Source organism: Colossoma macropomum, unplaced genomic scaffold (assembly GCF_904425465.1).
Source record: "Colossoma macropomum unplaced genomic scaffold, Colossoma_macropomum, whole genome shotgun sequence".
NCBI classification, from domain to species: Eukaryota; Metazoa; Chordata; class Actinopteri; order Characiformes; family Serrasalmidae; genus Colossoma; species Colossoma macropomum.
In genome coordinates, this window is record NW_023494809.1 from 12,747,264 (window position 1) to 12,808,531 (window position 61,268).

At 38.2% G+C, this 61,268-nt stretch overlaps 4 protein-coding genes and 1 gene segment (V, D, J or C); 2 read left to right on the forward strand and 3 right to left on the reverse strand.

Moving 5' to 3' along the window:
• Window positions 1-236: 236 nt before the first annotated feature.
• LOC118798829 (zinc finger CCHC domain-containing protein 2-like) lies at window positions 237-19,698 on the forward strand. 3 transcript variants are annotated; one of them, XM_036558400.1, is made up of 14 exons: window positions 237-1,202; window positions 3,004-3,130; window positions 4,797-4,867; window positions 9,762-9,833; window positions 10,079-10,179; window positions 10,321-10,424; window positions 12,077-12,142; window positions 12,380-12,440; window positions 12,731-12,842; window positions 13,385-13,449; window positions 13,619-13,716; window positions 14,099-14,215; window positions 16,610-18,019; window positions 18,423-19,698. In XM_036558400.1, the coding sequence occupies exons 1-14, from the start codon at window positions 441-443 to the stop codon at window positions 18,479-18,481; spliced, it is 3,225 nt and encodes a 1,074-aa protein (XP_036414293.1). In that variant the 5' UTR covers window positions 237-440; the 3' UTR covers window positions 18,482-19,698. The 3 variants fall into 3 exon arrangements, with proteins under 3 accessions (XP_036414293.1, XP_036414294.1, XP_036414295.1); XM_036558401.1 differs by having other exon boundaries at window positions 4,800-4,867; window positions 18,423-18,595; XM_036558402.1 differs by having other exon boundaries at window positions 3,004-3,118; window positions 18,423-18,595.
• A 6,527-nt stretch (window positions 19,699-26,225) lies between these two features.
• LOC118798735 (leukocyte elastase inhibitor-like) lies at window positions 26,226-34,172 on the forward strand. Of its 2 annotated transcripts, XM_036558259.1 has the most exons (8): window positions 26,226-26,384; window positions 27,186-27,365; window positions 29,300-29,416; window positions 29,920-30,060; window positions 30,407-30,524; window positions 31,743-31,885; window positions 32,959-33,126; window positions 33,260-34,172. In XM_036558259.1, the coding sequence occupies exons 2-8, from the start codon at window positions 27,198-27,200 to the stop codon at window positions 33,665-33,667; spliced, it is 1,263 nt and encodes a 420-aa protein (XP_036414152.1). In that variant the 5' UTR covers window positions 26,226-26,384; window positions 27,186-27,197; the 3' UTR covers window positions 33,668-34,172. The 2 variants fall into 2 exon arrangements, with proteins under 2 accessions (XP_036414152.1, XP_036414153.1); XM_036558260.1 differs by lacking the exon at window positions 29,300-29,416 and having other exon boundaries at window positions 26,233-26,384; window positions 33,260-33,667.
• A 2,802-nt stretch (window positions 34,173-36,974) lies between these two features.
• On the reverse strand, window positions 36,975-43,586 carry LOC118798764. The segment is given in 4 exon segments: window positions 36,975-37,458; window positions 37,846-37,880; window positions 43,073-43,412; window positions 43,504-43,586. Coding segments are annotated over 4 exon segments (738 nt in total).
• A 2,095-nt stretch (window positions 43,587-45,681) lies between these two features.
• Window positions 45,682-49,062, reverse strand: LOC118799101 (trypsin-2-like). The gene is given in 7 exon segments (XM_036558805.1): window positions 45,682-45,841; window positions 46,069-46,170; window positions 46,417-46,553; window positions 47,548-47,626; window positions 47,628-47,799; window positions 47,944-48,094; window positions 48,921-49,062. Coding segments are annotated over 7 exon segments (798 nt in total). The 5' UTR covers window positions 49,030-49,062; the 3' UTR covers window positions 45,682-45,793.
• A 3,878-nt stretch (window positions 49,063-52,940) lies between these two features.
• LOC118799102 (trypsin-2-like) lies at window positions 52,941-54,651 on the reverse strand. The gene is made up of 6 exons (XM_036558806.1): window positions 54,519-54,651; window positions 54,215-54,365; window positions 53,863-54,113; window positions 53,538-53,674; window positions 53,247-53,348; window positions 52,941-53,078 (listed from the first exon to the last, which is right to left on the reverse strand). The coding sequence occupies exons 1-6, from the start codon at window positions 54,556-54,558 to the stop codon at window positions 53,031-53,033; spliced, it is 729 nt and encodes a 242-aa protein (XP_036414699.1). The 5' UTR covers window positions 54,559-54,651; the 3' UTR covers window positions 52,941-53,030.
• Between the last annotated feature and the right edge of the window lie 6,617 nt (window positions 54,652-61,268).

Here is a 61,268-nt window from a genome sequence, read left to right on the forward strand (position 1 = left end):
TAGTACTTGTTTTAACTGAGTAAATGTTGTCTAGATTCAAGCTAAAATCATCCAGATTCAACTTAGTGTTTATGGAAATATGTACATTACAATATGTGGAGGAACCAAGCTTAATTCTGACCCTTACGCCTTCATTTTAAATGCAAAGTCTGCCACGGGTTTCGGTTTTTAGGACCCAGCGTGACTAGGATAGGGGCGGAGCTTGTTAATGATTGACAGCACTTTTTTCAAGAAGCCAGAGCAGAGTGGTCGAGTGCTAGCGTAGATGGGATGTAGGGCTCCACAGACGAAAGATATTTTGATATTAACACAACAGTTGTTTAACCGTCTAATAACGTCTGTATTTAACGGATAGTTTTTATTTAATACCGAGCTAAACGACCGAGCAATGCACCCACAGCCTTAATTTTCTCATCAGTGGTACTGTCGTAGAGCTGATAATGCTAAAAATGCAGCTACCCATGAAAAAGGCGGAGGAGGGAGACGATACGGCCGAGGACGAGAGGGAACACCCCGAGCTTCTTTCCGAATCGGCCTTTACAACGGCCACTGACAGACTTCAGGAAACTACTGAGGAACCAGGATTTCCCTTTTTGACTAAAGAAGCTGTTTATGAATGGTTTGGCTTGCACCTGAAGCCAGCTAAGCGTATCGAGTTTATGTACGGATTGCTTCATATGTGCCAGCCTTTAGAACTTCGCTTCTTAGGCTCCTGTCTGGAGGACCTTGCTAGGAAAGATTTCCACGTTCTTCGAGACTTTGAAATAAGAGCGAATTCTCCAAGCGATCTTGGTCTTTTGACAGATGCAATTGACCCAGTGACGAGATCTAAACTACTGGTCTGTCTGTCTCTCCTGGGATCTGATAACAGGGAATGTGCTGGGGTACTATTTCGGATACTGAGCCATGTGGATCCCGCCCTTCTAGTGTCTTCCTACCCAGACTCTCCGTTTGATCCGTTTCGTGCACTGTCTGGGGATTCAGATGGAGATGGCACACAGAGCCGTGGTTTCGGACCATTTATTGAACCACGGTCTGGATTCTTGGAGCAGCTAGCGGTCCTTTTCACCATGGCATCACTTCACCCTGCCTTTCTTTTTCATCAAAGAGACAAACTGCGAATGCAACTTGAAAAATTCGAGCATGCTCTTCTTGGGGAGCAGACCAGACATCATTACAACCAACATAACACCCATACCCAGGTGTGTGTGATGACTGAGTTTCTGTTTAACTGTTTAGCGGTGAGGTTACTTAACCACTCAGCGTTCATGGTTAATTGCAAAGTAGCCGGCTTGCAATTGGCTAAATCAAGCATAACATAAATTAACATGAACTACATGTTCTTAATGTAGTCCGAATTAGGGGTCTGACTCATGGCCTAATCATTGTCCCTTTATTAACAAGACTATTAAGTGTTTGCTAGGCTGTTATAAGAGCTAAGAGGTCAGTTAGCTAATGTTAGCTAGCTAGCTAGCCAGACAACTAGCTTTAGCTCGATAGCTAGCTAGCTGACTAACTTAAGTTGTCCGTGTATGCTAGCACCAGTGTGCACAATTTGTCAAATATATGTTCGTTATGGTTACATAGGCATGATACAAAGACGTGTGTAGATACCTCAGCATGGGCTAACTGGGTGTTGCTAATTATCTAGGCAGCTAGCAGTGTAAATTAAACTTATTGGGTGCCACAAGAAAGACCTTCTCGCTAGCACGATACCCTTCGAGGTAGCTAGCTAGCTGCTTAGCGCCTAGTTATCAGTAAGATAATACTTGGAGATTGTTTAGTTGTGTGAAAAAATGAATTGTGGTAAATGTCGAATCACTCGCTGATTTCTAGTGAAAGTATAATAACCCAGAAAAGTGAATATATTGAGGTTAAATGTGCATACGTCAGCAGTGTGACAAGATTAATTGACATGATATTTGACCCTTTTAGCATAAATTATGTGAATAAGAGGAGTGCACGAAAAATGTCTTCAGTTAACGTTAACTGCAATTCGCAGTTGTGTCTTTAATGTAAAGCTTTCTATCAAAGTTGCCAAGCAAAAGGATGACATTGTGTCCTGTCTCTTTGGTGTTTATTTAAACTACTGAGTTCTATGGAGACCATTTTTTTGTACGATTTTTTTCACAGTAGTCGAAGGGCAAAAGTGCAAAGAAAAATTGCCCGAGATAATATGAAGATTTTTTGAGAGGAGACGAGAATCAAAAAGGGGAAAACACGGAGTTCTCCGAGTGGCTCTTGTTAATGAAACTTATAGACAAAACAGAGATGGAAGTGATTTGGAGGCATTTGGATGATACAGAATAATGATGTGAGCCAGTGAAATGAAGTTGTATGCAGAAAAAAAAAATCACCTGTAAGTTTTTTAGTTATTAATTTCCTAGCGCCTCTCCTATCCCTTTGTGATGCACAGGTTGTTTTGTGCTGATATGTATATATTAGGATCCCTCATTAATTTAGTGTGCCCTGTAGTACTCACTTTTGACTTTCTGTAGGATTTAGTGTTCCTTTAGCAGTCACTCTGTCTGTCTGTGCAGCTGCCATTTGTTCATGCATCTGCAAATGTTCCTGTTATTCTTCTGGAAGACCTTTTTTGGCTCTTTATCAAACTATACCAGAATTTAACCTTTGGCCACATCAGAGTATTATAACAGTACATGTTTTTGATCAATTTTGTTAAATTCATTGGTTGTATTTAATTTAATATTATTGTTATCAAGCTGAGATTTTTATTAGGACTTGCCTGTAGAGGTTCGTTACCTGGAAATTGGTGTGCAGTCAGTTTATCAGTTTCTTGCTCAAAGACTTTTGGTCAAATATTGTTCATAGATAATAAACTAGCACTAGACACAATGACACTAGAATTACGACATTAAAATATTACCATTTTTGTAAATACATTTAAAAATATATAGGTATATTTTTTGCATTTGTGTCAATGTGCCAAATTCCGGACGTATTAAGCTGTACACTGACATTTCTTTTCTTTTGTTACTCCAGAGCAGGCCACGAACGCAAGAGTGCCTCTTTGCAAGCACAGAGGTCTGTGTGAACGAGAAGACACAATCTCATGACCTAACACCTCTTCATCACAGTAGAAAAGCTGAGAGAGACGGTAAAGCTCACGGTGTGTGTTTTATCTGTCTTATGATTTATGAGTTGGCTGTTCAATTGAAAATGGAATAGACGGGTACAATGTTGTGGTGCAACTTACAAAAGTGCAGTCAGTCATTTTTGTGTCCAGAAGTGAGGTGCTGATCTCACTAATGTAGATTTTATTCACTGAATGTGTAGAAAATGTGTTGTAGCAGTCAAGGACAATATTGATGATGTGTGCCCTTTGTCTGGTTTATTTCTGGTAGCTATTTAGTGTCTCATATATATTGCAACGGCTGTAATTTAGGATTAGGGCACACTCACTCAACATTTTTACAACAAACTGGAACATTGGCTTGTGTGACATACCTGTGTGTAGTTGTTGGGATAATTTCCTCTATTCATGCTGTTCCAGAGTGTTCTCCTCCATATTAAAGCAATAAGCCACGAGAGGCCGTGGGTTACTGCGATTTTATCACGGGAAGGGTGTTTTTAAGCACAACACGAAGCGGAACTCCTTTCCTTGTGATAAAATTGCAGTAACGCAGAAAATAATTTGAGTTACTATTAATAATAATCAACATAAACAAGTATTCTGCCAAGAAATGTAGTTCCTATACAGTACGGTATTGTTACCAAGCAACCATGGACCGCTGCATGAGGAGAATGTTCGGTCACTCATTGCTGTTTATTAAGGTCATTTCATGATTTTTAAAACTTTTTGTCGTATAACAATGATCATATGATAAAACAACACTGTTCAGTGCAAAAACTTTCGCTTTATGAGTACTTTTTGGTCCGCGAGTCTTATTTAGCACTAATCCAGCGGCGCACCTCTTTTCGTGCTGCGGCTGAATCTCAAACAGCTCCCTGCTCCCTGCACTACGGTAATACTGGATCCCGCAGCCCAACGGTGCAAATATAGCTAAGAAATAGTCATTTGGGACTCTGATACATCCATAGTTGATAAATGATGCACTATGCAGTTTAATCATACCGTAAGTGCTTTAATTCAAGGCTGTGATATTAATGATGGAGTGGTTTAGGCTGTTAGAAATTTGTCATTTAACGTTTCTTTTTTTTTTCACATCTGTTTCATCCTGATGAGTGTAACGGTTGTAGTTTTGAATGAGTGTAACATAATCACATATTTCAAATGTTTGTTCACAAAGGCCCAGTAGCCTCCATTATAAGTTTTGAGTTAACAGCTATCTGTTCATTTCTAAATCTGGGAAACTTGTCGAAATTATTGTAATTGGTAATCAGTAGCATGAAATAAATTCAGTACATAGAGAGAGGCTGAAAATGCTGGAGTGTTCCTTTAAATAGGGGTAAAACATTCCCAACTTCACAGATACAGGTAGACAATTTTGTTGTATGGTAAATGCTATATGACTATTGTCAGCCTTTTTTTCAGAATCATCACAAGGTCATCTTTATCATTTAAGAGGGTTTGTTTACTTAATTCCCTGTTCATTTATTTAGTTCCCTATTATATTTGCACACCTCTGTATATAGCCTAATGGAAGAACTGAAACTAAGTGACAGAAGTTTTTATCCACATGCACTTGAATACCTAATTGGAACGTCATGTACAGTGTGAGGTCTGTAGCTTGAAAAATAAACAGATTTTAAGAACAAACAACTTGATATTAACTGCTCTGGAATCATCGTCAATCTTGTGTTTGACGTTTCAGCAGTCCACATAGAGAAGATTGTGTTGAAGGGCATCTCATGGGGCAAGACAGATCGGGAATACAGTTTTGAGGTATGTTCAAGGTTGTATGTGCATGCACATAATTTAGGTAAGGCAATAAAATTATGTAACACTCAACAGTTAGATCAGTGCATCTTGATTTACTTTGTAATATGGATACATATACCTTTTCAAAGAATTGTTATGAACAGAGGCCGACTCTGAGGTAGGTCAGATTTGAGATGTTTAAAAGACTTTGTAACATTATGAACGTTTAGTCTTCTGAAACCAAACGTACAAAGCAGTATCCTAAGTTCAGTGACTACTTGCAAGTTAGAATAGTAATTGATTTTCCGCTTCCTACAGTGACATTAGTTAGTCATCGTATAAATGGTGTCATTGTATCAGCTGTGTGAATATCGTAAGCAAGGGTGTATTTTGGAAATGCTGTGCAGAATGTAAATAAAAACAGAATGCAATAATATGCAAATCATGAAAACCCTATATTTAAATGAAAAACACTACAAAGACGATATATGAAATGTTGAAACTGAGAAATTTTGTTTTTTGAAAAATATATGCCCATTTTGAATTTGATGCCAACAACACATTCCAAAAAAATTGAGATGGGGGAATGTTTACCACTGTGTTTCATCACCTCTTCTTTTAACAACACCCTGTAAGGTAATTTGGGAACTGAGGAGACCAATCAAGGCCTTCCCTGAAAAAGACGTTATCTGGATGGCAGTATATGTTGCCAAAATATGTATATATCATTCAGCATTAATGGTGCCTTTGCAGATGTGCGTGTCACCCATGCCCTGTGCATTAATGCTACCCTATACCATCATGAATACTGGCTTTTGAACTGTGCACTGATAACAAGCTGAGTGGTCTTCAGCCCGGAGGACACAGTGTCCATGATTTCCCAAAAGAATTACAAATTTTAATTCATTGGACCACAGGACACTTCTCCATTTTTGCCTCAGTCCATCTCAAATGAGCTCGGGCCCAGAGAAGGTGGCAGCATTTCTGGATCCTGTTTATATGTGGTTTCTGCTTTGTGTTTTAGAGTTTTAACTAGCATTTTTGGATGCAAAAACGAACTGTTTTCACAGACAGTGTTTTTCAGAAGTGTTTCTGAGCACATGCAGTGATTTCCACTGCAGAGTCATGTCTTTTTTTTAATGCAGTGCTGCCTGAGGGCCCAAAGATCTTGGCCAGCCAATACTGGTTTTTGGCCTTGTCCCTTGCATACAGAGATTTCTCCAGGTTCTCTGAATCTTTTAATGATATTATGTACTGTAGATGATCTGTAGATGATAGGTTCTTTGCTATTTTATGTTGAGAAACGTCATTCTTGAATTGTTGCATTATTTGCCTGCACAGTCTTTCACAGAGTGGTGAACCCCTCCTCATCTTTACTTCTGAAAGACTCAGCCTCTCTGGGATGTTCCTCTTATACTCAATCGTATCACTGACCTGTTACCAATTAACAACCAGGTGTTTTGTTTTTTTTTCCACAACTTTACCAGCCTTTTGTTGCCCCCGTCCCAACTTTTTTGGAACATGTTATTGGCATCAAATTCAAAATGGGCATATATTTATTAAAAAATAATAACATTTGATATGTTGTCTTTATACTATTTTCAATTACATACAGAGTTCAAATGATTTGGACATCATTGCATTTTGTTTTTATTTACATGTTGCACAGTGTCCCTACTTTTTTGGAAATGGGGTTGTACTTTAAGCGTGCAAATTGAGATAATCTAATGTTAACTCGAAGTTACTAATTATTCTACTGTGATAGTTTTATATAAAGCTTGTTTTGTGGGTTTGTCAGAAATGGAGGTGTTGTGTAGACAAGCTGCTAGTTGATGCTGTCTCTTGGGGTTAGCTTTTAGTTTTGCACAAACACCTGCCCAATTGCCAGGCTTGTGTTTCCTCTCACACTGCCTGCTTTGGTGCTACCGGTAGTTAGCTGTATAAGAAGACTCATCTGCTTCTTATCTTATCAACTATAGCTTATAATATAGATTGAATCATGAGCAAAAAATAATAGAATGACTTGTATGTGGGATGCAAGTGTAAGATAAATTAGAACTTTGAAATGGATGTGAAACCATTTATCCCTGTTTTTGCTAGGCCCAGAGAAGATACTGTGCATTTATACATACTCACCAAAAGTTTATCTCTGTATTATTGGTAAAATGTATATTTTTTTCAAGCAATTTTCTTAATTCCCATCCTTATGGTGAACAAAGGTGAACAACATTTACCTGATCATCAGAACTGTGTTAGTTTCAGAATTATCTACATGATAAATTTGGAGGCAGCTGCTTTAAAACTGGCTATGACTGCAAATTGTGAAGTGTACTCTACCTGGAATGTTTCTGATTGCTACTAATGTATTAATTTATTACTATTACTACTAATTGCTACTAGAGTGAAACTTCTACAGTTTCAACCACTTTACATTGACTGGTACATGGATGGAATAAGTTTAGCCTCAAATGCATGTCCAGCACTGATGCAGCTCTTATCCTTTCCTGTGCTGTGGAATCACCATGGTGGTTAATTGGAACATTTAACTAGTGAACTAAGGTATAATTTTCAATATTGAGAAATACTACTTTACAGTTAATGAGGTTAGTGCAGATTACTACAAGCAGGGGTTCTTGTTGTTTTTTTTGTTTTGTTTTTTTTGTTTTTTTTTATATAATTTGAAAGGAGATGTATTGGCATTTTGTCAAAAGACGCATTGCTTGCTTCTGACAAAATATTTGTGTAGATGGATTGTTCAGATCTTACCTTAGATCACTTTTCTTCCAGTACTATCTGTTCTTGTCATTTGGCACTAAAACCATTGTAATAACTTTTGCCTGCTACATTTCTTTTTTTTCTTTAAAATTATTTTTAAGTCTCAGTAACATAGTTGGTTTTTGGTCAATCGGCAACATGTGTACACTTGACAGTGACCCACACATGCACTTGCCCATTTTGTATTTTGCTTTGTGGCCTACCTTCAAGAATTGAGAAGGCTGATAAGGGCCTAGTTGTGTGAGGGGTTGTCTTGCCTTGTATAATTAGGTTGTCTGTCATTTGAAACAATATACTTCCAAGATGATGTTCCTATCTTGTGTTTTCCTGGGTGTGAATTAGAATGGGACCAAAGTTGCAGTGACATACTGGATTATAATGAAACATCTAGGCTTTTATCAATGTTTTTGAAAAGCAAAACTAAATTTACAACATTCTCAAATATTGCAGAGTACTGCTTACATAATATACTTAAATTAAGGTATGAATGAAATGAAATGAATTAAATGAAACTTAATGAAGCTTTGTGTATATGAGGGGTGTTCTCTACTTTAATTTCAAAAAAGGTCTTAATCTTTGGGCTGTAGTACAGCTATGTGTGGTTTAGGCACCAGCCCTGCCATGTAGCGTCTGTGATAAGATTAGACAAATAAGAGTGGAATGCATGAATAAGCTTTGACCAATTGTGTAGCTGTATGTGAGGTGATAGAATCTGACAGGGCATTCATCTTGAATACAGACACGCAAACACAGCTACACCCTGGTCATTCACTCTCCATACTTTAACTTTCTGCCCTTGGTTGGTGGAGACAGATGGTCACAAATAGATTTATTTATAGTTTGTTACCAAGTCTGCCATATTTGTTAGAAATTAATCCGACATATTATGTCCTGACAGTGTGTATATATAGGTAAAACAGAGAACTAGTATTATGCTATTATGCTAGTATTATGTGACAATTATTTATTATTGCCCACCCCTAATTCTTGTGATATGAAGCTGAAGTCAGCTATTTGCCAGCTTCAACTTTTCCTGTTCCACCTTAAATGGTGCAGCAGTTACATTCTGGTGCTTCAGGCGAAGTGGAATGGGAAGTTTAGCTAGCTAGCTACCAAGACAGCATACTACCTGTGTTTTTTTTTTTAAGCTTCTTATGAAGAGAATGACCATAATACATTGAAACATTAAACTAAGATAATACAATGGTTATCGTAAATTTTTTTAATGGAGAAAATACCTGAATTTGTGGGTTTCTGTGGTCGCTTGCACAGACATCTTGCAGCCCCCCCCATAACACTCCGTTTGGAGGGCCATGTAGCCCGAACATTTTGTCCCACCCCTCAACAAAAACTGGGACACTGTACCCCTAGGTGTGCAAAACGGAGAGATAGGGCTAAGCGGTAGGGCAAGGGGTGAAATGCGATTGGGCCCCTTAGTGTATATCTTTTTTTTTTGTTTTTGTTTTGTTTTATTCTTGGTTATCTGCTGCAGTTATTTTATGGGTTTATTTCTACAAGGACTCTTATTGTGAAGCATTCTTTCATTATGTTGATGCTTAATTCAGGAAGAGAGTGTCAGTTTCCCTTGGCAGCCAAGCAAGTTAGAGGTAGCAAGGCTGAGAGTGAAGGAAGAACCATTCCATGTGTGAGGCAAGGCTGGAGCTAAATACAGCCTTAAATAAAGCTCAACAGTTTGTGTGGAAACTGCTGTGTCTTGTTCTACAGCGTAAAACGCTACAATGTTTACAAGCTGTTTAACTGTAAATTAGTTCTTTCTCATCTTTAACACATCGTCATAGGGTTTACTTATCAATCATCAATGAAATCCGTTTACATCGCCCTGTCGTTAAGGCTTAATGCATAAAGCTGCGCCTATGTTTCAGAAATGCATATTTTCTAGTGTGTACAGGCAGTTCTTGCACAAGATTTTGAGAATGTTCAGTGTATGCTTTGTATAAGTGATGCGTTTCTGATGGTTTTAAGGGTTTTTTTTCCTACAAAAATGCCTTACGCTTCCTAAAGTATTGGGTGGCTGACTAGTGTTTTGATGCAGTGTTACTATCAGAGGATCAATACAGTTCAGTTGGTAAGAATTCTGATTGACAAATCAGCTCAGTGATTGATTACTCCTATTTTCTTTTAGGTGAAGTGGTCAGATTTATCAACAAGTTCAGTCACAAAAACGCATCTTGAACTGGAGAACTTCCTGCTGAAGGTATTTACTATACCCTTAATCAGACAACCGATTTCACATTTGCTTTCTTTCAAGCTAAACATCAAAATGACAAAGAATAAAATAAATAGATTTGATCAGGGTTTGGTCAAATATAATAAATGCAAATGTAGATGCAAGTCATGTTTTTAGCCTGTGATGTTTATATACTGTGTTGTGGTACCAATTTCACATTGTAGACCTTTCTTCCTTTTAGACGTTATACCTTCTTGTTTCTGTTTTTTCAGCTTCCAAAAGAGCACTCCACAGACACTTTTGAGAGGGGTATATTACGGTTACTGAACCAGGGCCAGAAGCATGAGGGCAGAGAGGTGGAGCAATCACTGAAGTAGGTGCAGTTGAACTCATCAGATGATCTTTATATTTGCTGTGTACGTTCTTTCTCAGCTATAGGAAAAAAAAGAATCATTACTTATTCAACCCACATTGTAAATGAACACTGAGTGATCTTTTTTCCTCCTTATGCTAGAGAGAAGTTTCTGGCTGCACCACATGCTTTCCGTCACACAGGAAAAGTTTGTGTTTTCTTCCATTGTGGTTCCTCGTCATCCCACAGTCTCTCCTGCAGCCTATGTAAGTTATTAAACAAGAAGTCTTTGAGATGAGCCTTACACACATTCTTTGATGGCTAGTGTTACAAGAAAATGTCTTTCGTAAATGCACCACCAACGATTAATCCATGGTAACATATCCTGGAATTTTTTCTGGTTAAATTGTGTATTTACAGTTGCTTTTCCCATGTATGCATTATACATAATTCAAATGCAAAATGTGTATTTGCATTTGCATTTTGTGTATAATGGCTGGAAAAAGATAATATGGAAAAACAAAGTGCTTTTGACATTTTTCATCGTTTTAATGGTATAACTCTGACATACTAAAACGGAATAACAATCACCCATTTGTAATTGCATTTCTTCGTGCTCCAGCATTGCCAAAGTTAAAATGTATTTCCAGCGTTGTTTCTATTTCATTTTCACTGTCCATGAGGTACTTCTGTCAGTCAAATGCTGTGGGTGGGATATGTTTTCAGAGGAAGTGATGAAAAAAGCTTTGGTGGTGCTGGCACACTAGCAACCACTGTTAGTGACATTTTAATACTGTCTAACCAGGCTAAGGATAATGAGTTGCAGTTATTTGCAACAAACAGAATGTGAGTTGGCCATGTATTGCATTTTTGGTTGAACAACAAAATTAAATAAACGTTAACATTTATTATTAATGATCATTAGCGTTGTAGTCAAGACTGCTAGAGCAGAGTCAAGACTGAGACCGGGACGCATGGAGTCTGAGTGAATACCAAGATATTTAGTAGTCAGGTCTTAGTCAACACTGAGACTGAGACCACTTTTGTTTTTGTTTTTTTGTTTTTTTGTTTTTCAGAATAAGAAAAAAAATACGTAAATAAAATTAATTGGTGGTTACACATTCATTATCATGGCATATATGTTACATTTTATATAAATATTTGCTAAATATAGCGATAAATAATATATAGCCTAAAACAATATTAATCATTATTATATTATAGTCTTAGTCAACCTTTGATTTGTAACTTTGCTTTGTTCTCTGTTCCTTTCTTCTCAAAAAGTTATTGGAAGTTAAATGAAAACATAGTAATACTAATATTCTGTAATTACGGTTGTTGTAGGGAGAAGTTAGTGACGTTACACGGACACATAAAATAGCTTCAAAATACAACAGAAAATAGCCAAAGGTTAATAACAATTAATGGTGCTCTCTAAATGCGTTTGTAAACAGTGTAATGAGCAGTGCTCTCAGTAACATTTATTATTCTATTAATGCTGGTAACATTTTCTGATAAGAGTTCCACCTTGGATGCCTGAATGCCTCGGTGGCCTGAGGCACCAGAATGTAACTGCTGCACCACTTAAGGTGGAACATTTGAAAAAGGTGAAACGTTTGAACAAGAAGCTAGAGAATAAGAAGTTTCATGTGATTTAAGCTATCAAAGTATCCCACCTACAGTTTTACGTAGAGCTCTACTTGTAAATATGTGCTACGTTTGGACATTTTGACAAGGTAGAATAATTTGTCACAACACCATTTAGTGCTGACCCATATACAGCCATGAGCATGTTAGCCTAACAGGAGTTCTAGGTGGTTACTTGAGAAATGAATGGGCTTATACCACACTGATGTTCATGTTAAATGGTGCAAGCAAAATATTGCATGTTTGCTTTGGTGCTTTTTTCTTTGGTCAGGTAACCATGTCTCTTCAGGGAAGCCCTATAAAGAGGACTGCTCTGAGGCATCAAGTCAAGAGGAAGGTGTGTAATTCTCTAACGGTTTTAAATCATTAGCTCATATGTCAGGCTTAACCATAAATTGAAAATTACTTTTCTGAATGCACTTTTAAAAGTTCTCTGCACTCATGGCAAACTATTTTCAAATCAGGTCTTTTGGAACGTGGGTTCCCTAAGACTTCATTAATTTATTAGCGATTAAAAATCACTGTCCATTAGACTTTATAAACATGATGAACATAATGACCTGTATTTTCACAGATACGGAACCATATGTTCAGGGGCATCGTAAGAAACCTGGCAACAAAAGTCCCAATCTTAAGTAAGTAAACATTTAATTCATTCTAATTTTCTTTTTTTATTATTCATAAATACACTGATTTTGGCATATTTATGACTGAGAACATATATAGAGTATACTATAGAGCCAACACATCAAAAGTGGTCACTCAGTACTTACAGCCTATGCTGCGGCTTTTCTTGGATATAAGATGATGAAAAGTGTGAGTTATGTCTGCGGAGTTGTTGGCTGTCAGTAGACAACTTAATATTTTTCTTTTGGAGTCTTCTGGATTGAGTACCTGCCCACTTTTAATTTGCAAACTATTTCAGCATGTGGGGTGCAGAGGGCAAAAGGATGGATCGTGGCTCAGACAACAACGGTCTAGCAGAGTGGAAGAAAAAGAGCTGTGCCCTGAAACCCACTTTCAGCCAGAACACAAAGGTATGTCGATGACGTCTGGTTTTTGGACAAGTGTAATGGTATTTAGGAATGTATGTTATTTAAAACTCAACTTTTAATATATACAGATTACCAGGGTGAAATGGCACGAATCCGATAGCTTTGAGAGCTGTGTGAATGCGAAAATGTCTGATCTTTTCAAATCAAGTCAAGTCAAGGCCCCCATTGTCGTGAAGTGTTGGCAGCGTGACAACAATGCGTAAATTAGTGTGTCCTTTTGTTTTTTCTCCTTCTTGACCTAATCATGAACAGCTGACCGGATATTCAGAGCAAATGATCTTTGCGAAGAAGGCTTGTGCTGCCAGTTTGTTCATACTTCTTGTGTTGTGCATGAGGCATATGATGATGACTGGATATGCATATCGAGGTTGTTTCAGGGAGGACGGATAGAAACACGCTTACAAACACACATGTGAACCATCAAGACAGGACGATTATAAAAACTTGAGCGATAAGCTTGCAGACAAACAAAATACTTAGTCACTAAAGTGTACTACAGTGAATCTCTTTCATTCTTAATACAGCCAGTAGGTGGAGAAGGAGAGAGTCCAAGCACTAAGCCGAAGGCCAGAGCTGCCCCTTCTGATGGGTAAGACCAGCAAAAAGATATCTTCCCTAAAATCTTACTTAACAACTGGAGTATTTTCAAATCTGATTCTGAGACTCTCCTCTTTAAATATTTGATGAGTCATAAACAATAGAAGGGATGTCTTTAAAATGTAATGAATACAGTGGATGCTCCCTACCTTTTCCTAAAGTGGTGAGAAAGGAGAGAGAGGGGTTGGAGGAGTCCATTACATCAGCAATGGGACAAAGTCGCTTTTATCACCACTGGCTCATAACTACAAGGGAAAAGGTAGACCGTTGTTTTTTCTTATTCTGTTGACTAGAATACAGTGTCCAAATTGCATGTGCCATTTACTTGCATTTATTTAACATTTCACATACTATGCTGCACAAAATCCAGCTAAACAGGACCAATAATGCTCTCTTTGTAATTAAACAGGCAGTCTGGTGTGCTTTATTACCAATGATATCCTAGATATGCTCAGAAAAGCATATTGAGATGTCATGTAGTTCAGTTCTGTTATTGATTGCCAAGCTATAGTTATTTGTTAAGGTTGCTACAGACTACAGACTCTCTCTCAGACTGGCACTATAGGTAGAACAAAATCTCTGATCATATTCTTCCACATCCTACATGAACTTGCAATTATTTGTCTATTATTTATATACAGACAATGGCCCATGTCAGAACACATATGGAGAGACGTCATCTGAGAGCTACAGTTCACCATCCAGCCCTCAGCATGATGGTAGAGAGAGCTTTGAGAGCGAAGACGAGAAAGGCAAAGGTAAAATGATCTGTAATCAAAAATCCTACATATAGGCTGTGGGCCGAGCCTCGAAAACATTCATTTCATCAGTCCTTGTCGAGGAACTACGTACTTTTTTGTATGTACTTCTCAAATACTTTTTGGTAGCATGGGAAGAACTGTTGCCAATAAAGATATGTGCACGTTTAAAAAAAAAAACAAAAAAAAAACGTAAAGTTTAAATCATTGTCTGTACAGGCAAAATGCCAAGACAACTACACAGAGAGCTCCAATCAGAGTTCAGCTATGATCCAACAAGAGGAACCAGGTCAATCAGATTAGCTGTCGAGATGGAACAATACCAGAGCCGAAACATGATTACATGTTAAACACAGAAAAATATGGCAAAACACGTTTTGCTGTTAAATTATATTTATTGTCTTTCTGATTTCCAAGAATTGCAATAGGTAGGCTAAAGAGGGACTGATATAAAGTGTCATAATGTCTATAGTTTTATATTTAATGTCTTCTAGAAACGTCTTTGACCTACTTTTCACTCACCTTGTCTACCGCATTAGCAGCAGCAGTCACAGATGGCTGCCTATAGAATTTCCTAATAAGCAATTTCATTCTGTTCCATTTGAATGTATTTTAAAAGAGATGTGTTCAAGAGAATCTCCATTTCACATGTAATGTTTCTTTTTCTAATTAGTTTATTATTTGACTGAAAATGTGGGAAACAGCAGAAGTTGAAGTCTTTTTGTCATTTAAATTGATGTAAAATATTGATTTTGTTCATCTAAACTAAAATTAAAGTATTTGAGTTTAAATAAACCACTCAAATTGCTTGTTACCACATGAAATATTTGACAAGTCAGATTTTACACAATGAAAAAACAATAATTCCATCAGAGAAACATTTAGAATGGTATATCTTTATAGCACATCTTTATCTTTATAGCATAGGAACAAATGAAGTAATAGAAACTTAAAATTCCAGTATATAACCATATTATCTAGCAAATAAAAAAATCACAGATGCTGGAAATGCTTTGTTTATCTGGCGTGTATTATTTGGCCACGTTCTCATTTGCATCACACATAATGTCCTGTCTTGCTTATACACATAGCAATAATCACTTGTTTATGTTATGGGCTTATTCTGTAGTGGATATCACTGCAGGGGTTCAGGAACGCTTCTGAAAACCATTGTCCAGAGAAAAGCTACCATTCGGCGCATTGTTCACAAGCTAGCATCCATGATGGTATGGGGGTGCAATAGTGCATATGGCATGGGTGATTTGCACATTTGTGAAAGCACCATTAATACTGAACGATATATACAGGTTTTGGAGCAACATATACTGCTGTCCAGACAACGTCTTTTTCAGGGAAGGCCTTGCTTATTTCAGGGAGACCGTGCCAAACCACATTCTACACATATTCCAAACAGCATGGCTTTTGTAGTAAAAGGGTCCAGGTACTAAAGTGGGCTGCCTGCTGTCCAGTCCTGTCACCCACTGAAAACATTTGATGCTTTATAAAACAAAAAATATGACAAAGGAGACCCTGAACTGTTGAGTAGCTGAATATATCAAGCAAGAATGGGAAAACATTTGACTTTCAAAACTGCAGCACTTGGCTTCCTCTGTTCCCAAACACTTATGGTGTGTTGTTAAAAGAAGGAGATGCAACACAGTGGTAAACATGCCCCTGTCCCAACTTTTTTTGAAACTTATTGCTGGCATCAAATTTAAAATGAGCATGTATTTAAAAGACATTTTCTCAGTTTCAACATTTGATATTTTGTCTTTGATATTTTGTTCAGCATCCCAGCTTTTTTATAAGTTGGGTTGTATTTAGCATAATATATCTGCTCACACACTGCCGATTAAATATAACCTGCTTCCATGCTGCAATAAGAAAACTGTAAGATTATTAATGTAACTTGCACATCACTGGTGCCTGTTTAACCTCCATTTAGTGGTTCCAGCCCCTGTGGTATGATGAATGAATAAAATACATATTAATTGACTTCAAATAATATTTATTACAGTTACATACCTGTGTATCTAGCCCTCTGCGCTAGCGCTGCGCGGACTAAAAGGAAACAAAAGGTGATTAGAGACGTTTGATTGACTTTCTTTAGTAGTTGACAACATTTGCCTGATTAGCTTTGTGACAAATTACAAAGTTTACGACAAAATGTACAAAAAACTGAGAATGCCAACAATCGCGTTTGTAATCACAAAAAATTGTCATAGTGAGCTTTTACTCAGTCCAGAGTCGGGTCAGTCAACTCAAACTACAGCAGATAGTGAGACTCTGCCCACCACCTGTGATTCTGAACTTACCAAACTAAACTCATGTTCTGCTATGGCTGTGTTTATGAACCTCCCAAACTAAGCTTTTCTCTCTGTCTTCCTTCTTCAGACACAGACAGCCATTCAGATGACTCAAGAAAGTCTGTTGCAGACCCTGTCCTTGTCTGTCCAGTAATAGGAGAACCTACTGATGCCCTTCACTCACTCATTCCACTTGAACAAAGAGGCCAGGAAATCCACCCTGAGGGCACTCTGCAGGGCACTGCTGTGGAGTTCCACCAGCTTCCTTTTGCCCACCATGCACCATTCCCAATCCCCAACGGACCTGCCGTTTTAGCAACTGGGAGCTCTCCACAGCTGCCAGATACCAAAGTAGGCACCGAGCTAATGATGCCACATCCTGGGGTCATCCCCACCCCATCAGTAACTTTAGATGACCCAGAGAAATGCTCATCAGAGGTCCCTTCTGCCATCCAGTCTTTCAACACCTCAGTTCTTGGCCTCCAATCTCCTGGCAGCCCGGTTTTGCAGCCTATTCTGCAGCGGTTTAAGACAGCTGGGGCACAGGCTGGTACAGAAAGTGGGGTGTTGGTCCCTCCACCCCACCAGTCTCCCATGGGCGCCCTTAGTGTTGTTCCGTCTGGCACCCCTTTTCCCCCAGCCCTTCAGGCAGCCTATGCCAGGGCAGACCAAGTCCTGAGCTCAGTTCCTCCGGCAGAGTCTCATACCAAACCCCAAGGATTGACTCTTCCTTCTGCCCTGCCACCTTCTTTCAGCCTATCAGTCCCCTCCACTGGCATGCCCCCAATGGGGACTGTGGGCTCAATAGGCACAGCTTCTTCCAGTCAGGTGCCAGCTCCAGTGGTGCCCACCCATACACCTGGACCTGCCCCAAGTCCCATCCCTGCTCTCACACATAGCACTGCTCAGAGTGATGCTAATTCTTACATAAACAGCAGTGCTAGCAACAGCATCCCCCAGCTGCAACAGCTACCTGCTGCTCAACAGGTTCTTTGCTGCAATGCCTGTGGATGTCGGGGCAGTTGTGGCAGCAGTCATGCCCCCAACTACTACTTCCCCACGCAGATGGCTCCAAGGCAAGTCTTCAACATACCACCCATCTTTCAGCTGACATCACTGTGTAGCAGCAGCTACATCAACCAGCTCAGCCAGGCTACACAGAGCAATGGTGCCTCCCAAGTGCCATTTTACCCAGCTGCCCCTACTGCTTTTGCAGGGGGCACTCTACTGCACCCTCACAGCCACACACATTCAGATCATGTGCTAAGTTCCCAGGCGGCCAGCTTTGGACTCCAACAGATGACTGCATTCAACCGCTTCTATCAACCCATTTACGCTACTATGGTCCAAGGAGCTGGCAGTGGTCCAGGGATGGCCCTTGGTGCTGTGAGTGGAGGAATCAACAAGAAAAATGGCAGTATCTCTTGCTACAATTGTGGTGGTAGTGGCCACTATGCACAGGATTGCAAACAGCCACCCATTGATGCTACACAGCAAGGTAAGCAGCAATGTGAAACATTCAGAAATAAGAATACATATTTTGAAAAGTATGAAATGGGGGCCAGGAAAAAATGGGGAAAAAGGCTTAACCTGAAGTGAAATGAAGTACCTGGAGACGAGCACCTTATAGTGGATTTATAAAATGGAAGGTTTATCATCACCTTTTTGGTGTCGCTTGCTAAATTTTGTTAAAAAAAAAAAAGGCTTCTTGTTTTTGTCATGTAATGACATTATCATTATTAGCTCACTGTAGAAGTCTAATTATTTAAGTACTGATGCTTGAAGGAAAGTAACATATACAGTGATCTACTCATAGGTTTTGTTAACATATGTCATGTGTATTGATCCAGGCACTCTTTCTGTTTCCTGCATCACTTCTGCACTCCTTGTTTCTCTTTTAGGTGGCTTCCGGCTGAAGTATGCACCCCATTCTGAAGTGCTAGACAACAACCCTGACTGAGAGTCACGATGCTTAAAGCCTTGTTTTTTTTGTTTTTACCCCAGTACCCCTGGGGTTATTGCAGAGGTCTTTCCACTCATGGCTGAAGTCTTGGTGTGGTGCGGTGTACTGTACATACACATTATTTGTTCTTGAAAAACACTTTGAGGTCTTTATGAACCCAAGTATTTGTGCCTGTAGGGTCCTCAAATGGACAGAATTGTGAGAAAGACAACGTGATTCTACCAGAGTGATCATTCACTGCGGTAACTTGCACTGAGGACTGGCACAGGAGCAACAGCTCATGTTTACTGATCTAGGCTAGTTCTTGAATTAAAGATTGAAGATTGTAGTGAAAGACCATGGCTCTATAGGGCAGGGTACAGTTCAGTTCTTTAAAGCAGTGAACGGGTAAACTCATAGCATCAATGCATATCTCAGTGTAACCCGCTTTTAGTTAGGTGAGAATAGGATAGCTTTCAGAGGGGTATTTTGTATTGGGGTGAACAATGCTGCAAGGGCAGTATGATGATATTAATCAAACTATGTCATCAAACAGTTCTTTGTGTCATGGATAGATTTGATTTTTTTTAGGTTTGTCAAAGAAAAGCCAATATTGTAGCCTTTTCCCATTAAGAAATTACATGTATGCAAATTTTGAACTCCCAATGTAAACAATAATGAATTATAATGAATACTTGTAATGAATCCATTTTGAAAATATCTTGAATGATTTTCCCCAAAGACCCTTTTGTTTTAACTCAGGTTCACATTAGTTCCTGCCATATGCGGTGTACTGTGGGTTCTCCAAGTTAGTGGCTATGTTAACAAGATATTGAAAATATGCCAAAACTATGAGTACAAAGCTATGAATGGTCGTATTAAATCTTTGACCCAGGTTTTAGCCCAGTAATCAAACTTTGATGTGTGACATGAACAGTTTGGAAACAAAATGTTCTTTCATAATTGAGGTCTCCTCCTCCTCATCATTATTATTATTATTATTATTATTATTATTATTAAGCTGTTAAATATTTGCAGGAAGGGAAGGTTCAGCAAGATTTTTTTTTCCCCTCTGCTGCATTGTTTGAATGTATATGTTGGTTTTGTCAATGGTATGAAATATTTTAGCAATGCTAATATTAAAATAACTAATCTTTAGAGCATTTTCCAGTTGATATAATGTGAAATGCATATAAGCATCATCTTTATGTCCAAGGTAAATGCTGCTGTCTTTCATCTTTTGGTTTTGTTTTTATGGTGATGTGCACTATACCAACCACAAATCCTGAAGCCTTGATATGAAAAAAAGTTAGTAACACTATAACTGCAACAGTAAAGCTCCATTGTCCTTTTGTACCATTTTTCTCCAGTATTGCTGTGAATATAATTCATAGCATAGAGCTGCCACAAGGTGGTGCCAAGTAAAGCTGCGTTCTTCTATGGGTGGGGAACTTCAGTCCTGAAAGGCAGGATTCCTGCACAGTTTAGTGACTCCACCCCCCACCCACGCCTGCTTCAGCTATTTAAACAGTGCGAACATCAGCAAACAGTGCTGGAGTCTGTTAAAATGGATAAAATGTCCTACCATATTGTTCCGTTTTACTATCTGTGGAAAGGGTCATTTCCTAAACATGAAGATAAAAAAACATTCTGTTTAGTATTTGATTATGCTCAGGCAGCCAAAGTGGATGAAGCTTCACTCCTGCCTTACATTCTGTAACTGCAGCCATTCAGCCTGATGTTTTTCATTGTTTTTTTTTCCTCCAACAAATCTGTGAAAACAGCTCAAAAAAGCTAACCATTCTGAAAACTTCACTTACTGTCAGTCAGTTGTTCATTTTAGTCTAACATGCAGTAGTTTTGGTGGAGTACTTTGTAAGAACTAAAGCATACGCCCAACAGTATGGCTCTGTTTTGTGCAGCAATAAGGCTGTGTCTCAGTATAGTCAAATCCCCCCAACCACCACCACCATTTTCTAAACTGCTGAGGAAACCTGTTGCAACCAGTAACTTGGGGAAAATGCACAGACTGCTTGAGAAAGAGGTAATGAATGGAGAAACTTAATGTGAGAATGATGTACATAAAAACCTAAGAACCTGCCACTCATACTTGTTAAACTTGCAGTTTGAAAAATGCTGTGCTGTATCATAAGATGATACACTGTTATCTTTAGTTGTATGTTTACTGTTACCTTTGATACCTAAATGTTATTATGTATCAAAAAGATTACAAAATATTTCAATATTTGCATAAACTTTGGGTTTTATGCAAACTGTTCCCTGGAATTTAACAGCAATAAATTTAAAACCCCAGGTTGTTGCCCTGTTTGACTCAAAAATGTAGTATGGGGCCATATGAGTATACCCTAGGTGGCAGAAAAGGGTACATATGTTTCACATATACATTTTGTATGTGGTTTTTGGTGATTGACATAGATTTAATAATGGCTTTTTAATAAAGAAAAGGGACATTTTTGAAACTCAGTGTTTCCTCTGTGATTAGTAACAGTTTCTTCTTAATGTAGAATTATTTATTTATATATATATATATATATATATATATATATATATATATATATATATATATATATATATATAATATGCCTATGGCATGCTTCATTCAAAGCATTTGGGTTTCTCAGCCACTGGCCCTCAAAGTCCCCCTTGGTGGTCCACGGTCCAATTCTGAGAGGGGCCAGTTGTCAATAGTGGGCCAACAGTGATGGCACTGGCATAAAAATCAGTGAAAAACTAATTGACAACAAATTAAAAAGGTGCTTTTAAATGGTAAATAATATTAATGCAAGCTAAACAACAAAGCACAAAGGCAGCTTGATAAATTTTTGTCTTTAGAAAACAAAATGCACTCGCCAAAATTTATAGTTGTCCACTTACAAGCACCTGGTGTCAAAATTGTGGTGTTGAAACATTCCACTTATTTTGTCACTTTCCTGCCTGATTTCTGGCAAAAAATATGCTTACATTAGTCTAATCTGTTACAATTTTATGTTTACTGGTAGACAAATCGTGGTGGTACAGTGGGTAGAACCAAGAAGGGCCTGGGTTTGATTCCCTGGCCGGGCAACCAGGGTTCTTTCTGTGTGGAGTTTGCATGTTCTCCCCATACCTGTAGGTTTCCTCTAGGTGTCTCCAGTTTCCTCGCACTGTCCAAAGATGTGCAGTCTGGCCAGTTGGAGTGTTACCCTAGGTATGTGTGTGTGTGACTATGTATGTCTGTGTGTCTGCCCTGTGATGGACTGGCGACCTGTCCAGGGTATTTTTTTTTTGCCTCCTGCCCAATGAGCACTGGGATTTTCCACCACCCCTTGCGACCCAAGAGGATAAGCAGCTTAGATGATGAGTGGTACACAAATTGTGGAGGTAAGCACATAAACATAGCTGTGATGAAAATGTTTCAATTTAGTTGCATTTTGTTCTCCTGTGGGCTTTGATGCTTTTTAGTGAAAAATAGCTGGGCCGTGAGGTGGAACATGTTAAGAACCACTGAGCCAAAGGAAAAGTAAGCTTCACCAATATCTTCACATCTCAAATGCATGTGAATGGTGCATACAACATTTTTTTAAAACAGTTCAAAAACTGTCGAGCACACTGCCAAGTCTGGTCTTGCTCAATTGAAACATTACTTTGCTTTATTTCCTCACACCCAAAACCCAACCCTGTGATTTCTGTTTTAGTGGCATGTTCAAGTGTATAAATGCAGATATATGTAAGCATACGCTGCTGTTAACACTTGGAATCTATTTTTCCTTGGTTTTATACAGTGAGGTGTCTGCAGGATCAGATTTCTGAGTTCAGACTTCACACCTTCTTGTAATTACGACCTTCAGCCTTGGGAAAACAGACCAACGGCTAACATTGAATATAACTTTAATGTGACATGAATGAGGTTTGGTCACTTTAAAGGAGAGCAAGGCATAGCTAGGTAATCACTTTTAAACTGTGTGGTACACAGGGCTGGGATGTAACAGAAGTATTTGAAATACATAGTTATATTTGTAAAGGCAATATTCAGAGAACAGTTACTTTTTACATTTTTAGGAGAATACTTTTAGAATACTTACACATTTAAAAGTATTTATACCATCTTTCAAAGCAACGTCACTTTTTGTCTTAACATTCCAGGTTTGTTTCAAACAAAGGCTTATTATTCAGTAACGACAGATGCAAACTAATGGAGCTTTTCTAAGGCTATAGAAATTGTAATAAAACTTTGGGCCCATCAGTAACTATTTTAAAAACAGCACACAGCATATAAAAGTGTACTCTGAAGAACTCAAAAATGGCTTCTTTACAAGCACTAAAGATCCTGCTAAAGCCTGAGTAGACTGATAAACCACTGTGATGAATCAGTTATTCTGAATTTTAGTAAACTCTTCAGGAATGGCTGAACTGAACAGTCTCCTCAGTAGTGCACGTTAACGAGTGAAAAGCTTAGAATTGGTATTGCACTGGACTTGTGCATGCACTCTGGCAAGTTATGCATCTATCATTAACTGAAAATCACATTGCTACCCATTTTAAAGTCAAGTCTGTCAGATTTTGTTATTGGGATATGGTGTATTGTTGGCTTAGGTCATGAAAGGGCAGTGGGATTATTGGAGCAGCAGTGGAATGAAGCAAGCGATGAGAGGCAAAATCACACTTAGAATTTTGTATTTATTTTGATATTCATTTAAATAAATGTATTTTATATCAAACATTAATAGAAGAATTACATGAACAAAACTTTTCTAAAAAAAAACTAGAGCTTTTTTTTTAATGTATTCTAAATGTATTCTGAATATAGATCATTTTCATGTATTGTAACGAAATATGTTATTGAATTCATTTAGGACAATGTATTCAGTATTCAGCCATCACTACTTTTTCAAAGTATTTCACCCAAACCAGGGTGTACACCACAATTCTGCTTTGTTAATGACCTTTTCATCCTTACTATTGATAAATAGGTGGGCCAAGAAGTGGAAAAGGTTGAGAACCCCTAAGCTAAGGAAGAAGACAATTTCAACAGTATCTTCGCATCTCAAATGTATATGAATGGTGGGTACTCAGTTCATTACCAGATCATTATCTCCAGAATTTTAACATGCTGATGTCTGTTCTAGTTTCTTTCTTTGTTTATTTTTTAATGTTGGGATGGTATGCATAATGAGCTTATAAGTTGAATGTGTTGTGGATTTTCACCTGCTCTGATTACCCTGTTCAATCTAATCTTGCAATGTAAAATGTAGAAAATTTAAACATTAAGATTAGATGAACAGACAGATGACAAAGGAAAAGACCTGATTAATGTATGCAGTTTCTTCCAGACAAGTGTGCTGCACGATGGAATATCTTTTCGTAGAACGGTGTACCCTCCTTCTAGTAGAGTTCCAGGGACTTAGAATCTATGCCACGCTTCAGTGATGCTGTTCTGGTGGCTCATTACTAAGGCACTTAGTACTAAGTACCACTTTATGTTGGGTTTTCCTTTCATTTGTCACCTGTCTTTGTCTAGCATGCAAGGAAATAACATAAATATTGTAATACAGCTGTAAAGGCAAGATGAAATGTATAGTGATAACGTAGAAAGAGCTTTGAGAATCTCACATATTTGGAACAATGAGAGATACCCTGTGTGAAAGTGATGAATCACCAAACGTGAATCTTTCTGTGAACCTCCTACCTTCTGTCATTTTGACTCAACATTTCATTTAAAAGAAAATTTCCAGCTCACTGTCATCTATGATCTTGCTCAAGTGGAAAATATTGACACTGTATTGCCTAATTTGCATTTTGCTTTTCTCTTGAAGAGCGTGACAACACTACTCATAGGAATTTAATGAAATTTCACGACACACCTACTCCTTCACACCTAAAACACGATAAGGCCTGTTGTGTGCGGTAAAATTACTTGGGGATATTTATATTATTCTTTTCACATTTTCACATTCTTTTCACACATCACATTTTGAGCTTCACTCAAAGTTCACACTTTATTATGGTTGCTCATTGCAAAGCAGTCCAGTCTGATTGTGTAATTCGGGCTTGTATACAGCTTTTTGATCAGATGCGAGGATTCCATGTAGCAATGGAATTTTGTGGAATTTTTTCCCATAGAAATGAATGGGGTGAAAAATTGCATGACGATCTACTGTACTTCTGCTTGACAAAAAGACACCATTTCGCATACACTATCTCAGGGCAGGCCCCCAAGCATGAATTCAATGTTGTTCAGACCCGCACTCATCTGTTTGTCGTTGTTTTTCATCCTTTGTTTCTCCCATAGAGTCCCATTAATTTTTGCCACCACACAAACTCTATTACTTCTTTGCCAGACAGTCACCAAACTACATGTCCTCACTCAGGGCAGGTCCTCAAGCTCTAATCCACAGCCATACTGACCCGCACTCCTCTATGTGTTGTCTTTTTATCCCTTGTTCCTCCCATAGAATCTCATTCATTTTCACTCCCAACAAAGCCCTAAGTTTTCTTTTTCCCAACAGCCACCAAAGTACATGTACTGACCCAGTGCAGATCCTCAAGCCCTAATCCACAGCCATACTGATCCGCACTCCTCTATGTGTCGTTTTTTCATCCCACATTCCTCCCATAGGGTCCCATTCATTTTCACCCTCATTTAAGTCCTACTATTTCCTTTGCCCAACAGCCACTAAAATGCATGTACTCACTCAGGGCGGGTCCCCAAGCTATAATCCACAGCCATACTGACCTGCACTGCTCTATGTGTCGTTTTTTTCATCCCTCGTTCCTCATATAGACTCCCATTCATTTTCAACAACACAGCTAACACTTGGTAACTTGTTTAGTACGATAAACTAAATATACACCCTGTGCACTATGGCAACTGCCTAGCTGTAATTAAGCAATGGCATGGGATACCAACTGCCTAGCAACACTTTCGCAACCACCTGGGATATCAGAGTAACTGTTGTGCAACTATTCTGCATTTCCTTTAGGAAATACACATTTCTAGTTGTAATTACGATCTTTGGCCTTGGGGAAACAGACCAGCAACTAACATAAAACAGTTACTTGAATGTGGCAGAAGTTTAGTCACTTTGTGTAGATGAATAACCCTTGAAACACCAGAATAAACTACACACCTCTGTAGAAAATGATGGTGTACACCACAATTCTGCTTTGTTAATGACCTTTTGACCATGTCATCGTGATATTCATACATTTGCCTCTCTGTGGTAGCAGATTCTATCTGAAGGAAGTCGTAGTGCTGGTGGTTGCGAAGCATTAATGTGGTTCACCGCTGTATTTTGTCCATTCACTGTGGTAAGAGTCATCTGCCAAGTTCGTTACCACTTCTCCCTTGGTTTTACCTATTTTTTTTTGTTGTTGTTGTTTTTTAAATACGGCACCACTGGTTCTTTTTTTTAATGTGTTCCAACTTATCCAAGCTCAGAAAATGAAATGTTGTGATGCATATCGCGTATCGTGAAACTGTATTGTGATGTTGCAATGTTGCCAAATCAGCCAACCCTACCACCACCCACAGAAGATGAGGCACAGCACAATAACTTGTAGTCCCACTCTCGTCCGTGTTATCAAGAGATGCCTATTTGTCTTTGTGTGGTAAGTCTTTATCTGCGGGAAGCAATGCTGCTGCTAGTGAGGCATTCCTGCGCATTTCGCCTTCTGGTTCACCCCTACATTCTGTCCAGTCATCGCCATACTGATCATCTGCCATTCCTCTGTTCGCAGCCACACCCCACACCGGAGAAGAGGGCAGCTTTTACGTCGCCTGATGGGATACGGCTAGAGTTTAACCTCGTGATGGCTCCGCCTCTGTCACAACACTATATAGCCAAGGTATTCCTCTCCATATTTACTGGAACACTGCGTTAGCTAAGCTCGAAGCTACAGTGCTGAAGTACCACACGCTGAGGTGAGTGTCATGAGGTTATTTCCTGGAGTTACGTAGCTATAAAAGAGCCCAATACTTGTCTCCATGTAACGTCTTATAGGAAAGTTCAAGTAGGCTGTGCTCGATTGAGCTACAGGGCAAATAAGCAGCATTTATAGCTAACGAATTCTGCAGTTCACTTTCGGTGTACAGACTTTAGGAAATGGCTTCTGTGAATGTTAGACGCACTTCATTTAGTTCGCATTTGAACGTCATCGCGCTAGCTAGCGCGCGCGGCTAAGGCATTATAATCGAAGTGAAAGTATCAGTCAGCTGAGTCCTCATGTCAGTCAGACGTGATTCTGTGTGCAGTGCTTTTTGTTTGTCGTTTTTTTTTTTTAGCCCAGGCAAGTACTGACTGAAGCATCTGACTGAATTTTGTGAGCATGTAGGGCCTGGTGTGGAGTTTTTTCCTAGTTAATTAGGTTAACTAGGCTGTGGAGGGCGTAAACCGAGAGTGCCGAAGAAATTTGAGTTCTCGTTTCGAACCTCGTTTCGTGTTATGAAATGTTCAGTTCTACTCTGTGTAGTAATTTGCACTCTGTTATGAATCGTGCGTTCGTCTGTCAAGGTTTCCAGCATATTATATACTGTACCTTGTAGCTTCCCCTCTTCCAAAGGGGTCGGAAACAGTGACTCATAAAGTATCATTAGAATATGTTCATTAGCAAAGACAAAAGTGTTTTGATTTTGTACTCTCTTTGCATTTTCTTTATCAGTTCAATATTAATATGATATATTGGACCCAATGTTCTAATGTAATAATTCCTGTTTCTTCCTCAGAATTTGAAAAAAATGGAGTCTTTGTCAGTGGCAAACACAAATTTCGCCTTTAACCTGTTCGAGAAGATCAGGGAAAGCAACAAAAAAGGCAATGTGTTCTACTCTCCTCTCAGCATCTCCTCTGCACTGGCCATGGTGTCTCTAGGAGCTGCAGGCAACACTGAAGCTCAGATGTCTGAGGTTAGAACTTTTGCTTTGAATTCTTGTTTAACAAGCATGGATATCACTTTCCACATCTGGGATAAAGATTTTAAAGCCTACTCTTAGATTTTTAAATCAAGAAAGCCTTTATCTAAAACAAAAATAACCAAGCACCTTTCTTTTTAATGCACATTGACACTCAGCTGACTTAATTTTTTATTTTTTTTTACAGTTCAAGATACTGTAGATTTCACTAAGCTGGTTTTGATGTTCAGTCCTCCTCAAACCATGTGCAGCACTTTTGGAATGACTCTAGTTCACTAGAACATTTCGCTGCTGTGGGAAGAAAACATCGTATCTCCATTTTTGTTGTTTTTTTTTCAGGTTTTGGCATAATTAGAAACTGTTGCGTTGGGGGTAAATTTCATGAAGAGCGGACCAAACCAAACATCTCAAAATGACTTGATGAAAATGAGTAGGTTTTTTTTCCCCAACAACAGCAATTTGTGTTAGTTGGGATCTAAGAACAGATTTAGGGTAGTTCAATGATTGAGCTTTGCAGCATAAATTGATACTCTTAAAAATAAGTTTCTCAGTGGTTCTTGGATGTACTGTTCTAGAATTTTTTTTTTTTAATGCAGAACCTTAACATTTCATGATGGTTCTTTTAAGCTTTTAAAAATCTCCTTACATTCACACACATACTTCATTTATAAAAATGATCTTTAAATAACTATTAGTTGAAGGGATCTTTTAGGAATCAGAATTGTTTTTTCAACAGCATCGCCACAAAGACCCCTTTTTGGCACATTTAAGGAGTGTATCTCGTTTTACTCTCCAGAAGCCTTATGATGACTCAACCTTAGATACACCCATTTGGGCAAACCTTGGTTGTCTCAACTCTTTCATCACACTGTCTTCAGCTGAAAGTGATAAAGTTGACATGGTTACAAAATGCTTAGTGCTTAGACAGCACACAGCCCAAAAGGAATCTGACCTTTGATACATGTACAGCATGCCGTAGATGTGGGCATACAGTCGTTCAGTCATTTACTTCTAGCTATGTTATGTTCCTATAGCAACTTCACCTATGTAACATGCATATCTCTGTCAACCATAAAACATCTTATCTATCTCCTCAGGATTAGTCACTGACAGTTTAGTTTGTTACCACGGGTTTGAGTTGGCAAGCTTTGGTCAGATCATAACTATTGCACTCGGGTGAGGTGAAGAACATTTCTTTAAGAAACTAGCCATGTGTACATTGACTCCGAGTTCTTCAGTACAGAGGTGTTTATTTTATTTAACCTCAAATTGCACTGGCAAAATCGTTGGTGATAGCTGCAGTACTGACAGCATTAACATTACAAGACAATGGAAACTTGCATATTACATTTTTTTTACAGACAATTTTTAAATGAATTAATAGTTTATTGAAAGTTCATAAATTAAACCCAAGGTGGATAGAGCCTCAGTCTCATTTCTGGAAATGGCAAATATGAATCACAGCTGATGCATACAGGCGTTTCAGCCATAATGCAGAAGTTGTATTGTACTCAACAAATACAAGATGCAGTATTTTAACTTGGCTTATTTAATATGTTTCTTCAAAAGAGCCAAGCCCTTTTTGTGCTTGCTTAGTCAGTTCTATTCACATGTTGTAAAACTGTTCTCATGTAGGTAAACCACAGGTCATCATAAAAGGTAGTGCAAAGCAGGGTGTGACCTGCTTAATTCCTGTTTGATCAGTCTTCTAGTCTGTCATTTTTAAATGTGCAGTGGAATGCAGGTTTATAAAACTCCAGGCTTTGTTTGTGTATGTAATGGAAAAGTTCTATCATATGTCATTTCTCTGTGTTTTTATTTGTAATACTGACCTGGAAGACAATATGTGCCTGTGTGACTAATATGTAATGTGAACTGTGGAAGTGGAAATAATTGATTCCCAATTGTTACTCAATATTGTGCTATAGGTCTTATGCTTCAACAAACCAGTGAAAGCTAAACGTGCCCAAGCAGCAACTGTTCAGCAGGCTCAGAAAGGCCAGATGGTCCAGAAATCCCAATTGCCAGAGGCTCTACAAAAAAATGTAGCTGGATATGAATATTCAGAGGAGACACTAACGCCCATGGTGAAAGGGATTTATTACAGCAATAACATTGGTGATAACAGTACTTAATGGCATGCATAGGTTTTTTTTGGTGGTGGATAACTGGGATTTTCAGTGTTTGCTTCCATTTTCTTTCAGGTTTGCTCATAGCTTACATATTTAACAAGGATATAGAGTATGACAAGGATGTATTTTTGCATTTACAATTATCCATACTGTATTATAAGCATGTATTTTGCATTTTACAGGTCTGGGGGTTGATAAAAGTAAAAGATATTAGGCTAGCTAAACATTAACCCTGCGAGGTCCATCATTGCACTGGCTGATTTTTGTATACCTCCTTTTTTCCATTTCCTGAGGTTAATAATAAGGGAGTAACACTTGTCTTTCATTCCTCAACGTCTTCTGCCTTTATAACTAACATTATGTCCATTTATTTACATGCATTCACTTACTTTTAAAATGTATCCATTACCCCCTAGACTTTACACTTCAGCAAAGCCAAGGATGACATCCACATTGGCTTCAACAAGCTCATAACCGAACTGAACAAACCAGGAGCTCCATACGCCCTCAGCCTGGCCAATCGGCTTTATGGAGAGAAGACCTACCGATTTGTGGAGGTAAGATGTTTCTTTATAAGGAGTGCTTGTTTCAGTCAGTGTGAATCACTCTCTAGACAAGCTATGCAAGGTTCAAGCTATGCAAGTACTGGCTAAAGACTAACACATGGTAAAACCAAGCATGCTACAACGCATGTACACAGTTCTCTGCATGGCAAACATTGGATTACTGCTGAGGGGCCAGCCACTGATGACACACCCTTACATAAACAACCTCTAATACCATTGTCGTTAGTGCAGAGAAGTGTTTTCAGACAGATGTGTTTCACAGGATACGCCTGCTATTATATAGGTGTTATTAGTCAAATCCAGTGATCAGTCATTGCCTTGTGTTCTTTTGTTATAGAAATTTCTAGGTGATACAAAAACGCAATACCATGCTGAGTTGGAGACCGTTGACTTTAAATCAAATGCAGAGGCTGCTCGTGTAAATATTAATACATGGGTGGAGAAACATACACAAAGTAAGTACTCTTCTGAAAAAAGATTTTTTTTATATGTATTTTATATTTTGTTCTTTCTTTGTAATTATAGAAGAAGATTCATGAGGAGGCATATGTCACAAAGAATCCTCAGACCTTATCTCATTTTTTTCGCTTCGTCCAACATTCCCATAATCACAAAGCTAGATACCAGTAAGATGGCTCAAACTTTACACAAAAAATTCTATCTACTGGCACATTGATCCACAAGCACCTCTACTAAACCTAGCAATTAACAGATGAGATGAACAGAGTCACCAAACTGTGCTGGACACCAGCCCTCCATACATAAGCTGCAAAGAATTAGATTTTGGCGTTAATTCATACAACATGTTTACATGTGCTTAAACAATCAGATAATAGGGAAACTCTGGTTCTACATGAGTCTATAATAAGATTTCTTTAGAAATATATGCTGTATGCACCTCTACAGTTACAGTTGGGAGTGATGTGACATATTTACACTATTTACTGGCAGATATTAGGGAATGTAGCACAGCCTGTGCTACCCTTGTCTGAGCCCCCCAGTTCCACGGCTCAGCCACAAGGATTGAATAGGTGGCATAGTAAAGTGGCCTTGCTGTGGGACCAGAGGCAATCTCATCCTCTCCTTACTGTAATTGTGGGGTTTGTCTGCACTCAGCGTTCGGGCCCCACCTTCTTGCTGGCTCTCTCAGCCGTCATCGGGGCCCAGGTACTTTTTATGGTTGCAGATTGATATTAAAGCTCTCTTCCCTCTAAGCTTGTTTACTGCTTCTGTGGCAGCTCTTCTCTATCTTATGTTTGCACATGTGCAGCTGTAGAAAACAAAAGGTTAGCCAGATTAGAGGTATGCATTTGCTAAATAACCTGATTATTGAGCTGAAATCCAAGTGCCTTTATCAAACTCTTGGAATCCAATAACAGCTTTTCAACTGCCAAAATCACAAAATGATTGTATTGCTAGTGTACAAGTAATCACACTCCATGACTACAACCTGTCGCAGCTTTAGTTATTGAAAGTGTAGCCACCTGGTCCTCAGGATTTAAGAACATTAATTTTGTGTACTGTTTTACTGTATTGTCCCTGTATTAAGTAAGAAAATATTGACCATACCCTGTCAGAAGAGCTATTATTTGTTGCACATCCAAAATGTATTTCCTCTTAAAATGTTTCATGTGCCTTTAACAGTACCTTCTGAAATTTCTTGTCAAATATAGAAAAGATCAAGGACTTGCTGGCTGAAGGAGATGTTGACCAATTGACCAGACTTGTCTTGGTGAATGCCATCTACTTTAAGGGCAACTGGGATAGGAAGTTTGAAAGTAATAAGACCGTAGAGGTTAACTTTCAGCTGAACAAGGTAACTGGGGGCCATACACTCCAAAAAAACACCCACTTAATGAACTTCAACTATCTTTCACAAATTATCTATCTCCGAAAGTGGTGACCACAGCTGGCTGAATGCAGTTGGTATAGTGTAGTGGGTAACTCCTCTGCCTTCTACACTGTAGACTGGGGTTTGTTTCCCCACCTGGGCAAGCACCCTACTCTATACCAATAAGAGTCATTGGGCAAGACACCTAACACTGCCTTCGCCTACCTGTGTAAAATGATCAAATTGTAAGTCACTTTGGATAAGAATGTCTGCCAAATACCATAAATGAACACACAAGGGTGTGTTTTGGTGGTCTTCAAGTCAAGCGTCTTATGTGAGCCCTCGAAAGGACAAGTGATCGAGTGATCTCAAGTGTTAACTTAGAAATCATTGTGACCTGATGCATTTTCCTTTTCAAACCTGAAAATAATGATGGACAAATCTGTGTATAAGCCATAGTGTAACTATTTTGCTGCTGACACAACTACATCAGTTAGCATGCTAAAGGCTGCACTTTCCAAAAAGAAAGGCACTACACCATGGTTCCGCATTAAGACAAAACATTTAGTCATAAATGCTATGTAAGTTGAGTTCAGGCTTCTCAAAAAACGTTCTCCATTGAAAAGTTTGATTGGCTCACTGTTCTCTTCTCACCATCAACTTGAGGGGCAGTTTGTCTAACGTAAGTGTGATACACATTCAAGTGTTGAGTTTCTTAAACCCAAGGTCATTTTACTGCACATCAAATAGAAGACATTACAAAGAAAAACTAAATAATAATCATATCACAAAGCAAAATGGCAAAGAAACCACAGCACAGTAGATACTTCAAGGGTTGATGATTCAAATGTATTCAATTTATTCAAATTTAGCTGTGGAGGTCAGAGGAAACCAATGTCCCCATAATGCAGATAAAATCAAAAGTATTTCTTCTGTTTGTAAATACGTTATTGCAGTATTAGCAACTGATCACCTTGCCGTAGCTGGTTGAGTAAGCTTTTAAAATAAAGCCACATTTTGAAAGGTACATTAATGCACTTTTATGTTTTACCATACAGAAAGACACCAAGCCAGTTCAGATGATGCACCAGAAAGCAAAGTTTCACCTGGCCTATATCCCCAGCATGGATTGCCAGATTCTGGAAATGCCATATGTGGGAAATGAACTTAGCATGCTAATTATGCTACCTAAAGAGATTAAGGATGACACCACTGGGCTTGAGAAGGTGAAGTATAAAATGGCTGAATTCATGTAAATCTGGGTAATTAATATATAAGGCGTACTGGTGGACAACACCAGTGTCATTCACATTGACTTCAAACTGAAATGTACAATCATTTGGAATTTTATTTTCTCAGCTCGAGAAAAACCTCACTTATGAGACCTTCAAGGAGTGGACACAGCCTAATATGATGGACCATGTGGAGGTGCAGGTTGCTTTGCCTCGGTTCAAACTCGAAGAGACCTATGACATGAAGGAGCTACTTGTCAGCATGGGCATGGTGGATGCCTTCGACCCAATCAAGTGTGATTTTTCACGCATGTCTCCATGCGATGATCTGGTGCTGTCCAAGGTGGTGCATAAGTCTTTTGTGGAGGTGAATGAGGAAGGCACAGAAGCAGCTGCAGCTACTGCAGCCATCATGATGATGCGGTGCGCCATGCCATTCCCAGAGAGTTTTGTTGCAGACCACCCATTCCTCTTTTTCATCAGACACAATGCAACTCAAAGCATTCTGTTCTGTGGACGGTTCTGTTCTCCTTAAACTGCCTGATGTATTAATCATTTGTTTTGCTACTGGTATTTTCAGGAAAAGTCAGCACGTGCAGTGGAATGGTTAGAAAACAAATGTATTAGTCTGTGTATAAAGTGGTTAAACAATACTATGCTGAGGAAGACATGGTTAAGATCAAGAATTAAAAGCATTTTTATATGTTTTTATTAATGAACTGCTGTGGCCACTGCATGAAAGTATTTTTTCTTATGTTAAATGCTTAATCACTTAAAGTTTTTTACACAGCTCAATTAAGGTAAAGAGAGAAAACTTAAAGCAAAGGTTCACTTAAGATGTTTTAAGCCAGCGATCCCTGGTCTTACCAATATGCCTCGCCTTATATATCCCTGTGCCTTAATCCTGCTAATGTATAGCTTTAAGAAGAAACGCCTTATGTGGTTAGCGAGTGTGGTGCAGTTGTCACTATATTATGCCATGAAAAAGAACACTGTTTAACTGAGCTTTTTGACTAATAAAAAATACAAAATACATGAAATATTTGTCATTTCTTTGAATTCTGAAACAATGGAAACAATATCTCGATGTCAAATGTACAACAGAAGAAAAGCAGAAATTCTTGTTTATTGCTGTGGAATGATCATTCTCCGATATAGTGTTCTCCACTTTTTGGGCCTGGTAAAACACTTTTTGGACTGAAAATTAGGGTGATGCCCCTTTTTAGATGGTCAGTTTGTGTGCATGATTTCAAAAAACATGAAACGTTATGTGTTTTCAACTACATCCCATGCTGTATGCTACAATTGGTAGTATATGTAACAACCAATCACAGGGTCCAAGCACTTGAATGTACAACAGCAGATTGCTGTTCATCACCAACTTGCATCTTGTTCATCATAAGATGCATCAGCTTTTTGTTGTTAATGTTAATAAGGCTGAAGTGAGCAGAACAGTCATTACTGAGTGTGAATGGCTACATGCATTAATATTATATGCATAAATATTATACTCGTACACTAAAGTATGTCTTCTGTGCTTTTTGAATAATTGGCATAGTGGTCATAACAATCACATAATAGCAGAATAATACATTGATGAAGTAATAAAATTAATTTTAAATGAGCCTGCCCTGTCTGCATAGTTCCCATCAAAGCAAAAGTCAAATTTATACAATGGTCAGACTTTATGACAGCTAAAAACACATTATGAATGTTTTTATGAGTGTATGTTTTGTTTTCAGTATGAACCCAATCAGCTGAAAGGAACTAGGCCCTACCAGTTGACTACAGATGTTTCATGAGCCAGATTAATTCTTATTCCAGCACAAACAACTACATAAGTGTAGGTACCCCCTCAAGTCCAGTAGGTGGCAGCATCACTCAATGTATTTCCCAGAGCCAAAACTTGAATGTTCATGTGTACTACACCTGACATGAACATCTTAATACTGGTTCTTCAAAAACAATGGTTTTAGTTGACTAATTAGGTCGCTATTCAAAAGTTAGCAAATCTGTGCTGGGAAATTCTGTAATACATACAAATATTCAAAAGACTTATAATTTGCATTATTATGATAATATAATTTGTAAAACTTGGCATTAAATTCGAAAAGAATGCAAAATAAAAGCATTTTTTACTAGTTGTCAGGTATCTTCAGCAGAGGTATCAAAAACACTCAAACGCACCTCAGATTCTGGTTACTTAACAAAGAAACTTAGTAGAAAAAATCACAGCCAGCATTAGTAATGAACGAAGAACAAGGACCAATCAAGCACCACTGGAATCAGCCTTATTAGCATAGGAAGACCAGACAAATGCTGCACTGTTAAAAAGAAGGTTCATCGGGGGTTCTTCAGTAAAGGGAATGGTGCCATTTAGAACTATGAGTTCTATATAGGAACATTTCATGCTTAAATCATTCTTTGTATGGTAAAATGGTTCTTCAGATTGATGAAGAATGTATTGTTTATGGTTCTGTATAAATCCTTTATGATCCTCATGTTGTTTTTACAAAATCTATACCTGTGCTCGCATTTCTGTCACCTGCCACTACAGAGCCCTGAAGAAGAAGAAATAACCATATTATTAAGCAGTAACTAACATTTCAACACCACTAAACGTCAGTTTTGAAAATTTCTTTCAAAATTAGTCTTACACTTGCATCTATGTGAGCTTTAATCTATGTACCATAAAATTAAGATTAAAAAACTAAAACTAAATCCACCCCACCTCTTCAGCTCTACCAGTATTTCAGTTAGTCAGGTACTGAAACTTAAGAGTGAAGTATGAAACTCACATTTGCATTGGCCTGGTTTGGCTATGCCCAGAATAGTGCAGCTCTATAACCAGATGTTCATCATTCCCCAGAGTATTCAACAGAACACACTGAGCAGCTTTATACAGCCTGTAAATCAATATTAATACTTACCAATATTATTTAATGTATAATATTTAATATTTAGTCATATTAGGATGATTTTAATTGATATTTGGAAAAGCAGTCCCCCACAAAAATCTTCAACAAGACAAATTAGTGTAAGGCACTTTCTTCCTTGGACTGAAGAGATAGGATTGCATGGCAAATGTAAGGGTCACTGAATACATAGAATGCCTAAAGGGAATGTTGACTTAATGTTATTTATGTATTTATTTCTTTATTTTTTTATTGGGGCACTTAATAGCCTACTCAAGTTGATGGTGGGGGTATATTAACCAAGGCTGGGTTTCCCAAAAGCATCTTATTACAAAGATGATTCTTAAATGGTAGTTCAAGCATCACACTGAACACTCGCTATAGCTGTTTAGATGATTTTGGGAAACGCAGCATATTTATTTTGTTATGTAGTATTCATTTTTCGTAGTTTTTGTTTATATTTATCTTAAATCCACCCTTCACGGTTCATGGTGGTATTTGAGCTGGTGAATGTGGATTGTGAATTCAAATATAGGCCCTTAAAACCAGCTGAGACCCAGTGTCCTCTCATGTATATGTGAGAGTGTGTGTGCTTTTGGGGAAGGTTTGGGATATATGAAGAGATCATTTCCAATGCAGCATTAAAATGAAGTGATTCTTATTAGAACTGTCTCAGTGACTACTGAGAATTCTTCCAGTGCTCTGGATAGCCATTTTATTAGTACACCCTTGGGATTTCTTCAAAACCTACTACAGCAACTCAGCAGGTGTGGTCATGGCTCAGCGATCAGCCATCTATTTATAAAACAGAGTTTATCTGAATGTTGTTTCACATTTACTGTCATTTATTCTGAAGTTGATGTCACATATAAGAAGGATTTCAAAAGACAATGTGGGGAGAAATCAAGCAAATTTATGGATCAAAGACTTTATTCATATCTAGTAAATCAAAAGCAGCATTACATAATGAAGAGCCTGAATACAGTTGTGCTAAAAGCAAAGTGAACAACTGCTAAAAGAAAAACAGTTTAGATTGAATACTGAAGTTTAAGCAAAACCACAAAACAACAGTATCCAGAGAAGTGAAGGACAACACTCTATGCAACACATTGCTCTGCCCTGACCTCTATGACAGCAGACCCACCGCTGCGGGTGGCCTCGCACAGCACTGAGACCCCTCTTTCCCACTCCTGCTGAGTTAGAGTCAGGGTGCTGCTCCAGCTGTACAGGCCGTCCTGCTGCAAGACCCCACGGCTGGCCTCCTGAGCTCTGCTTCTTCCATCTACTTTCCAGTTCAGGGTCCAGTCTGAAGGGAAGCCCTTGTTGGCGACGCACATCAGCGTAGCTCTGCGCTCCTTGGTCAGCTCTTCACTGGAGGGAGGCAGGACTGTGAGTTTAGGAGGGGTGGTATCTGAGAAAGAGAGTTCAGCAGGTTGTTCACTGGAATCGCTTCGCATATAAAAAATATGTTTTTTTAATCAATGCACACAGTGTACATTTAAATATCAAGAAGTGTTTTAAGATGTATTCAATGGTTCACATATTTTGGGAACAGTAAGAATGTATTAAATGATAAATATATACTGTAATTATTTATTTATGATAATTTCTTGACAGAAAGCTCACCGACACTTTAGACGATAGAAATGATAAAGAAGGGGAAAAAAGAGAAAGAACAAGCCTTAAGAAACATTTTCATGAGCATGGAATGTGTTAACTGCTTCTTGTGCAGTTGAGGAAATAATAGTAAAAATGAAAGAAACATTTGTTAAGAAGAGCGAGAGAGAATTTTACTCACTTCCAACATCGAGTCTCGTTCCGCCACCAAAAGTGTACCACAGCGATTCAAACACCATCAGTGCCTGTACAAAAACCTCTAGCACAGACAGGGGGGGCTAAATCCTGACCACCTGCTGCGGGAAAGCACCCCCATCACAACAATGGAATCATATTAGTAAAATAATAAATAAATATATTACTTCATAAATCATACAATTACTGAGGGATTTGGACAAGGAAAGTTTATATTAAATGTAAAATGAAGCCCATTTGAGAAGGTAGAAGATGTCTTCAGAAGCCATTTTCCTTTAAGACAGAATAAATGTTATCTAAATTAATATGGATTTTACTGCAAGTGCTCAGTAGTAGAGTTAATCTATTACTCTTGTAGATTACTTAATAAAAAATAAAGTTGAATCGTTTATGGGACGCTTTATGAAAACCTTACTAAAAACCAACAATCAGTCTGTCCTTCTTTTACGAGTTCAAAAAAACATAATATTCCATAACTGAAATGAACTGTCTCTATGAATGAACTGGAAACAATGTTTGTAAAATTTGTAAGTTTGACCATGGTATAAAATATAATAAATGATATGAAACCGCACTGGTATTCAGTCAAAACAATTGCACTTTGCAAGAGGAATAGCAAACCTACAACATAGACACCCTAATTCACAAAGTGCAGAAGTAAAATTATCTAACAGGCCAACAAGGACAGGACCTATAGTGAATGCTGGTAACCCTGTCATTTATATGTAGTCTACACAACCACTTTGTCTAATATAAATTTGATAAAAAAAATCCGACAAAAATCTGTAATACATTCAAAATCTGTTTTAATTTCATTTTGGGGATTTGGCAAAAAATATTTTCTAAAATTAAACTTTTGTTTGGACAGTAAATTATTTCACTCCAGATTCCTCAACTATAGGCCATATAATTTTGTGAATGACTTAAACTGAAACTACAAATTACTATGTTATGTAAACTGAAACTAGCCATGAGCCCATTAACTTTCGTCATGTCTAGTATTTTGATTAACTAGCAGAGGTATCCGTCCAACAATCCCCTAACAGAAGAGATCTGCGTCCTGCAGTGTCTAATTCTAACTCTAATGTAACACCCAGTCAGTTAATCTAGGCCATCAGCAGCATTAGAAAATTAAGGCTGTGTGCTGAAACTAAACCTGCCAGGGTGGTAGGATCTCTAGGTAGGATTGGAGTTATGCACCGTTACCCTATTATCTTATGTTGGGCATGTCAAACTGGGGACCTTCCAGGCAAAAGTGCTGCATAAATTTGCGTTTACTCTCATCTAAAGCTCTGTGTTCATGAAGGCCTTGCTAATGAGCTGAATCAGGTATGTTTGATGAGGGACTGTGCTGAAGTCTGCAGTGTTTTGGCCTGCAAGGACTGGAGCCCAATACATTTGTCTTATGTCATTGTTTCAACATAAGCAAGTTGGAGGTTTAGAGTTTTCATTTGATGTTCTTAGTTTAGGTTTCGAAATCATCTCTGGTCGTTGTTAAATGCTAATATATGACATATTTAGATAGATAACTAGTTTGGAAGACACTGTCACTAGTTCAGAAACGCATACAGAGACAAAAATGCCAGTGATGTTATACTTGCATGTTATCTTTTGTAGAATGTTTCAATCTTGAATTACTAGCACTGTGTTACTCTGTGGTGTAACACATCTCGCTCCTCAGCAGCTGGTGTATGCGCCAGTGCACTTGTTGTGCTGTATGAGGGAGGTTGTTGTACAGCTTTTTATTACTTTGTGAACACTGGACCACTGCTTGTTAGTATACAGTAGTAGTCACCCGCATCTTCAGCCTGGACTCCAGTGATGGTCAGAGTGAACTCTCTCCCAGAACCTCTGCCGCTGAATCGAGATGGAGTCCCAGACTGGACTGTGCTTACACTGTATATAAGGAGCTTAGGAGCTTCTCCAGGCTTTTGTAGGTACCAAGACAGACAGTCAGGGCTGCAACCAGTTGTATAGTAACTGAAAGAGCAGACTATATTAACATTTTCTCCTGAGGAAACAGATGCCACTGAAGGAGTTTGTTTCACAGTCACCTCTCCTGTGGAACCTAAAAGAGATTTAGATTTGAAAACATGATTACGCTTCTTTACAGAATACATAGTTCTAATGTTACATGTAGAGTTTTATAAATATTCTTTGTACAATGATCTTTAAGTTCTAAATTCTTTACATACCTTGGATGCAATTAATCAACGTCCAGATAAGGATGATGATGAAATTCATTTTGGTGGATCTGTTATTGTGAAGATCACCTCTTGTTCATGAAGTTTTAAGCTCACAGGGCTGTAAATACTCTCTGTGCACTGAACCATGCACTGCTAATGCAAAGTTCAACTGTTTTTCATAAAGTGTGCAGAATGACATTCAGTGGCAGTCATTTCTTGTGTTTCTGAAGCGCCCTCCAGTCATGTATTTTGATCCTAACACTTTTAAATTAAGAGCATTAACAACAGGCTATTTAGTTTTGTCATGCATTTACAACCCCATTTCCATAAAAGTTGGAACACTGCAAAAAATGTAAATAAAAACAAAATGCAGTGATGTGCAAATCCCTGTATTCAATTGAAAATAGTACAAAGACAACAATCAGATGTTGAAACTGAGAAATGTTATTGTTTTTTGAAAAATATACGCCCATCGTGAATTTGATGCCAGCAACACGTTCCAAAAAAAGTTGGGACAGGGGCAACAAAAGGCTGGTAAAGTTGTGTAATGCTAAAAAAACACCTGGTGGTTAATGGGCAACAGGTCAGTAACATGACTGGGTACAAAAAGAGCATCCCAGAGAGGCTGAGTCTTTCAGAAGTAAAGACAAGGAGGGGCTCATCACTCTGTGAAATATTGCACAAGCAAATAGTGCAACAATTCAAGAATAACGTTTCACAACGTAAAACAGCAAAGAACTTTTGCTTTTCATCATCTACGGTACATAATAACATTAGAGAATTCAGAGAATCTGGAGAAATCTCTGTATGCAAGGGACAAGGCCAAAAACCAGTACTGGCTGGCCATGCTCTTTCTGTAGAGGAAATCACTGCATGGGCTCAGAAACACTTCTGAAAACCACTGTCTGTGAAAACAGTTTGTCGCTGCATCCACAAATGCAAGTTGAAACTCAAAGAAGAAGAAACCATATATAAACAGGATCCAGAAACGCTGCCACCTTCTCTGGGCCTAAACTCATTTAAAATGGACTGAAGGAAAGTGGAGAAGTGTCCTGTGATCCGACAAATCAACATTTGAAATTCAGTAACACTTTCATGTTGTAAGCATCTATACAAAATGTCATGTTTGTAAGCATCGATAAAGCAATCTTTAAATCTATATAAGCATTCATAACATGTTGTAATGCATTAAAAGGCATCATAAACATGGCTATAAATATTTATAAAAATGCATTACATGTTATAGCCATGCTTATTATGCCTTAAGAATTGTTAACATAATGCATTATAAGTACTGTTTATAACAAATTATAAGAGCTCATAAGTTGTATTTGTCCTCTCTAAGTAAAATAAAGCATACTGTACTAAAGCCTCTTCCAGTGTTAAGAGTGAGGCTTCAAGTTGAAGTATTTACTGAAGAATTTCCTGAAACACTAAAACATACACAATAAAGCACATTACAGGCTTCAAATGTCAGATTTTAAACTAGCGCTGCTGTCAGTAGTGTTTTACCCAATGTGGGAAAGTCAATGTGCACCATTGTTAGCTTGGCACTAACCTAACACTGCATATCCAATAGAATGCTAGCAGAAATTAGCATTACTGTTCTGTAATGTAGTGATATTACAGAGTGAAGGTTTGTAGCGCTTGACATTAGAACCACTGAAGGAACAAATTACTATGACAGCACTCGACTCAGCTTGTTATCAGTGCACAGTTCAAAAGCCAGTATTCGTGATGGTATTAGGGGTACATTAGTGCACATGGTATGGGTGATGTGCACAACTGTGAAGGCACCATTAATGCTAAATGATATATATATGTTTTGACAACATTTACTGCCTTCCAGACGACGTCTTTTTCAGGGAAGGCCTTGATTATTTCAGCAAGACAATGACAAACCAGATTCTGCATGTATTGCAACAGCATTGCTCCATATTAAAAGAGTCCGGGTGCTAAACTGGCCTGCTTGCAGCCACCACTGAAAACATTTGGTGCATTATGAAATGAAATATGAAAAAGGTTATGAAATACAGCGGTAAAGATGCCCCCATCCCAACATATTTGGAACATGTTGTTGGCATTAAATTCGAAATGGGGTTATATTTTTCAAAAAACAATAACATTTCTCAGTTTCAACATTTGATATGTTGTCTTTGTAATATTTTCCTTTAAAATATGGTTTTCATGATTTGCATATCATTGCATTCTATTTTTATTTACATTCTGCACAGCGTCCCAACCTTTTTGGAAATGGGGTTGTATTTGCTACATGATAATACCAATTTGAAAGGTGTGCCAGAAGGGAGCCTTTTCTTTCGGCTAACCACAAATGTAAGCGACTGGAGATTCAACATGACACTACTGGAACTTTGACTAGAACTAGCGTCTATGGCCAGATGAGACAAAAATAGAACTTTTTGACAAAAAACACCCAAGGATAGTTATACAGAAAAAAATAATCTAAAATGTGAAATATGGTTGAAAATCTACAATGTATTCAGGCTTTTTTTCCCACCAAAGGCTCTGGGAACATTGATGAGATACACAGCATCATGAACTCCATAAAGTGCCAGGAGATTTTACATGAAAATCTTATTGCTTCTGCCAAAAAGCTTAAAGGAGCACAGAATCAAGCTTTTCACATGGACCTCCAGTGAAAAAAGGTGGGCTGAACTGAAGATGCAAGTCCAAAAGAAAGAATCTACAACCTTGATGGATCTAGAGAGATTCTGTTTTGTGTAGTGGTCTCAAATTTTTCATTTGTTAAATGATCGCCTTTATCCAATCATTTTGTTAAGATAAAGATCAAAAACATACATGGAAATATGTTAAAAAAAACTTACTTTTTCCACCACAGGATATACTGAATAATGAGGCAAAAATAACAGTTTTAACGTTCCAGTACTTCTGGAGGGCACTGTTTACTGTCTAGATATTAATCTAGGCTGATGAGTGCTGCATATCATTTGCTACACATGTGGTGAAAGACGTTTAGGGTTTTTGTACAGCTCTTTCTCACTGTGGAACACTCCTTTGCTGTTTATCCAGTGGTAACTCTGACAGTAGTAATCCCCTGCATCTTCAGTTTGAACTCCACTGATGGTCAGAGTGAATTCAGTTCCATAGTCACTTCCACTGCCTACAAACCGAGATGGAGTATCAGACTGAAGTGTTGTGATACTGCGGATGAGAACTTTAGGTGTTTTTCCATCTCTCTGATAGTACCATGCCAGGCATGACTTGCAGTCGCCGTCTGAAAGGCGTCCGATATGGGAACTCGTCTTACAGCTCAACACCACTGTCTGTCCTGTCTCAACAAGTGCAAAAGAAGGAGCCTGAATGATGGTAGCTTCTGCTCTGGATTCTGGAAAAGAAGATGGAAAGATGAGATTGATCAAGGAGGTCTTGTAGTCATTTATTTCAAGACCACATGAGGCTTGTTACAGCAATAATACCTTTGATGCAGTTCAGAACGGTCAAGATGATGATTCCAATCATAATCATTGCTGCTGCTTTTTGTTATTGTGAAGAACAGCTGCAAGTATCCAACTCCCAGGGCTATAAACCCTCCCAGAGCACTGATGCGTGTGCTATCTATGCAAAATGTCCTCTCTTTATGGAAATGATTTTTGGGAGAATTTTATACTTAGTGGGTAAAAAGTCTTTCTATTTGTTTCTGTAGGAAGTGGGTTAAGAAACTGTGTTGTTCACATTACCTTTCATTTAATCTTTTCATAAATGTTACAATTCAGAAATTATACATATGCAGCTTTTAAAAAGCTGGAATGGAAGATAGGTCCCCATGTAAGATGTTGCTTAGGACCCCCATATGATCAGAAACAAGCCAGACATTTTGTTTTTTAAGGTTCTCCAGGAAAATACTTTTCCTGGTTAGGGAGGCCATTGTTGTACTTATTTTATCATGTATATGAAATTATTGCTTCAGAAATGACTGTTAACTTGTACAAATACTTCCGCCTCTGTGAAGCATTATATCTTTTATTTATGAAAATGTACTTCTTGGTAACAGAAGAAGGTTTATATTATATGTATGAAGGTGAAATTAATGTAAACCTGGTATTAGTCAAAAGAGGAAGAGGCCAACAGAACAGGGCAGGGTTATACTTGTAACAGTCATCATTCTGTGTCTCCCTCTAGAGGCCATCATCATGACTGTTCTTCATGTTTGTATCTTGATCAACACAGTGTGCCTTTGTGCTTTCAGGCAACAATTAAATAACAAATGGTTTAATTTAGTGTTATTGCTGTCTACTGCACTGGAAAGAGTTTGATCAAGTACTATTGATAATATTGTAGTGTCAGCATAAGAAGAAGACGTGGAAAACATTGTGCTATACAGAAAAAAAGCTTTTATTTTGAACAGCCACTTCAACAGGTAGCAAGAAATGCCCAGTCCAGCACTAGTCCAACAGGTAACACAGGTTGGGCTTAACATAGGATGACAACATACAAGGAGGGTAGACACCTCTAACGTGGCACCTCCTAAGAGACACTTTGCATGGCTACACCCCGAAAGCTCCTCGCGGCAGTGTGGCCTGTGGAGAATGCCACACAGCCCCCCTCCCCAGCCATCAAGGGTTGTCCTTGGTGCAGCGGCTACTCGATGTACCCCGCTCCAGGTGCACTGTGCTCCCTTTCCCTGGTAGGCAGCCAGACAGCAGCTCCTTTACATTGGTGTGCCAGAATGGAGAGAAATGGTGGAAGTCTGGTGCTACAGCAACAGCAATGGCACTCTTCTCAGCTGCCTTCCTCCTTCTTGGTCATCCAGACAGTCCAGTACTCATGTAGCACCGTGTTGCAGGCTATGGTGTTTGCACAGGGCTTGGCTGATGCCAGAAGAATGCTATCTACCAAAATGCCACCCACTGAAAGAGTTTCAACAGTAAAGTTTGGTGGAGGAGGGATAATGGCCCCTAAAGGCCCTTAGTTGCAGTGAGGGGTAATATTAAATCTGTAGCATGCAAAGATATTTTAGACAATTGTGTGCTTTTAACTTGCTCCAGCATGACTGTGCTCCTGTACACAAAGCGAGATTTATAAAGACATAGATTGATGAAACTTCAGTGGCCTTTCACAGAGATCTGACTATTTTAGGAATGGTTCGACATCAGTGCCTGACCTCACAAATGCTCTTTTGACTGAATGGGCACAAATTCCCATAGACACACTCGAAAATCTTGCAGAAAGTCTTCCTAGATGATTGGAGGCTGTTTTAGCCGCAAAGGGGACAACTCCATATTTACCTATGGTTTTGGAATGGGATGTCCAACAAACCCATATAGGTGTGATGGACAGATGTCCACATACTGTTGTGTACATTGTGTACATTAAAAAATGCTTGAGAAATAAATAATATATTTTGGGGTTTTTTTTTGTTTTTTTTTTCACTTTGATTCAGATGACCACATGAATACCATTTTGATCAGAACAAAGGTGAAAGGAAAAATAGTTTATTTTTATTTTATTTTTAACCCCTGTGTAAACAGTTTATGTCCTCTATGGCACAGCATTTGTTGTTATGGCACAGCTATTGTACAATTTTTTTACTGAAAACACAACATCACAAACCAAACAATCTAGTGTGTGAATGGCAGACTAAAGAAACACAAGGGTTTACTTTTAATGTTTTTATTTTTTTGTTTTTCTACAACTGGCTGGTGACAGATTTCAAAATAAGAGTTTGCACTGTGTGCGTGCAATAGAGGTAGCATCCTTGGGACAGATTCAGTTGCTGGCCATGGTCTGCTGAAGCCAGGGGATGAACTTGCAAACCTGAAAAAGGGGAGAAGAAATGGATAATAAGTGTGACTCTTTCAGGAGTTCTGTGGTTCCAAAAAATGTTTTCAAACCTTAAATATTTTCATTGGGGAAAGTAATAAATGCATCATCAGAAAACTGACTTGAACAAAGAAGAAACAACACTATTTTTTGGAAAATCAATCAATTATAACATAGTATGGTTAATACATGCAACAATATTGCAAAACTTTTGAGAATACCTTGGCATAGACACCAGGGTGGTCCTTCTCAGCACACCCATAGCCCCAGGACACAACACCCTGCAGCTGATTATTGCACACCACAGGACCACCAGAGTCACCCTGAGAAAGAGTGTACATGAGAGCATGAGCAACATTTCGTTTAGCTTAGGAGACCAAAAACAATCTACCTAAAGATAACATGAAGTCTGACATGTAATGCTATACATGAGTAAAAGCTTCCTTTGGTCAGATTTCAGTGGTAAAGCCATATTCTGTCATGCTACTGAAATGAACATGTAAACAGAACAGAATATTGTGTTCATTGCTTGGACACAGAGACAGTTGTGATTTAGTGCCACAGTGTACCTGGCAAGAGTCCTTGCCTCCCTCCAGATAACCAGCGCAGAACATGGAATTAGTGATCATGCCAGGGTAGGAGTTCTGACAGTCCTTTTCAGACAGGATGGGGATCTCCAGACACTGCAGCTTGTTGCGGTCGGCAGCTGCAAACATGACCCAAACAGTGCAAAAGTGAGAAAGCAGAGAAAATAGCACAGGCAGAGTAAGGCCATAGTTGCAGTGTGGTTGCCATGCTGATTTTTGATTGTTATGTGATTGTTGGCTGTTTGTGAGTTCAGACCATGCCTTCCACATGTGGCGGAAGTATGAGAGAAGACTGGTTGAGGAAGGGGGGAGAACTCTGAGAACTTGGGCTGGAGTTTTGGGCAGCTTCTTGCCTGTAGCTAGAAGGCCAGACCCCCCTCATAGCTATAGCAGGACTGATGCAGGACTGAGGAACAGGGAGGAGATGGGGTGGTGTTGGGGGTTGCAAACACTATGTCACAGGAACGGAAGGTGAGGATGTGAATTTATAGGGCATTAGATTGGAAAAAGGAGGGGTTTCAGGCATGTTCTTCCCCCAAACATCAGTTGTAACATAACTATATTTATCAAATTTGACAATATATAAAGTGGGGAAGTTTTAAAAAATGGCTTTGAAACATGTCAATCAATGACTCTAATGTAATGATTCCATACAATATGGCCAGTGCTGTAGTCTAGTCTAAAATAATGAATGTACTGTAACGAGCTATTAGCAAGCCCAGCCTTACAAGGAGAAAGGGAACCCTTTATTTCCATGTACGTTCAGAATTTGGGTTTCAGTGTTGATTCAACGCTCTTGTTGTACTGAATCACATTCAATCTTTTGTTGAATTTACCCAATAACAATAGCAATGACCATTTGTATGCAAAATTGTGGTAACTTTGTGGGAATATGGGTTATACACATGTATTACATATTGCATCCTTCCTTGCAGCTTTAACCCCTTGAGTTCTTTTTGTATGTACACATTGTAAAGCTTATTATTCACTAAGTAAATGGAAACTCTGCAAATCTGACCAGGACTGAGGAATGAAAGTCTGGATTTTAAGGGGTTAACTTGTGTTTCAGTGTCATCTTGGCACTGTGTTAACTAAAATGAGATGTGCACTCACTGGAGCTCATGGTGTTTCCCCAGCCGGAGACTGTGCACATGGTGCCAGCAGGAGCACAATCCTTGGGCAGGGCCACAGGGCTGCACATACTCGTTCAAGGTGGCAGGTCGGCTCAGCTTGATCAGCATGATGTCATTGTCAATGGTCCAGGAATCATAGTTGGGGTTTCTAATGACGAGGGCGGAGGGGATGAACTGCTCGGTGTTCTCGGTAACCTGGATGTTGTGCTCGCCCAAACGGACTTCGATGCGACTGGAAAGGATCGAAATAGTATTATAGTTCAATAGCAACATCAGGTTTTAACAGTTTCATGTTTCTGGTTAAAACAGGACTGAAGGCCTATTAAAACTAAAAACAGTAAAGCCACAGGTATTAGTCACAAATTAAATCACTTACGACTTGTAGCAGTGAGCAGCAGACACAACCCAGTTCTCGTTGACCAGAGAGCCACCACAGAAGTGATAGCCAGCGTTCAGAGACACCTGCCAGGGCTGGGAGTGGGCTTTGCACTCATACCCTCCGACAATCTTGTCATCCTCCAGAGCAACTTTACAAAAATAGCAACAATCATTGTGTATCAGAGTATATGGACCATTCTACTGAATTAGAACAAACCATATTTCCACTGTAAATCTGTTTAAAAACAGAGTTTAGAACTTTTTAAACTAATAATACATTAATAGCGATAGTAATAAGTTAAATATATATAACGTCATCATAGATTACTTTCTGTTGGGAGGTGGCTGTCCCAAACTCAAACTTCTAAATTAAACTTCTGAAAAGAATATCTTTCTTTTTTTTTCTTTTAAATTTTAGCCACACCCTTGCATTTTAGAGCAGGAAGTGAGAATGCATCCCTGTCCCTCATGGCCACATTGTGAGCAGTAGATCACATTGTTTCCAGGTAAATGTATCCCAAAGTCTGAAAATTGATGTGTAATAATAAGCATTGTCACTACCAAAACACATATTTTCTGCAATTATGTTTTAATGAAAATCTTAAATTATTTTATGTGTGTAGAACCGTTCAAAGCTGTGTTCACTAATCATGTACTGGTTAGTGTTTTTAAATTATGCTCAAAATTAGCTAAAATTGTCACTATTGAAACATTCGGTAGACTTCCGGAGGCATTATCATTGTTTTGTCAGTGACAAAGTTGAATGTTCAATTATTACACACAATACATTATAAAACAATAAACATTATAAAGGTGTAGGACTATTCAAAGCAAAATGATTTTAATCTTAAGTCCAAGTCAGTTAAAAGCAAAGTCAGTGTTTTCAACTTTGTCTTTAAACCAATTCCAAGTACTTTATGTTTGACTATTGAATAAGTAATTGATCTTGATTCTGTCAAAGAGGCTTATACTTACAAGCAGCTCCCACAAGCAAGAGCAAGACCAGAGACCTCATGATGGCTGTATGATCACCTTCGACGCACACTTGCTTCTCCGTCCTATTTATGCAGACCAGCAGTACCATATGGACCAATCAACAGCTAGTACCTATAGATAATCTAGAGCCTGATAAGTAATGCTGTAAATGAATAAACCCGTTGCTTTATGCTTTTTTGCAAAAAAGTTCAGCCATAATCTGTCATGTTAGTGACACAAGGGGTTCTGCAAACCCGTTGCCCTTTAATTGTATAGCCAGTTATAGCTTAATGCATCTTTAGTATGGCACATGCATAAAAGTCTATGGTACACACTTCTGCACATTTTAATGCACAATTACTGTTTATTTGCTGAATTTTACATATTGCCCTGTGCATAAGTTATGGCACATTTAATATGTTTTATTTTTAATATGTTAAACTCAGCAAATAAAAAGAAATGGTGCACTACAATTTGCAGAAAAATGCCATATTTACCAAAACATGCAATTTGACTTGGGGTGTTTAAAAGATTTCATACAACTGTACATTACGCGTACACATATGTAGATAGTCCAGCACACAAGTGCATCTGACAAAACAAAAATTTGCTAGTCATATTCACAACATAACTGTCTTACATACCATCAATCAAGATTTCAGAACAAATTGTCACATTCAAACAAATATATTAATTCATTAAATGATATTTTCATAATAGTCAGTTGAAATTGTTGAAATACTGGATGGCCTAAGCAGCATGGCATGTGACACGCCGAGTTGTTTCCACTTGTTGCTGCGATAGCCTGTAATCTTCATAACCTTGAGTGAGTGTTCCAGCTGGAACCTCAGTCTCTCAGCAGCTGGTGGTCTTCACACCACCTACCTCTGTGTGTTGGTATTCCAAGAAATACAGAATATGGTATGGTTCTTTTGGATAAGGATATGTATTTCAATGAATATAAAAGAAAAAAGAAAGTATGAAACCCTGTTATGTGTATCACTCTATACCATAGCATCTATGCCATGACATTGGCCCAGTGTAAAGTTTCTTTGATACAGTCTGTGATTATGTAAAGAAATGATAAACACAATGTGTAAACACTTTAAGAGATATCTGAAATAATCACTCATTTCCAAAATTGCTAAACACAGCCTCTGTAATCAAATGACATATTTGTGGGTGACAGAAGAATGTCAAAGATTGGCTTATAAAAGCTCATACTTCTACAATTATTGGTAGACAAATGTTTTTACCTCTAGAAAATTTAAGAACAATGGATTTCTAGTTTGTGAAATCATCATAAATAACATGATCAGCCAACACTCTGATCAGCTGTTCACATACCTCACTTTCCTCATCACACAGTCAACAAAACATGGACGTCTGAATTGTATATGTCTATACATTTGTAAAAGATTGAGATACTGGGACAAGTTCAAAGAAAAATATACACATCTGGGACCTTTTCACTGAATATCATAAACTTGAGTGAGATGACTGTGATGTTCTTCTTGAAAATTTGACTTTAATCACATTATTCTGCCCAATGCTGTATTATATTGCTGTTGTAGGAAGAAAACCTTATATCTCTAAAATGATAACTTTACAGGAGAAGGAAAAGACATACTTTGCTTTTAATGTAAGTCAGTGGAACCAGATGTTTTTCCATGTCATTTTAGGTCATTTTATTGGTCCATTCTTCATGAAATTTACACGCAATGTAAAAGGCAACAGGCATTTTCAAATTATCTGAAAAACTTCTGACAGCAGCAATATGCACACTTTATCAGTTCATAGTTTACACTGTTCTCCAGACTACAGACTCTGCAAACTCTACAAGCCCTCACAGTGACTGGTGCTTCAATCAAAAACATTAAAGGGGCTTAAACCCTAGTTCACTTACTGGGGATGCTCTGTAACAGAGGATTACGTATGTGAACCCTTTGGAATTACTTCCATTTCTGTATAAAATCGTCTTCAAATATGGTCTTCGTCTAAGTTACAATGAAGAACAAACACAGTCTGTTTAAGTCAAGTCAAGTGGTCTTTACTGTCATTCCACAACTTGTATATCGCTGGTGTTGGAAGAAAACCTCACGCAATAAATACTAGACGATAACATGATATAGACGATTGGGCTTCATATATATGTGTATACACACATACATATATATGTATGGATTGGCATCAAGCTGGCGGGTACCAGTGATCTTTTCAGCTGTTCTTACAATCTGCTATGGTTCTTGGGGTCTGAGACGGTGCTGGATCTTCTGCTGGGCTTTCTTGGCTTGGCAGATGATGCAGAAGGTCCAGGTGATGGCCTCACTGATGGCCTCACCTATAATTAAACTAATAACACAAAAATGAATGCATTGTTCTTGTCCATTTTGAATACATCACTCAAATATTCACAGTGTAGGTTGGAAAAAGTATGTGAACACCTAGGCTAGTGACTGCAAATAACTGGAGCCAGCAGTTAGCACACCTGGAGTCCTATCAGTGAAATGAGCTTGAAGGTGTGGGTTAGAGCTACTTATAAAATCACTGAAAATGTTTGCTAATTAAAAGAAGCATCTGCTGATGTGTAACACAATGCCTCACAATAAAAGGCAACTCAGAAGGCCTGCTATCAATAATTGTTGATTTGCATAAAATTGGAATGGGTTACAAAATAATGTCAAAGGGTTTAGGTATTCATCAGTCAACAGTTAAGCATCTGTCTATAAATGGAGACTTGGTACTGTGTCTACTTTCCCTAGAAGTGGGGGGCCAGACCACTCCAAAGGCACCACGTAGAGTGCTCAAAAGCTTGAAGAAATCATTGGGACTGGAACATCTCTGTTCAAGTGTCTAGTCAAGTCAAGTAAAAATTTGTTTGTATAATGCTAACAGGCATTGTTACAAAGCAGCCTTACACAAAATCTAGGTTCAAGCCCCAAACCAAGGGTGACAATGGCAAGGAAAACCACCCCTAGGAATAAACCTTGAGAGCAACCAAGACTCAAAAGGGGAACCCATCCTCCTCTGGTTGACACCGGATTGCAAAACAATAATGCAACAAGAGCAATATGAATAGAGGATGGGATTTTACAATTAATAGACAATATTAAATAAACCCTAACGAGTATACAAAGAAGAAGCACACATTCCTGGATAGCTCAGACCCCCCATCTCTTACATGACACTAATTGTATAATAGTATTCATCTATATTATGACAAACAGTCATGCATGCTGAGTCAGTAGCATGTAACTTATTTTTTTAACATTAGCAATTATTTACAAGTTTATAGGCTTAAAAGACAATCGTAATGATGGTGATAGGAACCAGAGGTCACAATGTCTATAACACAAATCTAGCTTTTTATTTACTATCCACAAACAGTGAAACTACACGTCTACTGAGCATGTTGATAATGTTGATAATGATGAAATAGTGATACATTGGAAAAATGTGTTCTTTGGGGACTATTTTGCCTTTGGCAGTGTATTCATAACCATTTCATGTTATACACTGGGGTCCAAAGGTCTGGCACCACTAGTGAAAATGCTTCTAATTGAATACAGACTCTTTCATTACAAATTATACTAACAGCATAACAATTTAAGTGAAGGATCTTTGAAATTTTCCAGTGATTTTCTTGCTATTGTCATAGTACAGTACATCCCTTTTGCTTTAAAAACAGTGTGCACTCAGTCTATATTTTGAGATTAACTTCCTGCTGATACTGACATTCCTATCTGTATTTATATTGTTTTGTTGTTGTTTTCATGCAATCGTCATTATTTTGTTGTTAGTGTAATTATTTGTACTATTATTTAACTGTTGGCTGTTGTCAATGGTGAATAACTCAATGTGCAATTAAGTGCTGATCATAAAAAAAGGGCTTAAACCAGTAGACATTTTTTTTAAACCAGTAGACAGAATCACCTAATGCATTCCTTAAAGGATTTCCATATCCTTAACAAGTAGCCACTTTTGCTACAAAGCAAGTTTACTGAAAAAGAAGTCAAATGATACACTTAGATTTTTTTTATTATTTTAATTGCATTTTAGTTGTTGTACTGATTTTCACTGCATGGTGTTGTCTTGCGTGAGGCAGCAGATTTAACTGCTGGCAATCGTGGCCGTGATCCAATCGGTAAACACGCAGACCTGAAGGAAGAACAAGATGTTTAAATAAAATGCTTTCAGTCTCAGAAATCGTTTTAGAGAGTTATTTTTAAGAATTGTATTTAAATTAGTTGACAAGAGTATTTTGTTTAGCCACTTTTGATATACATACTGTAGCTCATTTCATATTTTAACAAACAACACTGTTACCTTGGTATAAACACCAGGGTGGTTCTTCTCAGCACAGCCGTAGCCCCAGGACACAACACCCTGCAGCTGATTATTGCACACCACAGGACCACCAGAGTCACCCTGAGAGCAAGTGAGAAATGCTTGTATTTTTGCAGTGGCATAAGTTATATAAGATTCAAATTACAGTCATTATCATAGTAAATGCACATAGAGTGTAATACATTCAGTGTTTTTAAACGCATGTTCTCTGTGTGTGTGTATGTGTGTGTGTGTGTGTGTGTGTGTGTGTGTCTTTATGTAGCTACGTACCTGGCAAGAGTCCTTGCCTCCCTCCAGGTAGCCAGCACAGAACATGGTGTTAGTGATCATGCCAGGGTAGGAGTTTTCACAATCAGTGGTGGAGAGAATAGGGATTTCCAGACATTGCAGTTTGTTGCTGTCAGCAGCTACAGGGAAAAAGAGTGATGAAAGGAATAAAGACAGATATTTGATCGCAGAAACCACTAACACAAAAAAAAAAAAACAACTTAGAACCTGAACATGATGCTTGTAATTTTGCAGTGGTATCAGAATCAATTTTTGTAATTTTTGTCATGACAGAACCAAAAAACTTCTTTGATTTGTGGACACTCACTGGAGCTCATTGTGTTTCCCCAGCCAGAGACAACGCAAATGGTGCCAGCAGAGGGACAGCTCTTGGGCAGAGCCACGGGCTGCACATATGCGTTCAAACTTGCAGGCTGGCTCAATTCGATCAGCATGATGTCACTGTCCAGGGTCCACGAGTTATAGTTGGGGTTTCGAATGACGCTAGAAGAGGCAATGTACTGCTCTGTGCCCTCATTAACCTGGATGTTGTGCTCGCCCAAACGAACCTCAATACGGCTAGAAAGGAGAAAAACTGAATGTTTAACAGTTCACAAGGATTAGCTTGGGAAAAATGTTCCATAATGACTGGCCTACTAATTATTATTTAAATCACTTACGACTTGTAGCAGTGAGCAGCAGACACAACCCAGTTCTCGTTGATCAGAGAGCCGCCACAGAAGTGATAGCCAATGTTCAGAGACACTTGCCAGGGCTGGGAGTGGGCTTTGCACTCATACCCTCCAACAATCTTGTCATCCTCCAGAGCAACTGTACATTATTTAGCAAATTAGCAAATTCTGAGTGAACAAGAAATTACGCATATTGACCGTTGTGTATTTCAAGATGGCAGGCCAGTAAACATGATTACCCCACAAGAATAATACTTCAGAGGTGCAATCAGTGTATGGAAGTCATACTCACAAGCAGCTCCGAGGAGAAAAAGGAAGACAAGTGACCTCATAGTGGTTGTAGATGCTGTTTAACAAAAAGTTCATAAGCTCTCCTTTTTATATCCAAGCCACAGCACGCCACGCCCTTCTCTAATCCTATTTGTCCAAAAAGTTTTGCTGTTTTGGGCTAAAGATGATAATGATGCAAGTGTCATTTTTGCATACTTCTTTATTTGCAGGTCAAAGCAGCAATAATTTTTACCTAAAAAAGTTAGTTGGCTCATTGAACTGCTGAATGACTGAATTTTAGCATAAATACTAACCAGTAAAGTTACACTTTACCTTAATGGCTGATGGCCTCATTTTCTTTTTCTTAAACAAAAAGCAATTCTGAATTATGTACATTAATTGACTTAAAAACTTTGTTGTCCTGAAATCCCTGACTGTAGCTTTAAACGAACTTTCACTTCAAACTACATTTTTCTTTTGAGAAAATTTTTTCTTTTCTTATGTCTGCTTACATGAGCTGAACATGGTAAAGCACACATGATGTATGATCAGTGTAAACTTTTTTATTTTATTTTTATTATATTATTATTATATTTATTTAATATTTTTCTCCTTATTCAAAACAATTTGCAAGTTTTTTCCCTGTAAAAAGATTGATAAATTAATTCAAATGTGCCTTGTAGGTGAGAAAAGACCAGGTGCGGTGGAATTTCAGGAGCAAAGGGCAGAATGACCATATCTTTGAGGCCAGGAAAAAACGTCAATTGAGTTTAATGCCAACTGTCTTGATAATGTCATGATGGCCTTTAGTCAGTCACAGTTTAAGCCAACAAATGTCCTGAGTCTAGGATTACTTTCGCTATTTCTTAAGGGTCAAATTACACTGTGGAAAATAAAATAAAATCTGACAAGAGTCCGGCAGCATGGGTGCTTGACAAAACCAGTTAATTAACGGTGAAAATATTTTTGTCATTCATGGTAAAAATCTGTAAAATTTCAGTCATGAAATTTACTTACTGTAATTCAACAGTATCACTAGTTCAACTAGTTATTCTGACATAACAGTAACAACCAGTAAAATAAATGCAAACGTCTATGAAATCAAGTTTATAATTTTTCTATTATATATATATATATATATATATATATATATATATAATATATATATATTATATTATATATTATATTATATAATATATATATATATATATATATTATATATATTATATTATAATATATATTATTATATAATTATATTATATATATATATTATATTATAATATATATATATATATATATATATATATATATATATATATCCAGTGACTAGTGTTAAAAGCCTATCAGAATATCAGAGTTACTGTTCAGACTACAGACCCTCCAGTTGGCTTAGACCCATATCTTCATTATACGATGCTGTTATAAAAAGTACTCATCTTTATATGGTAAATGAAATTAAGGCAATAGTATTATTGAATCATTATATACAAAGTCCCAGTTTTTTTTTATATTAACACTTATTTACAAGGTGATCTTAAATGTTACGCTGTCATGTCTACACAGTAAAAAAAGGTTTAAAATGATTGCATTGAAATTATCAATGCAAATCAGTATTATTGAGTTTCTAGTGTATGCAATCAATAGAATTTTTGTATTATGCATAGAGTAGAAGGACAGCGTGGTGCAAGAAGGGCCTGGGTTTGACCCCCGGCCAGGCAACCAGGGTCCTTTCTATGTGGAGTTTGCATGTTCTTCCCGTGTCTGCGTGGGTTTCCTCCGGGTTCTCTTGTTTCTTCCCACAGTCCAAAGACATGCAGTCAGGCCTCATGGAGACGCTAAATTGCCCCTAGGTGTGAAGGTGTGTGTGTGTGTGTGTGTCTGCCCTGTGATGGACTGGCGACCTGTCCAGGGTGTATCCTGCCTTCCACTCAATGACAGCTGGGATAGGCTCCAGCATTTATGTATCAACAACGCTTGCTTCAACCTTACCAAAATGTACCGCAGAGCAAGGAACACCACTGGGCAAAGGGCAATAGTTGAGGTTCCTGCTCAAAGAGGGGAGAACAACTGTCTCTGTTGCCATCAGTCCGTATGGGCTGCTGTCCAACACCATGTCACCATTGGCTCATACCACACCACACTGCTTCAGGAAGTCTTCAATTCACTGTATGTCATTTTCTTACGACTCCTACAGAGACAGCATAGGGCCAGAGACAACACCATTTACGTTGTTTTGTGGGACAATGTTAGCATGCACATGACATTGAAGAATGGTTTACCACACACCCACACCATATTCTCCATTCCTCAGTCCCTCTGTAGAATTTTTTTTCAGCTTGGCGGTGGAAGGTACATGATGTGCACCCACATAAACAAGTGAGTCTGCCTGAGGCTGTGCAGAGAGTGTATCCGTCTCTATAGGCACTTCTTCCTCCACTGTTGGGCCAGGGAGAACACTTACTGGGATGTAGAGGAGATTTAGTGACCTCCTTCTATGAATTGTAAGAGAATACATACCCATAATTTCTTCATCTGATGATTTCGAATTTTTTTTTTAAGTTTAACTTTAAGTGAACTTACCACTTTAAACCAGTTTTTCCTTTTGAGAACCCCTTGTGTCTATTGGGCTGAACATGGTAAAGCACTCAACTCAAAATGTGTGATTAATGTAAGAATTCAGATTCACATTTTTTTTCCTAAATCTGTTTGACAAAGTTGTAAAAAGAATCGTAAATTCATTCCGCTGTGCTTTGTAGGTGAGAAAACACCAGGTGCTCTGGAATTTCAGGAGCAAAGATTAAAGCAACCACATCATTGAGGCCAGGAAAAACAAACAGTATAATGGCAAACTAACTTTGTGATGTTTAGTTAGTCACAGTTTAATCCAACCTTGAATTATTAAAAGAATCGTGCAATTACTTGTCTAGATTTTGTTTTCAAATAACATGCTACATCATTTCTGAAAGATCATTTTAATCATCTTCTGTAGACTTTCTGTACTGTTTTTGCTTACACCAAATGAACTTGCTATTATTTATTGCTCTAAAGATGCAGAGGTCTGAATCTGAAGTATGCATTTCACTTTTAACCTTGCAAAACTCAAAGATCACATATATATATACAAAATATGGATGGTTAAAATCATAAGAAATTAAGTACTGATTTTTTTTAACCTGAAAATGCTTATATTCAGATAAAACATGACATCTTAAATCAAAGTAATCAATTATGCTGAAGTAAAACTCAAACTTATTCAACAAAATGTAGAAAGAATTTCTCATCATCATGTGAGAAAGGGGTTCTGCTTGTTATGGATACATTTTTATTTTTGATTTTATTTTGATATCTTATCCTCTACTCGTATTGTTCTTATTGTCTTATTGGACCCAAGACTTTCTGTAAAGCTGCTTTTGGGTATATGTATGTATATGTATATGTACATGTATATGTATATGTATGTGTATATATATATATATGTAGGTGTATATGTATGTGTATATCGCTGCTGTCGGAACAAAATTTTTATCATTTTTCAGTTTTTGGCATAAATTGAAAATGTCTGTTGGTCTTTACATTGTATGTAAATTTCATGATGAAGGAACCAAAAGAAATGACAAAAATGACCTGGAAAAAAGTCTGGTTCCATTGACTTAGATTAAAAGTGAAGTAGGTTTTTTCCTTCTCCTGTAAACTTATCATTTTAGAGATACGAGGTTTTGATCCGACAGTAGCGATATGTATATGTATATGTATATGTATGTGTATATGTATGTGTTTATGTATATGTACACCAATCAGGTACAACATTATGAGCACCTCCTTGTTTCTACGCTCATTGTCCATTTTATCAGCTCCACTTACTATATAGGTGCACTTTGTAGTTCTACAATTACAGACTGTAGTTCATCTGTTTCTCTGCATACTTTGTTAGCCCCCTTTTACCCTGTTCTTCAGTGGTCATGACCCTCATGGACCCTCACAGAGCAGGTACTGTTTGGGTGGTGGATCATTCTCAGCACTGCAGTAACACTGACGTGGTGGTGGTGTGTTAGTGTGTGTTGTGGTGGTATGAGTGGATCAGACACAGCAGTGCTGCTGGAGTTTTTAAACACTCACTGTCCACTCTATTAGACGCACCTGCGTTGTTGGTCCACCATGTAGAAGTAAAGCCAGAGACCATAGCTCATCTCTTGCTGTACAGTATGAGCTAATCATCCACTAGTCCTTCATTTGCTGGTCACAGGACGCTGCCCACAGGACGCTGTTAACTGGATATTTTTGGTTGGTGGACTACTCTCAGTCCAGCAGTGACACTGAGGTGTTTAAAAACTCCAGCAGCGCTGCTGTGTCTGATCCACTCAGACCAGTGCAACACACACTAACACACCACCACCACGTCAGTGTTACTGCAGTGCTGAGAATGATCCACCACCCAAATAGTACCTGCTCTGCGAGGGTCCGTGAGGGTCCTGACCACTGAAGAACAGGGTAAAAGGGGGCTAACAATGTATGCAGAGAAACAGATGAACTACAGTCTGTGGTTGTAGAACTACAAAGTGCACCTATATAGTAAGTGGAGCTGATAAAATGGACAATGAGCAGAGAAACAAGGAGGTGGTCATAATGTAATGTCTGATCGGTGTATATGTATATGTATTTGTATAGATATATACATTGCACATGGCTAAAACAGATATTCATGGCAGACCCCCTGAACCTTAACCCACCACAAATGTTAATACAAATAACAAGGCCAATGAGAAGCTTTACAATTAGAGTTATCTTAAAGCTATTTTTCTCCTGTTTACAGGGGAAGTGCAGACCTACGCCATCTGCTGATCACATTGAAAAAAACAATTGCCATGGGGATTTTTGATAACAGATTAAAAGTCATTTAGAAAAACACAGATAGAAACCATGGTGAAAGTTTGTAAAGACAAAAAAAGATTTAAAAAAATATATACGATAAGAGTATACATCACACAGGAACATATGGCAAAATTATTACAATTAATGACCTACTAGTAGTGAACAGCAAAAACAACAACAATAACAACAATAATAATAATAATAATAATGACATTTTATTATTATTATTGTTATTATTATTATTATTATTATTATTAGTAGTAGTAGTAGTAGTAGTAGTAGTATATATTTAAAAGTTGATTGGTTAAAATTCATTATGTCTGATATATTTTTACAACATGTTTTTTTTTTCACAATAACTGCATTATTATGGTGAGCACCAGTTTGCTAAGTAAGAACACTTACTTTTAAGTTCACCTGATTTATAAGAAATACTTAAATGGTCAACCATGATTTTCTGTTTCACTAGGGAATATACTCTGTATGGAAAAAAGTATTGGGACACCTACACATTACACCTACAGGAGCTTTTATGATATCCCATTCTAAATCCATGGGCATTAATATGGAGTTGGACCCTCTTTGCAGCTATAGTACTTTCCCCCTTATTAGGGAAGGGTTTCTACAAGATTTTGGAGTGTGTCTGTGGGAATTTTTCCCCATTCATCCAGAAGAGCATTTGTGAGGTCAGACACTGATGTTGGACGAGAGGGTCTGGCTCGCAATCTCCGTTTTGGTTCATCCCGAAGGTGTTCCATGGGGTTGAGGTCAGGGCTCTATGTGGGCCAGACAAGTTCTTCCACACCAAACTCACCCAGCCATGCCTTTATGGAGTTTGCTTTGTGCACTGGGGCTCAGTCATGCTGGAACAGAAAGGGCCTTCCCCAAACTGTTCCCAGTTGGAAGTTGGAAGCATACAATTGTCCAAAGTATCTTGGTATGCTGAAGCATTAAGATTTCCCTGGAACTAAGGGGTCTAGGCCGACCCCTGAAAAAGAACACCAGAGCGTTATCCCTCCTCTACCAAACTTTACACTTGGCACAATACAGTCAGGCAGGTAATGTTCTATTGACAATCGCCAAACCCAGACTTGTCCATCAGACTGCCAGAGAGAGAAGCATTCGGAATGCGTTGGAAGCATTCATCGGTATGACCCATTCTACTACCAGGGTTTGTCTATGGAGACTGCAAGGCTATGTTCTTTATTTTTATCCACCTGTTAGCAATGGGTGTGGCTGAAACACCTGAACCCAATAATTAGGAGGTGTGTCCCAATACTTTTGTCTAAACAAAGGCCAAATTCCCTAAGTCATCCATCATTATGAGAAACACCAGAGAATATAGCAATGATATGCTACAAAAAGGTGTTAAGCTGCACAAATCAGAAAACAACTACAAGAAAATAACTAAACAGTTAGAAAAAAAAGGTCCATTTCCACTACCAGGTCAATAATTAAGAAGGTTAAAACAACTGGAAATGCTCAGAATTTGCCAGTTACAGGACGTATGTCTACACTGACCCCACTCACAGTGAGGAAGATGGTTCGAGTGGACAAAGAATCACCAAGGTTTTGGGGTCACAACATCTCCCAAACTACAATTAAACACTGCCTCTATAGCCAGAAGTTGTTTAGGGAGGGTTGCCAGAGGAAAGCCTCTGCTGTCAAGGTCCAACAAAGTCAAGCACCTAAAGTTTGCCAACTGTTACTGTAACTTTCAGTGGGAGTGTCTTCTATGGTCAGAGAGACCAAAATAGAGTTTTTGGCAACAACACAAAGAGAGCCATGCAAAATAGTACCTTATCCCCACTGTGAAGTATGGTGGATGATCTGCAATGCTGAAGGCATCAGATTTAGCGTTCAATTAAAATCAATGTACATTTACTGATTTTTTTTACAATAT

Coding starts and splice junctions, on each gene's coding strand:
- LOC118798829 (XM_036558400.1), top strand. CDS start 441: ATGCTAAAAATGCAGCTACCCATGAAAAAGGCGGAGGAGGGAGACGAT. Junction 4,868..9,761: donor ATCGGGAATACAGTTTTGAG/GTATGTTCAAGG, acceptor ATTTTCTTTTAG/GTGAAGTGGTCAGATTTATC. Junction 13,450..13,618: donor AGAGCTGCCCCTTCTGATGG/GTAAGACCAGCA, acceptor CTTTTCCTAAAG/TGGTGAGAAAGGAGAGAGAG.
- LOC118798735 (XM_036558259.1), top strand. CDS start 27,198: ATGGAGTCTTTGTCAGTGGCAAACACAAATTTCGCCTTTAACCTGTTC. Junction 29,417..29,919: donor CAGAGGCTCTACAAAAAAAT/GTAGCTGGATAT, acceptor ATTACCCCCTAG/ACTTTACACTTCAGCAAAGC. Junction 30,525..31,742: donor GGTGGAGAAACATACACAAA/GTAAGTACTCTT, acceptor TGTCAAATATAG/AAAAGATCAAGGACTTGCTG.
- LOC118799102 (XM_036558806.1), bottom strand. CDS start 54,558: ATGAGGTCACTTGTCTTCCTTTTTCTCCTCGGAGCTGCTT. Junction 54,114..54,214: donor GCTGCTCACTGCTACAAGTC/GTAAGTGATTTA, acceptor TCTCCTTTCTAG/CCGTATTGAGGTTCGTTTGG. Junction 53,079..53,246: donor ACCCTGGTGTTTATACCAAG/GTAACAGTGTTG, acceptor TTCTTCCTTCAG/GTCTGCGTGTTTACCGATTG.